At 39.3% G+C, this 72,089-nt stretch overlaps 1 protein-coding gene across 4 annotated transcripts; it reads right to left on the bottom strand.

Moving 5' to 3' along the window:
• Positions 1–15,253: 15,253 nt before the first annotated feature.
• LOC121863506 (beta-TrCP-like) lies at positions 15,254–48,433 on the bottom strand. Of its 4 annotated transcripts, none has more exons than XM_042362184.1 (14): positions 48,340–48,433; positions 45,221–45,581; positions 43,254–43,440; positions 42,441–42,525; positions 40,471–40,581; positions 39,232–39,309; positions 34,174–34,365; positions 33,300–33,443; positions 31,692–31,810; positions 31,123–31,233; positions 29,753–29,831; positions 29,264–29,266; positions 28,267–28,427; positions 15,254–27,108 (listed from the first exon to the last, which is right to left on the bottom strand). In XM_042362184.1, the coding sequence occupies exons 1-14, from the start codon at positions 48,382–48,384 to the stop codon at positions 27,105–27,107; spliced, it is 1,680 nt and encodes a 559-aa protein (XP_042218118.1). In that variant the 5' UTR covers positions 48,385–48,433; the 3' UTR covers positions 15,254–27,104. The 4 variants fall into 4 exon arrangements, with proteins under 4 accessions (XP_042218118.1, XP_042218120.1, XP_042218119.1 ...); XM_042362186.1 differs by having other exon boundaries at positions 39,241–39,309; XM_042362185.1 differs by lacking the exon at positions 29,264–29,266.
• Positions 48,434–72,089: the final 23,656 nt, after the last annotated feature.

Genomic DNA, 72,089 nt, shown 5'->3' with positions numbered 1-72,089 from the left:
GGTAGAGATAACAGACTGCTGTGTTATCGCACGTCAATGTGGCTGGGATAATCTGGGAAATTGTCTGTGTGTGTCTGTCTCTCTGTCTGTCTGTTTGTCTGTGTCTTCTTGAGCCAGTGTTTGTGTTATCAGGGAACAGACACAGTACTTGTAACCCAGACAATATCTTTCTATATCCGACTTTGTGTCTCCAACCCTGACGTTACTTCCAACACTCAAGCAGTCTCTTGTTAAGTACTATCTCTTCAGTGCTCGAGACTGTATCACATAAATATTGAACCCTCGTCTCTTACCTCCTCTAATGACTCACCTCTGCCACCGCCGCCACGGGATTCACGTCACGGATGAAACACACAACACAAACACCTCACTCGGAACATCGATTTCTTGTCAACAAACCACCATGTGAAAATGAAAACAAATCCGGATTTCACCCAGCGAACACAAAGACGAATCCGGATTTTTTTTCTCCATCAGCACAGAAATCAATCAGGGTATTCACCGTACACAAGGTAACAAGTTCTATTTTTCCCAACAAACACGAAACAGGGTGAAATATATGTCGTGTTTTCCACCAGGACGTGGAAATTGTTTTTGCATTTCTTCATCAACATAAAGAAAATGGTGTTATTACTTTCAGGCACGATATAAAATCCTCGTTTCGCCTCATGAAAAACATAAATAAAAACCCGCTTCCCCGACGTACACAACAATATCCTCTCACGTACACCAAAACAAATTGGGATATATCCAACTGTTGATGGTATAACGTATCCTTGTGCATAAACAACTAAAGGTCTTCAAGTGTGTATTCCAGGTCAGCACAAAGGTCTTACACAATTGAATACTAACGATAGATCAATCAACTCACTAGGTTCTGAGAGACACAGGTGAGGTACTGAGGTTAGGTGAGGTGGCTGGTCCGGGGTGTCGCGTAGCCTAAGGAAGACCCTCAAGTCATCAGTTTGTTGACGTCACTCAGCTGGCAGTCTGGGTCATCAGCTGATCAAGTGGAGATAACAACAGTGAGTATGATGGTGATAATAATGATGCTGTAATGATGATACAAATAACACCAATTGCAACTTTATACGTAATAATAATAATAATAATAATAATAATAATAATAATAATAATAATAAAAGGTTAAAATTTTTACGTAAAATTAATAATAAAAAATAAATCACACTACACCACACCATGTACACCTCACCATGTATACCTCACCATGTACACCACACCATGTACACCTCATCATGTTAATAGACTGAAATTAATTAGAATATATCGTGAAGGCTATAATTTGTCTTCTTTTTCTTTTCTTTTCTTTTCTTTTCATATTTTCGACCTTTTTTCGTCTTCCTTTTCCTCGACTTCTTTCTTATTCTTCTTTTCCTTCATCATTTACTTCTTCTTCTTCTTCCACATCATCATCAAATTCTCCTTCATCATCATCATTATTTTCACTTCTTCTCCTCCATCTTGCCCCCCCCCAAAAAAAAAAAAATAAAAATACCCAAACAAAATAATAATTAATGTACGAGGCCAAGAAAGCATTTTATCAACCTTTCTCTCCATTCTAAAGGTAATTTTTTTTCTCCCTCCAGTAAACTTCATTAGCGAAATTGATATTGAACGTAGGTAGTGTTGGGTCTATAGGCTGCCTGACCTTTGGCATCTGACCTTAAGGTGGGCACGTGATTAGTTGACTTGACCCCAGGTTGATAAAAAAGTTAGAGCTCGTTGTGTTGTTATTGCTGTTACTCTCTCTTCATCTCGCTATTTAACCGAGCTTAATCACCTGTACGTCTTTCTATCAGGTATGGTGGTAGGGGGTGGTAGTAGTGGTGGTGGTAGGGGGTGGTAGTAGTGGTGGTGGTAAGAGGTTGTGGTGGTGATGGTGGTAGGATGAGGATGATGATGATGATGATGATGGTGAATTGTGGTGTACTAAAATTGAAGAATCTCACTTAACCTAACCTACCCCTAAAATAATCCAACTTGATTTCAGCAACACCTAATATAACAAGCTAACCTAACCTAATCTAGCCTAACCTGACCTAACCTAATTTAACCTATTGTTTTTCTTAATTAGCCTATCCATATCCTGACGTAACCTAGCCTTAATTTACCTACCCTAACCAAACCTAACCTACCCTAACCTAGACAAACCCACGGTACTAGCACGATAAATCCGGGTCAAGTCCCAAGATGTTTTGAAAGACACTGACTGAATAACCTGGAGGAAAATGAGAAGACGAACTGCAACACTGCAAGACGGTGTGTTGCAAGGGGTGGCAGAGGTGGGGAGGGGGGAGGGGGGAAGAGGGTGAGGGTCGATACGTTCAGGTGAGGAGGGGGAGGAAGAGGGGGAGGGGAGAGAGGGGGGAGGGATGGAGGGAGGAGGGAGGGAAGGGGCCATGTGGGGTCTCTGCATGATTGCTAGTCCGCATGAGGCTCTCTCTCCTACCACAACTATCATAACCCTCACTGCAACCACTGCCACCACCACCACTTCCACCACAACTACTACCACCACCCATACCACAATCGCTACCACTACAACTACCATCACTACTTCACACACCTACAATTTATATCTATATATTCACTAGATGTTGAGTATCTTTTAACCACAAGTGATTTATATTGGCATTTACCTACTCAGGCGTCTATTTAATGTGATCAATGCTGGATAGAGGAGTGTGTGGACAAAATACCATTGGACAAAATCCCATTGGAGAAAAATATCGCGAGTCATTATATCTGATGGAACAATACAAAACTGATCAGAATGACATTGCACAAAAATCACGACTGGCAAATTTCCATTGGACGAAACTCAACTGGATAAATTCTCATTGGACAAAATCCCATTGGACTGAGGAGGATGGGGGGAGGGAGATGGGGTGGGTAGTTACCGGCCAATGTCCAGGTCGAGAGCCAGTCAGCCACTCAGCGGCCTGCCCTGGCTAGCGTGCACCCAAAGGCCGCCTCTCATTGGTCCATTTGAATTTTGACGCTACAGATTAATAATTTACGTGGAATCTTTGAATGTCAGGCCAGAGTGGGCCAGGCCAGGCCAGGCCGGGCCAGACGACCCGGCGCCCGCCTCCTACCCTGGCTAGACGCCGACTTGGGTCACTAGCCTTTACAAAGATTCGTACCCAAAGTCTATCCACCTAATTAGTTCAGTTTAGCTACGACACAAAGATGGATTCTTAAAGGTGCCTAAGTTAAAATTTTCCACTTAATTAAATTCACTGAAGATTCGATACCAAGATTCTCAGAAGAATGTAAGATCTCTGTATCGTGACCCTCCTCCCCCTCTCCACTGTCCTACTAAATAGAGAGAGCTCTGTCACGGCTCTATATAAGAGAGGTAAGTTTATGGCAACTCGAGGGAGGAATTCAAACTTTGGAATGACCTTAAGGAAGAAATAAAAGCGTTATACTGACTAGATAAAACAATAGACTCTAAAATAGCCCTAAAAGGATTTGAAGCTCTATAAGGCTCTAAAACATGGAACCTTTTAAATAGCTAAAAATGGCGTCTTATTGATTAATGGAGCTTACAGGCGTTAATAATTATTTCTTTAGGGATATATCATTACCCCCCTTTCCTACCCCTACTAGCCTCCCTCTCCCCTCCCCCCACTTCTCCTCCTATCCCAACAACTCCCCCCTCCTACCTCAACTATACCTTTCCTCCCCCCTACCCCAGCTACTTACCCCCTCCCTCCCTCCCCCCTCCTACCCCACTATAGAACATTGGGAAATATTTAACTTACGACTGTCTGAGAATCTTAAGGTTGTTTGTTGATGAATTTAGTTACTTCAAGAAGAAAGTATGTTTGAGAACTACTACTACTACTACTACTACTACTAATAATAATAATAATAATAATAATAATAATAATAAACACAACGCTATTATACAATTTTTAACAAGCAAACTTTTCTTTGATCTTATCGACGTACGGGGTAACTGTTTGTGGCAGCGTGGGGGGGTGTCTGTACGTCTGTGTTTATGACTGAGTATGTTTGTCTGTGTATGTATGTGTGTCTGTCTTTGTGCTTTTGTTTATGTATGTCCGTCTGGGTTTATTTATGTACATTTTATTTTTATTTGTGTACGTTTGTCTGTGTAAGTCTGTCAGTGTACGTCTCTCTGTGTACCTGTCTGTGTATGTCTGTGTACGTCCGTTTTTGTGCCTTTGTCTGGGGGTATGAGATAGTCTGTATTTCTATCTGTCTGTCTGTCTGTTTCCCCTACCTTTCCTACCTCCCCTCCCTCCACAACCCTTGCTTACCTCCCTCTCCATACAAACCCCTCTACCCCCCTCCTCCCCACGACACCCCTTCCCCCTCCTCCCCATCCCCCGCCCCCTCATCCTCCCCCACCCTCAACACGACACCTCCCCCTCCTCCCAAGGCATTACTACTATCGACCCCACAGGTAAGTGTTGGAGTAATGGTAGAGTATTGTAATTATTGCTCCCTCCCTCTCCCTCCCCCTCCTCCAGGTATTAGACGGGGGGTGGAAAGGTCTCGAGGGAGGGGTCAGGTATTGACAGGTGTATGGTGAGGGGAAAGTGTAGGCAGGTGTGTGTGTGTGTGTGTGTGTGTGTGTGTGTTATTTTTATTATAAGTTCATTAGATTATATAAACTTCCCTCTCGTTGTCTTCTTCACAATTTCCCCACCATGACAAAATTTCCCCTCCACCACCGCCATTATTTTCCCTGCCAGGTGAGTCAACCACAACAATATCAGTATTCTTACCTGGTAACTACTACCTATTAACACTACCACCATCACTACTAACAACTACTACCATCTACCACCACTATCTATAAGCATTACCCATCGATACCACTACTACCACCACTAACAACTACAACCATCTACCATCACTACCCATAACCACTACTCATCGCGATCACTACAATCACCACCCACCACCACCACCTACCACAATTGCCACCACTATCGCTACTTATGTGGAGATTCTGTTATTGTTTTCCTGTCTGTCTGTCTGCCTGTCTGTCTGTCTGTCTATCAATGCCTTAATATGGATGATATGGGCGGTTGATGAGTAGTTGGTGGGTGGAATGGGTGGCTCAAGGGTGACGGAACGGTGGGTGGGTGCTGTGGGCGGTTCAAGGGTGACGTGTGGGAGGTGGGTGGGCTGGCGGGAGGGTGGATGGATGGGTGGGTGGGTGGGTGGCGGCGGTCAATGGTCGGTGGGGGAACTGCCTCAGGGCGCCGGAAGTAGAACAATTTATGATCGTTCAGGTGACGCGAAAATACCTTCTTCTATACGTCAATTTATCTATTTTTCTATATCATTTCCCACCAATTTATCTATCTATCTTCCCACATCTCGTCTTCTCTTTCTCTCTCTCTTTCTATCTATCTCTCTCCACGGAAGGCGGGAATATATCAGTATTACCAACACCCCAGCCCTAAGTTAAAGCTCTCAGGGTCATTCACGTTGAGTTGGTAACCTTGGCACGTCCCCCCCCCCCAAGTTTTAGTATTCAGGAAAATACTGAGAGGTGGAAAATACTCCTTTGTGAACGAGAGAGAAAAGAGAAAGTGGGAAAAATACGGGATTGGAAATAATAATAATAATAATAATAATAATAATAATAATAATAATAATAATAATAATAATAATAATAATAATAATATGTACAGGTGGAATGCGGGAAAAATGTAACACACATGCATAATGAAACCGTCGCCAGCCCTCTCTCTCTCTCTCTCTCTCTCTCTCCAGGTACACTTGGTCTACCAGGTAAAGACAGGTACTGTACCCCTTCAACCACACGCTATGATAAGAGGTACACACACATACCATAATGAAAAATACACACACACACACACACAAACATACATACATCATGATGAAAGGTAAACTAGTACACACAGGTACAAAAGTAAACAAACATACACACGTACACAGATGCATACAGGTATACACGTACACAAAAATACACAGGCATAGACAGGTGCACACATGTATGCAAGGTACGCACAGGTACATAATAGCCTCATTACCGCAATATTTCAGCGGCGGGACGAGGCAGCGACCAAGGGAACACACACACACACACACACACACACACACACGGTACAGTAGCAGGTGGTTGTGGTAGGGATGGTAGGTTAGGTGTGGTATAGCGATGGTAGGGGGGGGTGAGGGGGTGGGGGGTTGGTTAGCGCACAATACGGACCGGAAGTTGGTTGTGTCTAGTTCACAGCGAGCGAGCGGAAGGAAACAACAACTGGCGAATATTTCCACTGGCGCTCGTCAACTCTGTGTCTCATATCGTCTCTTTACAATTCTCTATCGTTTCGTAGGACCGGTTATTAACATGACATTAACGATGGAAATTAGAGTTATTTGCCTTGTTATTCACGGTGTCTGGTGGGTGTAAGGTGTTTTCATATCAGGTATAAGGTGTGAGTTAGGTGTGACTCTGAACGAACAGGTGTTGGAGGATTGTGGCAGGTAAATCGCTGCTCACTAGTGGGTAAGTTTACTTCCGATGACCACCACTGCCGAACCCTTCACTTCCACCAGGGACTCTCTCTCTCTCTCTCTCTCTCTCTGGGTATTCATGTATTCGTGTTAATATTTATCGCTAAGTTAACATAGTTGAATATTGTCATCATTGTTTTTACTGTACTATATTTCTTCTTGTTCTTCTTCTTCTTATTATTCTTATTATTATTATTATTATCATCATCATTACCATAATCCTCATATTATTACCACCATTTCTTTTGTCTCTTAATCCAGTGACGTCGAATCCTTGTTTAGGTTCTTGTAAGGCGTCGCTAAAACACGGATTCAGGTGTAACTGTATCTACGCTAACTGTACCCAGGTAATGACCGGGGTTACACTTTGATAGGAATAATTCTAGCCTGCAGTACAGAATACCTTACAGTCTACTGGAGGTTGGACCCCACCCTAGCCGTTAGAGAAGACACAAAAAACTCACACTGTAACATGCAACGTTCATTATGTCAGGCAACTGAAAGCGGGGTGACGCGCGCCTTAGAATTATTTACAGATGACGTGTTTCCTCAAGACTGCCGCCAGGTGGCTCCACTGGGGCTTGGGTCTGATGGTCTTTTTTTTGGGGGGGGGTCTATAATGACGTATTGTATACATCAACAGCGGATAAAGTGGTTTGTTGACTCATTTGTATTGTTTGTGTAGTTCTGATACATTATCTCCCCCTCCTCTTTCTCCCTTTTACTAATTTTCTTTCTTTTTCTCTCTGTCTCCCCCTCATTTTGTGCGTATTTATGTTTGTGTCTAATTCTTGTTTCTATGTGTGTGTGTGTGTGTGTGTGTGTGTTTCTCTCCTAAATTTCTCTTTCTGTCGCATTTCTTTCTAATTTATTTACAAAATATCTCTCTCTCATAGACTAAACTACAATCTACAATCGCTTCTCTTATCATACTAATTCAAGCGACCACGTCACGCCATCTTCCAATACTATACAGTCATACAGGTCTTCTTTATAAAACAATTTCCCACTTACGAGATAAACAAATGACTTACGAGAGGCTCTTAAATGAAGGTGGATTGAACACTTGAATGTACGTGAATTGAGTCCTTATATCAAAGTGACTTAAGGTTGAAAATCTAAGTGAATTAAGTTTTTATATCAAGGTATATTAAGGTCTTATATCAAGGTGTATTAAGGTCTTATATCAAGATGTATTAAAGTCTTATATATTCACGCGACACGTACTGATTCAGGCGAAATAAGCTCGTGCAATACGAATCCTGGCGAAATAAGTTCAAATAATACGGATCGTGGTAAAATAAGCCTCCGCAATACGCTCCTGTAATACGGATCGTGGTGAAATAAGCCCCCCGTAATACGCTACTGTAATACGGATCATGGTGAAATAAGCCCCCGTAATACGCTCCTGTAATACGGATCATGGTGAAATAAGCCCCCGTAATACGCTCCTGTAATACGGATCATGGTGAAATAAGCCCCCGTAATACGCTCTTGTAATACGCTCCAGTGGTCGGTGATGGAGTACCTCACTAGTATTACGTCTTACCTCGCGGGCTCACACAAGTTCCTACCCTTAGACCAACAAGAAATGGCTGTTGTCTCGGGCTTACAGATTAACGACACGGATGCTGGGTATTTTGCGACAGTAAAACGAAATTAGCGTCTGTCTGTCTGTCTGTCTGTTTGTCCAGGTATCATGGCGGACACATGGACACAGTAACCAGCTAGGGACACATGTGTAAAAGTGAGTGATATTTAAACCAAATGTCACGGCCTTTACTTCTGAGGGAGGGAGGGAGAGAGGGAGGGAAGGAAGGAGGGAGGGAGGGAGGAGGAGGAGGGACTGAAGGAGAATTAGATGAAAAGGTATAGAAAGGAGGAGGGGAGTGAGGCACAAAGGGTGGAAGGGTGAAGGGAGGGTGAGAGACAAGATGGAGTGATAGAGAAAGGGAGAGACACAAAATGGGGGATGGAGAGACAAGATGGAGGGAGGGATACACACGAGATGGAGAGATGGAGGGAGAGAGAGACAAACAAGATGGAGGGTTGAAGGAAGAGAGACAGTTACATCTACACTGAGACGAGGCACTGAACTAAATGAACCTAAAATTATTAAAAGTTCCTACGACAACTTTTCATTAACTGGAGATGTAAGAAGGTAGATCTGATTCACCAAGACTTATTCTCTAAAATTCGTCCGTACTATTTTCTCCTACCGGGTTGACTACTTTAGCTTCGTATATTTTAAGAGAAAAAAAATCTTGTTTGCGAGTTTTTGGAAATCCGGATTCTCAAGTCGGATTCTCAGAGTTTCATGTGTTGATGTTTTCTCCTGGTTGATAATGTTACAGTGTTATCTTACTGCCTCACATAACTTGGATTATTATAGATGGCGACTTAACTGGTACATATATTTTCACTGGAGCTTGAAGTAAACAGAAGAGGGGGGGAGGATCTCTTGTGAAGAATACATAAATTAACGACGTACAGATCTTCGAGAATAAGGGAAGAGATGTGCCAGACTACAAACTCCCTCAGAAATTTACAGACAAAACACTATTATTGAATTTTATTCTTTATCTACGTGTTTTGACTGCAAGATTATTAAGCCCCCATTCTATATATTTAGTTTCTATAACGAATAACTTTCATGAAATTAAGGAGACGCTAAAATGTGTGAGAACATATTATTCACGGGGCATTACAGCGTTGGGTAAGGTGTAAACATGGTGGTCCAAGGTTCCCCCGTGTACAGATTTTTGGTGGAAGGAATTGAGGGGGGCACACGATGACGACTGTGAGTTTCCGGTATGTACGATGATATTTCTTCCTCCCGTCTTCTGCCCCTCAGCTTTTAAAAACCCGACGACCATAACATATACTAAAAAGACCCCAATCCACCACCAGACTTTACAACTTTCAGGATGACTACAAGAATACGTAGAAATATAAACAAAATATTGGGGTGAATTTGGTACGCGGTCCACTGCGCAGACACGCTAGCTGCACCCATCGATTGCTGGTCTCTGGGGGCCCCTGATTGGCTGCCGTTCTCCTCTACACAGCCAATAGGTGATCGACCCTGTGTGCTCGACGTGTGTTTTTTTCTCGCAAGTGCCAAATCTGTATGGGTAATCATGTCTCTCACGGCCCCTGATTCTAAATTGATCGTACGATGAATTTCCCCCGTGATTGATGAAAGGAAGGAAGCATCTCGTTGGTTTTCACTCAAGCCCAGACACAAAGCTGGGTTCTCAGAGCGTCTTACGTTATTAAATCTCCCCTAAACTGGTGATGTAAAACAAAAAAACATTCGACCTTCTTAATCTGTGGCACAAAGATGCTCACTCAAAGGTTCCCAGGTTAACTTTTTCGCTTAACTGATGTGAAAACGTATGTATCTGACTTCCTTAATGATACAAAGGCGATTTCTCAAAAGTTCTTACGTTACATTCTTCACTTCATGAGTTTATGTGAGAAAGCATATAATCTGCCTCCCATAAGCTATGACACAAAGATTTCAAATGATTCTAAGCTATATTCTTCCTTTAACAGACTGATTTACGCTTCAACATAAAGATGGCATCTGAAATATCGTCTTAACTGCGTTTTCTTTATCTCCAGTCAGGAGGGGAAAAAATATTGACTTTAGAAATCTGTGGGGAGGTGGACGGGACGCTAAAACTTACACAAAAGACTAAATTTATTGTATTATGTGAGCCGCCATGAAGAACGCTAGAAGACAACGACACTAAATTAGAAAACAATAAATAAAATACATACCCTATATCTAACCTACCGTCACCAATTCACTTAATGTAGTTCTTAATTTATCTACTAGATGGAGCCGCTAAGCGTACATTACGTTGTTAATTAAGGTACCAAAAATATATGTAAACATACCATAAGATGAAGCGGAAATATTGATAAACGAACTCATCTAAGATTTTGTTCGGCTACGTCCATAATAATAAGCTGTATGTGTAAGAGTTATCGGGAGCTCAAGACACACACACACGCACAGGCAACGACGGCGGACGATAAGAAAAACTAAAAATTCCTAAAGACTTCTCATAACTTTTATACTACATATTTAAAGTACTCGTTTTCATCAATTATAACCTTACAACACACCCAGACGGCCAACAACATCTTGAATTCTCCCCTTGAGCGAATACCTGGCATGTATAGGCTCTTGACTATACCTAACACGGGTCAGTGCTGGTCTAACCTGGACTTACCGAGCTCACACTTAACTTGGTGATGTTCTTTAATAGAGGAAGGGGACGATATCCGTGAATCTTGATCAATTTGGTTAAGGGGACTGGTTGGGTAGTGAATGGCAAAATAATGGAGCCATGACAAAACTTATTGGGTTACATTATGCTCTGGATACTGTTAAGTAAGGTGAGCTTGTGTTGAGTGAAGGCTGTTGTTGTTATTATTATTATTAAAGCACAGCTACAAAGGTCTTATACAGTAACAGTACACAAACACTACTATGAATTAATAAACATCATTGTATTACACCATCCCATACAACAACAATAATAATAATAATAATAATAATAATAATAATAATAATAATAATAATAATAATAATAATAATAATAATAATAATAATAATAATAATAATAATAATAATGATAATAATAATAATAAAAATAACATTGATCGTACACTAATTGGACTTGGGTCTCAGCTATTCCGAAACCCGAGTTTGAAACCTAGTTTAATGGGAATAACCTAACTTAGCTTAATGGGAATAACCTAACTTAAACTATCTCAGCCTAAACTTAGCCTAACCACCTTCGTAAAACCCGAAGTTATAAACGTGACCACTACACAATTGGCTATGTCCTTTTTCTTTAAGGGAATCAAAAATACAAAGCTACTACGTGTGTGGTTCGCTCGTCAGCAGAGAGATACTTACAAATATAAACCACAAGACGTTTACAATTAGGAAGACAGAGGAATGGTTTAGAGAAAGAAATTAACCACAAAATTCTTTAGTTCCTCCTTCGTTACAGAGAACACAACTCCCTAAAATAAGGAGGAAAAGAACTGATAATTATATAACTACTTCGTGATCTTGTTGGACTACATCCACACACCAAGTTTCATCTAAATCCCTCGTTATTTCTCTGACTTGTAGGGTTAACAAGATAACGCGAACTTCCGTATGGAGCGAAAGGTATTGTTGTATTGTTTACAAGGTCACTACCGGAGGCGATGAAGAGCTAGGGAGAACTACAGTGATTGAAGCGATCGTTCAGGCTCTGTTTTCATAGAGTAACTAAGAAATGTGTTATTGGCCATTGAAATGATGGGAAGAAGAGTTGAAAAGAGGGAGAAGAGAAAGAAAGAGTGAAAGGTAAGAAAGAGGGGTGTAAGGGCAGGAAGGGAGAGACGGGGAAAGGGGAGGAGATGGAAAAAAGTGAAAGTGGGTCCCATAGGCATGACCGTCAGTTTGAGACAGTGTGGATACAGCACACTGTATACTAAGCCTTCGGTACACACGGAGGCAGCATGGCCGGTACTGCACTCGACAGCATTCACTTCCCCAAGTTGTAGACCTACTGCAGGTACCCATTTACAACTGGGTGAACTGGGAGTGCCCGAGGATTGAACCACCAACACTTGGAACAGGAAGCGAGTGCTATATCCACTCGAATGCCACACTCCCGAGGAAGAGGAGGGGAGAGTGAAAAAAAAAAAGACGATGTAAAAGAGGGAGAGGAAGTTGGGGGACCCGCTTTAAATATTCTGGGTCGGGTATGGTCAGAATTGGTAGCTACGCCATTTATAATAAAAGCGACTGATGAGCCGATCAGTGGTGAAGAGGAAAAGGTACGATATTGATTATCGTGATTGGTTGTGTTGGAGGCTCACTGTCACTGATGTAGAGTATATGATTATAACTCAGTTAAAATTCTAAAAGGTTCGTCAGTTGAATTTGTGGTTAAGAATTGTTTTAACGTCCCCGCCAATTACTATAGAAAGAGTTAATATTTTGCTATTTACCTTTCAACATCCGTGGATAGTCATTATTTTGGAAGTAATGTCGAAAGGAAGCATAATGTGTCTAATGGTAGACCCTGCTGGCATATGGTATAACAAAAACTGGAACCAAGTCCCAGGTTGCTGATCTGACTTTCTGCCTTGGTTGGTTAGTTCTATATATTTCTTCGAAATTTTCTCATAAATGGGGATTTTTTCAAAGAAAATGAAGGTCAGATTTAAACAAATCAGACCAAAATACAAAAAAATATCCCTGCAAAAAACAAAAGGGACGCTAAAACGAATCTTTACTAAATTTGTTTTAATAAATGGAATTATAGAAGCGTATATTACGAACAATTTATCTATACTTTAAAATTTAACCTGTACTTGTAATGGGATTTCCGTATAAAATTTCTGATTCCAAAAGTTAATACTTTTAATTATGTAAATACGTGGAAATTATTGTACTATTGTACCTGTACTGTAAACACACACACACACACACACACATATATATATATATATATATATATATATATATATTCAATCTAGATAAAAGTGTGAATGACGAGATTCTCGTAAGTTCTTAGGCTAAATAACCCAGCAGGAAGATTAGTTTTACCTTGAGATATTCTACCTCTATACTGTATAAAGGTTTGTTTATGGTTAAGCTCTGTTGATTCTACTCTTCTCTATTCTGTCCAGCCTACTACCTCCCACACAACAACATTGTTCACTCACCGTTCAATAAACTGTGCTGTAGATCCCATCTTCATGCTCCGACAATCTCGTCTCTTCCAGTCAAAACAAGACATTTTCGTCTGCCGGACCAACACAAGTACTCCGCCATCTGTGAGTGTCCCCAACACAGCCTGGCCAAGGTCAATGCACTATTGATAGAAGCTTACTCTGTCAGCGTAGTGTTTCTTCCCTCTCCTTGTTCTGCAGACCTGTTTAGTGTTGTCCCCACACATTAATTAAGTCGACGTCTGCCCTAACGTGTCAGTCTACAGTCCGTATACCTGGATACATCCTTGACTCCCGCCCGGTAAGATGCGTTCTCAAATACACCAAAAATTTAATGTGCGGTTCGTTTGTGAAAATAAGGTCGTTTAAAGACATTCTCGAAGGTTGTAAGACAGACAAGTCAGACTTACTACAATTAATCAATGAGGTCATGGAAAAGAAGTATTGTTCAGTTCACAGTAGGATGAAATATGAACGATTTCGTGTCACCATGATTGTACAATAAGTCGGGGCTCCTGTTTATTTCTTGCTGTATTAATAGTTCTATTTCAAAGAAGCCATAACCATCATTTTGAATTTCAGATATATATTTTTTTTCTTCAATTTCTCATGCTTTGGTAAGTCACATATAATAATAATTCCTTGGGCGACAAGTATTTTTCTCACTATGGTATGGTTTCTCCCATACAAAATGATAGTATTTTTGAAGATGGAATTCGTATATTCTAAAGAGACCAGGTTAAGAGCATTTTAATTATCAGATTCTTGCGTGCGTTAGGTAGTTGAAGATAAGGTTCAGTGTAGCTTACTGTACATTAATTGTTTTTAAAATTATTTTAATTTTAGCTTATTTGAGCCAGCTAGACTGTGGTACACTAATACTGCCTCTGTATAATGTGCTTGCATGCTGAGGATAAAATGTGTGAATTTCTACTCAACACTGGTCACATCAATATTAAATTTCAATAACCGTTATTTTGAACATTTCAGTCTAGATTTTCTTGTCTTTTAAATATATCCAGCATCGGTAAAGGGTGATGTACTGTACTCAATCCTCTGTAGATTTACTTCTCCAAGCTGTATCTTTTATTATGTCTTGATTTAATCCTTCTATCCTGGCAGAACCCCTTTAGCTGTTCTGATACTTCTGCTGCACCGATGAAAAATAATCTAAAGTTCATCTTTCCTTATTATTACCTTCAAGTAAACTCTCCTCCATATTGAGTCTTGTTTTCAGTTTTAATTTTGTTTCTTTCTGCTTTTCATTGGTGAGATCTTGACTATATTGTGTCTACAGTTATATTCAGTACAGACAGTAATATTCACAACCAATATAATGAAATGTACAAAGCCTCACAACTTCTAATGTCCTGTTAGGTTAAGAAAATTTGGTCCAGCACCCAAGCAAAAACGCTATTTTCTCATCCAAAAGCTCCACACCAACTAAAATAAGATCTTATCAAAATGCCATTCAACTGTTATATCTGTACCTTTAGTCCTTGTAAAGATTTTAATAAAAAACTCTTAAATATTTAATTTCAATATCATTCATTTATACATGTCTACATTTTAGCATTTAACCATTTGTGTATGATGCCAACCCTGTGTATGATGAATTAGCCCAATTTTTGGAAGATGTATTAACTCCGAGTATGATGATTCAACCCCTCGAATTTAATGACTTAATCCACTGAGTAATTTCTAGACCTTTTTGAGTACAATGCATCAACACCCTTAAGAATGATGGCATTTTACTCAGAAGGGTAAAGTCATCAAACCTAACGGAAAAATGTATCGCAATTAGTAATACAGTAAGTTGTTATTCTTAATGGGATTAACTCCTCATACTCACGGTGTTAAGTCAGTTTTCTCATCCATAACATAACATTTCAGCGTTCTAATTAGCATATTCCACCATGCAGCAACAGTATCATTCATTAAAACAACCGTGTACATGAAATGTCTTTATTTAAGTGATCCATACTGACTCATACTCTACAAAATATGAAGGGGTAGTGGTGGTGGTTCTTAAAACACTCAACATCAACAAACATGACATTAACGTAATAGCACAGACATAATGTACCTCGGCGGGTCAGCTGGAGACAAACCATGGGGTGGTGAGACCTGGGGCAGGCGAGACGACTTTGAATCAGTTTGTGTATGTGACTGAATTGGTTTATGGAGATATGACTTTGAAGTAGTTTGTGTGAATATGACTTTGAATTGGTTCACGTTGATACAAACATACTCCTGGTATGTCTTAAGAGGGACCAGCCCAAGAGAACACTAGTGGGCTGGGTCAGATGAGGTGGTCGTGTGTCCAGGTGGTATTGTGGGTGGGTGACAGTATGCACAGGTGAAATGACAAGGTATGGTGTCTGTTTGTCTCTGTCTGGTAATAAAGGAAATGATGAGGTGCAGTGTGTCTGTCTATCTGTCTGCTTGGTAGTGAAGGGGATGATTAAGTGATGCATGTATATCTGATGGTGAAAGGTCCAATGATGAGTAGCTTCAGAGAAGAAAATCCCACAAAAGTGATGCAGGTAATATACACAGGTACAAAAAGATGTGGTTGTACAAGTGATTGATGAAGTGTAGCTACATTACTGGTATGGGAATGGATAGTACATTCTGATGCAAGCACAGTTAGGTGAGATAGCAGAGAGAGAGAGAGAGAGAGAGAGAGAGAGAGAGAGAGAGAGAGAGAGTGTGTGTGTGTGTGTTTTCATAACAAGTGTAATACATGACGTGTAGGTTCAAAGAAGAGCACTAGTGTTCCAAAGATTATGCAAGTGAGGATTTGGATGGGATTACATGGAAATGGTTCACTGCTATGTTTCGAGAGATAGCTGGGTCAAATGAAGATAATTTTGGTGTCGAATGAACTGAACATGTATACGGAGGAGGCATTTTGAGAGATGACTAGGTTTGGGAGCGAAGGGAAGAGTAAAGACACATCAGGAGTGACAATGAAATTTGTCGGGTGAAGAGTGAATTATCTTCTGCAGGCTGTGACGGTGACTTCTTGCCTGGTTAATGGGGGTACTTGATGATGACGCTATTTATGTGGATGATCGATAACCAAACTGATCGGTGACGACACTGTACACGAAGATAAGAATGACTAAGGATGATTATGCTCAGACTTGTATGAGTATGTTGCTATGACAATATACCTGATTATGTGACTATGATTCCTCATTATGCACAATGATGAACCAATGCATACAATGTGATGCTTTTTTTTTGTTAATGTGATAAGGTTATGGTTACAAGTGTTCTCTGTGACTATGATGACTCTGGGTTATAAGGGCATGATAGTGACGATGATGTGCTACAAAAAATACTCATGGAGGTTAGGTGGTGATGCAAATGGGGGACAGCAGAAGGAAGTTACATAAAGAAGTCAATCAATAATGTCTATAATGTACTGTGATGAAATATATTTATACAGTGTGTGTGGATAACGACCAACAAACCCTCCAAAAAACTGTCAACAAAAGAGTACACAGTCACATAAAAATGGCAATTCACTGCAGATTTAATTTTGTGAAAATCCAAAATGCGTTACAGTGAATGGCTGGACAGCTGCGCAGATGTAAACGTACGTATATAGCCAATACTATGTACACCAGAAAGTCACAGGCATAGGCCTAAAGATGAATATACAAAGTGAGATGATGCCTTCTACGAATGTATGGGCACGGTGAACACAAACACAACTTCACTTGCAAACATCATACAAAATGCCTCATGAAATTTCAAGCAGAGGTGACACTTGGCAAAGTCTACATAAGGTCACAAGAATTTCACCTTATGCATGTGGCCAAAGAATAACAGCAATGTGAAGAGAGAAAAGGGAGAGAAAAAACAAATGCAAATTACAGTACTGTATGTCTATACAAAACAATATTTGGTAAATAATCTCAAGTTTCTACCTACAGTACTGCAAAAATGTTAAGTTTCTCTAACACATTCACCCACATGATTGAAAACCATGACTCAAAGATCAACAACCAATTCAGTGTCTACTTTCCAAGCTGCATAAATGGCTTTTATCGACTCAGTCTACTTTCAAGACATTTACTTCATTTGTGGAGTTATATTATAGAAAGTGAAATATCAGTTAATATAATACATGACCATAAAACTGTAATGCATAATGATAAAAAAATTATATATATATATTGTATATAAATATAAGCACATACAGAGTAGCTTATCGAGCATCTTAGAAGGAAAGATTCACTCGAGCAAATATATTAGTACGTAATTGGACAATGTTGATAAAAAATTTTCACACGAGACAATAAATGGCATGCAAATGTGGGCAGATATAAACAAAAAGTAAAAAAAAAATATACACTGTACTGTATACCAACCAGATGGTAATAATTAAATAAAAAAATAATTATAATAAAGATGAGCTCAATGGCCTAAAGTAGGTTACCAATGTACTGTAAATAACAATAATATTGACTAAATACTAATAACACTGTAAATAATAATAAAAATAATAATAACAGCAATAAGAAGAACAATAAACAGATGGTTATGTATAAATGCCACACAGACACATGTAAACATTCCCATTAACTGAACAAACCACAAATCAGAGCATATTTCTGTGTAGGCTGAGCAGGGATTTTCAAGTCAAAATAATTCAGTCACAAATAACAGTCTCGTGGGGCTGCATGAACTCCACATTAATCCAACAATCAAGTGATCTTGTATGAACACCAACTAAACTGACCATCAAAGAGCATAAACGAACACAGAGTTTACGAGAGAAGAGAATCAACCCTTCTGTGTCGCCAGTAACGTCCAGAAAAGCAGAAGATTCAAGCAAAGTGTTGAGTATGTTGGTGTACAATCACAACATTTAAGTATCGTTCACATTTCTTCAGTTTATTAGAATAAATTCAAGAAGAGAGAGAAGCATTACCAGTATGGTAATGAGTAATGCCCGGAGTTTTAATCACCCTCTTCCGTTGACGGGGTCATGTTTCAACCAGTTTTAAAAAATTTTAGTCACGGAAGACACCACACCAGCGCTTGATGGGGAGGTATGGCAGTAAAATGAACTAATTCCAATATTATAAATTAACTTTATTGGAATTAGTTCATTTCACCGCCACACCTTGTCAAGCATTGTCGTGCAGTGTCTTTTGTGACTCAATTTTTTTAAAACTCTAGTTGAAACATGATGACCCCCGTCAATGGAAGAGGGTAATTAAAACTCCGGGGGTATGCCTTTTCGATCTCTTAGTTCAAATATATTCTAAATGCACTGCTAAGTTTGACATCTCTCTGATAAACAATCTGAATATAAAATAAATAAATTATATACAGAATACTTCTGCTATTATATACCTGCATATTTATATGCCAGCTAGGTCATGATTTAAACAAGGGGTCAAATGGTTATTATGATTCATTAAATAATTTCAGTTGAATAAGAGGACATCAATATGTCATTCCAGAATAAAAAATAAAAAGCAAATTAGAAATATCAGTAAAAATCAAAATACACCAGAAGTCTCAATTAAGCAAAGAACACAAAATAAAGTACTGTACAGTACATCAGGAAAGTCATACTCTGGGCTCATTTTTTAGAAAATTTTGACTAGCCATATAATCTTGAGTAAAACTTCTTGGGTATAACTTAATATAAGTCATCACCTGGTGTCAATGTGCTTCAACTACACATCAAAATAAGTGCAATAAAAAATAACTTTTTATAACCTGATGACAGAGTTGATGGAAACTGTACCAGTAATACTTGGCAATTTTGGTATTTTGTTTATACAACATTCATTACTTGAATACACTCATTGGTAATGGAATCAGCATTGAATAAGAAAAAAAAAGAGGAAAAAGGCAAGTAGATTGTTGCTCCTGTGCTTTCATGCTTCTGCAAACTGACAAAAACTTTCACTGGATTATGTCACCTCAGTAGTGTGTTCTTGTAAAAAATAAAATATATTTTACAGATGGTTTTAGTCAATTTCCTTAAGCTCCAAAGGCAAGGAGACCATGCCTGACTTGTTTCCAAATTATGTTAGATTTTTTTTTAAGCTGGTCCAACAAAGGATGTGTCTACTACAAGTAAATTCAAGTAACAACGCTACATAAAAATATCCCTAAAACCACAAGTCTAACGGTGTCTGTGATAAGGCTTTACCACCACATAGGGGTGCCACTAAAATACCCACAAATCATGTAGCTTGTGTATTTACTGGGAGAATGAAGTAAATCTATCATACATTGTACCAACGAAGTTACCACGAACTTACAACACTTTCATCCTGAGGCACCAAAATATTCCTTGCACTTCTCACAGGAACACTGAGCTGTATTTTTTTAGTCATTCTGCATCAATTTAATACACATTAAAAAATTTTTTTACCTGGCATTCTTACAATCACCTCTCTACACCCTACACAAGACAATCATCTACCTTGTAATACACAACAGACATCAGCTTACCTACAATTCTGCTAAATACACCGATTCCAAGTCAACATTATGCAGTTACAGTATTTACATCTGGGCACAGAAGCTGAATAAGTAGATTGGAAACTTGATGGTACAGTAGCTTTGAGATGAACACAGATCACTGCAATCAATTCTATCAAAAATAAAGGCAAACTCACCTTACTGTAATCAATTCAAGCACTCTTTTCCTAGCTCACTAAAACATCTGTTAATTCACAAGCCCCAAATCACAACACGACATTCTTAACTATTATTCACCACTTTGTAATGAGTCTTCCAAGATCAGGATTAAAAAAGTGCATGTGTGGCAATAGCGTATAAATTCATAATTACCAAAAAAAATATACAGTACTATGAAAATGTAAATGTATATGAAAAAATTAGGGTGAGTAACAATACTCATCAGTTGTATTTATAAAAAGTAATAGGATGGCTTTTATGAACCAAGTGTGCATTATGGAGTCTTTAGGCACAGGCAGGCCAAGAGCATGGAAGTACAGTATATCTATCTCTCTCTCTCTCTCTCTCTCTCTCTCTCTCTCTCAGTCAGTCAGTCAGGAAGGAAGGGTGCACATGTAGTTGACTTACACACCTAAACTATTTCAAAAAAGGGACACACTACTCCAAAATCAATGGCGACACAAAAGGAACAAAGGTATATTGAGCAGTTAAATATTACACAGTCATGAGATTCCCGTTAACATCACATAAGCCGTTTACTAACTGTAGCATGGCCAACACATTAATGACAACTGTTATCTACATGACAGTGCATATTTGTAACAAAATTAATAAGCCAATATTTTGTGAAAATAAAGTCTCCTTAGTAATCTAACAAGACACGAACTTGAGACAGAACATACATCACTCCAGTTGTCTCATAAATAAAGTGCCTTTGGTTGTTTCACATCTCATGTTATGGTCAAGGTACCACAAATATCATATTTGTTAGCTCCGCCATGGGGTGTAATGTACTGCCGTGTCATTCAACTGCAAATATTGTTGATATGGATATTATAGCCTCTGTTGCATGCTAAGATCACTTGTTTTACAATTACAAGGAAAAATATAAATACAAGACCAGGTAAGTACATTAAAGAAATTAATTATGAGTAAGTAAACAAAAAGTATACACTAAGTGAGGGAAAATAAGAGGAAATGGTTTTTAGGGGAAGAGAATGGGAAAATATAACTTAGGAGACAAAATGGAATAATAAAAGAAAAAAGAAAAATTAAAGATACTTGGGGATGAATCTGTGAAAGTTTCTTCTGTTCCCTTCTAATGCTCCATTTTCTTTTATTTATTCACTTCTGGGCTGTAGGCAACAGTGTGTGGTATAAAATGTGATGTAAAGGCAAAAGACTCCTTTAAAATGATGACCAATGAGTTACAAATGAAGGGAGGAGGCTACCAAGACCATTAATGCTGAGACGAAGCAACAGGGATATCACAGATGAAAACGTGGTTAAAAAGTCCTGCCATCGTCAGTTGTATAATAAACCGTTTAACACAATAATACCACCGCAACTGTTACTTAACGTACAGTATAGTGCCAGCCAACTAAAACATTAAAGCTCAGTATTCATATTCAGGTCAGCATTACTGTTGCAATAATGACCAAATGTGAAAACTATACAAGAGAACAAGGAGAGTGAGAAAAAATCAAAGATGATCAACTAAATATTCATAACCAAAAAGAAAAAAATCTACAACTCTCACACCACAATCATGGCAGCTAGCATATTATATATTTTTTCTTATGTACAGGATTTATGCTAAGTTTGTAGTTTATATATAAAGCCCAAAGGATTAAAAATGAACATCCTTTATATATAGATATTCTCCCCAACTTCAGCAAGGAGGCAGCAGCTATTTTGTCATGTTAACACACTATAGCATAAACCTTAGGCATGTGTCATAGAGCATTGCCCAACTCCTTGTACAGTATACACAGTTCTTAACATGACACTGAGTATATGAGCCTAAAAATTGCTAAATTAATCACAACATACAAATGTCTATACAATAACACACCAGGAGGAAATCACTTTAAAATTCTACAACAGACAATGATCCATTTTCTACATACAAACTAATTGGCTTGAATATTTTCATTAAAATCAAACTTAAAGACTATTATGACTAACATTACTGACATAGAAAAAATCAATGAGAGAGGATTTAATTATTGGAGGTAAATTATGGTTAAAAAAAAGAAAGAAAACCACATCACAATATCCAGATGCCCCATCTTTAAAAAAAATTCATGTAGAGAAATATTTGTGCAATGTTACAATCATACCATGATTGTTTTACACCACAACCTTGACCATGTGTGATTCAGCTTATCAAAATTTCTACCTGAGGCACCAGCTTCTTGAAAAGGCTAATTACAAAACTTATATTGTTGAAATCATGAAATGAGCATAATACACCTCCCAAATAGCTCTTATCACCCCTGGATCCTAAAAATTATGGTGGTGTTACATTTTCTAGAGATGCTTTTATACATAAAGTTGTTACTCCTCTTAATGACTTTTAACACCTGTGATATTACATATACTGCACATATATCCAATATAAATGTGTTAATTTACATATCAGGGAGGGAGGGGTGCCACCGGTTAATGCTTCTCCTCGTAACATTTGACTCTGTACATTTACATGCAGTTACTATATGTTTTTTACTCTCCCCTTCCAGTCAACTTTTACAATACCTCACCCACTTTTATCTTGCTATCACTTCTTCATTCAAACCCAATTTTTTAGTGCCTGGTGTTAATGTCTGTCTAGTTCAACAGTTGCAACTTATTTTTCATGGCATATTACTGACACATCTTCTCACACTTCCAATTTAAAAAGAATTAAACTGGACTTACTCAATTTCACATCCATACTGTTGTGACAGCATTTACACTATACACAAGCTTCTTTTATCCATGTAATGAAGCAAACATTCATATAGTTCTTCTGAGTTATGGATTACCCTTCTCTTCACCAACCTTTTATTTCACCATTGTATGCAAGTGAGCACACTGATATCATCATTATACAAATACCAAGTCCTTGAATGTCTTCACACTTTTCACTGGGAAATGATACAGTACTAAGTACTGCACTGTACATATGTTTTCATATAAAGCATTTGTTTATGTAATATTCATGAGTGCAGTATTAAAAAAGTTTCATTCAGCAGTCTTACAGCAGAGAATTACCCTTAATAAACATTTAACTCATTTAAAATGAAGAGTTATAACTTTAGACATATACAGTACAGTTTCATGTCTTTCATCATCAATCTTTCCATTACATGATAGACCCTGCAGGTGATGTGAAAAGAAGCCCCTCAAGTATCAGCATTTTGTTGCAAGTTATCAGGCTTGAAGATGGCATACACTGAACTTTCCAATAAAAGAATATACAGTAATGTTCTACGAAATAATTCACCTGCCTTAAAAAAAAAAATAAGTGTAGAGCTAATGTAATCTGTGTACAGGCACATGGAGGAAGTTTTGCAAGGACCACCCTTCAATAAGGAGGGGCAAAAATGTTAAATTCATCTCTAATAATTAAAATTATATCTAGCCTCATTCTGCTGATGTGGGATTTAATTTCTGCTTTCTTCAACAGACTTGAGATACTCAGGTGCTTCTATTCACTGCATATATAGCTACCAAGGATCGAATTAGTTCTCCATAAATAAAGCATGTCCCCCCAAAAGTCATTCATGGCACTTTTTTTTGTCAATATTAGTTTAATTTTAGATGCACCGGGTCATCTTCATTAATACGACATAAGATTTATATTCAAATATTCATAATAAAGCCACTAATTTTGGTTTCTGTATCACGTAGTTCATAAAGTAAGGGAAAATTAAACATTAGCTTACAGGCGCTCATATGCAACAGAAACAATGTGTGTATTTGTGCTTGTGTGTGTGAATTAGAAAGTACTGTATAAAGTGTAATTATATTCATATAACAACAAAACAAGTACCCCAGCATAATAACCAACTGTATATGAAAAATTTTCCTACAGCCGCAACAAAGTGCGGCATTACAAAAGTGATAGAGATAATTTCAATTCATGACAGATGAAATTTAATAGCGAGCTTATCCCGTGTCGGTAATATATTCCAATCGGGGTGTGCAACTGCCTACCAGTTGTAGATCTTTGGATCCATTTGTCACACACCCGTGAATGCATGTGTTTAAAGCGTACGTCTGCCACACCAAGATGAGGTGGGTGGGTGGATTCCTTGTGAAACATCCGTAACACTGTATACAAAAATCCCTCGTAACAAAAAACACTAACATCAATATACGTTCAGCAATAAAAGCTTCAACAAAATTTTAATTTAAAATAAATCCCTCTTAGCAAGCTACAACTAAGTAACATTAAAATAATAATAATAATAAAAATACACATCTATGAATAAAATCCTTAATGTACAAGCAGGTTTCTTATAAAGAACACATAATTAAGCTTTACATGTGGTGCTGGGATGAAGCATGAAGTAACAGAGGTAAACTAGATAGATAGATACCTTGATGCTTTGTTGAGACTGTTAGATGAGTGAAGTAAAAAAGCTGAGCTGCACTTGATTCTGAGTACAAATAGCAGAAAAGGTCTTGCAAGAACAAATATAGGAAACTAATTATGATTGCCAAAGTGGATTATCATGTACATGTACGAGAATTTCATTACGAATTTTCTGAAATATAGGAAAAAAGTGGCATTGAACTCATTTTGGTTGACAGGTGAGTATGGTTTTAGAAGACAGAAAGAATAATACTTTATGTCTTAGTCAAAAATTAGATTACTTCTCCTCTCACCTACAAGGCATTCATGTTACAAACTGGAATAATTTTTCAAATTAAAAAAATTATGATTTTCATATTTGTCGAAGACTCTTACTGTCGGTGTGTGTGTGAGGTTTTGCGGATACAGTTTTATCTGCTGTTTTTGATAATACATATGAAATGAAAACAAATTAAATACACAGGGATTGTATAGAACAATTCAAAGTGTCCACCTTTGGCATCACAAAAAGTAGTGTTTAATGAGGTGAAGGAATGAGTTTCACAAGAATTTAAGCAGAAAGAGGAATATACTCTACTGGGAATGATAAAACTGAATACTGTATTTGCTCAATTTTTAAAAGTCACTGGGAAAGATAGACTTGTGAGATAGTTTGTCCGAGATTTATGTACGGTAATTAAGATCAATGGGTAAACAGTGAGAAAACATAATCGAGTTTCCTTGTACAGTTACATGCTTGAATGTACTAGAGAGCCAATTCATGATCCATGCACAATCCCTAAGGACATCACCAAAATAATTAACTTCTTTTTACATACAGATATCTGTTCCTCTGTATAAATATAGTTTCACTGGACACACTTAAGCAAGCCTTTATGTGCAGCCAAACAATTGGTCAAATTGATTGGACTTAATACTAACAAAAAATTTCATAAATTCCCAAAAGTGAAAATGAAATCTTCCCAATAAACTTCACCTGTGGAGATACAGTAAACAGCACTGTGTAATGAATATGGAAAAAAAATCAATTGAAGAAAAAGGTTTGCATAGGAACATTCTGCCTGTTGCCACCCAGCAAAAAAACTCACACCAACTATATATCCAGACCTTTGGCAAAAACTTCACCAAGATGATAATCAACATATCAAGTGAATTAATGAAATCAATAAAAGATACTTTAAGACAAATGCCATATACAACAGCAAGCATCGGAATGAAAGATGTCAACAACCAAATTGGCCCCATGTACACCACCACTCTTTGCACTCACCCATTCTTTCACACATCCACTCACTTACTCTCTCTCCATATATATATATTTATATATATACATATATATTGGGGTGAATAATGCATTCTCCACCATAAAAATGAGGGTGAGAGCCTAGCAATGAGAATAAAATATACACAATGTCAGCGTTGGACATGACCCAAAGCTCAGAAGCAAGCAACAGACTCTGATCGCATTTGGTGTCAGAAAAACTGGGAGTTGCCCCATGTCACATCTTCGAGTCTTTTGTCTATCACTAACCCAAAGAAGTTTTATCAGCAATGTGTAATAAACACGAAAAAGACTTTTGTGAATATATTTCCATGTGTTGGGCTGCATTCTGCAGGTCACTTTTCAATACATTTTTATAAAAATGCCTAAATCTGGAAATGGAAAGCTCTATTCTATTGAATAAAGACATGGTATTTTTTTGTTGTTTTTTGTTTTTTGGTAAAGTTTCACCCATGTACACAATATTTTGATGCCCAAAAATGCTCTCTTGAAACATAAACTTTTAAGTATTTTTTTACCACAACTGGCATTTAAAACCTCCCTGATGAGCAGGACTTGGTGTATTGGAAATATTGCACAAAATGCCAATTGCCAAACAATGAGTTTGCACTGTCATCAACCACCAATAATGACCTTCTCTTAACACTGTCTGCACAAACCTCCCTCAAAAGTTAAAAAATTTATTCTCTTAATAATTTTGTTCCTGCTACAGCAGTACCATCACTAGGTGAGCAGAACTTTTGAGATCAATTACATTTTTTGCATTTCTTTTTTCTTAGTCAACACACACATCCAATGTAGACACATATTACACTAGAATTATAATACGGAAATGATGAGTTTGCCATTTTCTTTTTATTACCAAATGCCTGTGGTCTATGGATCAAGTGAGACAATTCATCAGAAACAGAAGGCTGTGTACTGGAACGAGTACTGCCCATTATACTGTACTGGGCAAGGTTCACCAACAGTTTTCTGCAGCCCAATATGGCCTTATATATATTTGATATAGTTTCCTCACAAAAGGTCATATTAAGACCGTAAATTCAGATTTATTTCACTGTTATGATTTAACTAAAGCTTTGAGTTGCAGTGAAGGTAAAGGGCACTAGAAGTGTTACATGAATTGGTACACTAATTCTTGTCTGGCTATGCACCAATGTGATCTAGTCTGCCTATCACACCACAGAAGTATGGACGGGCCAGGGGGCAGAGGTGTCGTATTTGCGCTTGACACTTGCAAATCCAGTGCATTTAGTGTACAAGTCGGTGTGCTCGACGACAAACATTATACACTGGCACTCGTATATAAAGTTTCTTTTGTAGTGCTTGAGTTTCCATCACTCAAGTCTTAGTCGCAGCTGCAGAGGTACCCTAGACATGGAACTCTTTAGCTCCTGTCCATGGATAGCAAACAATCTGAAGACTTTTTCAGTGAAACACAAATCAAGCTATCTGTACTATGTCTCCATTGCATTAGCTGAAAATAAAATACATAAAAATTTTAATACGTGTTCTTAACTTACGCAATAAGAAATGGGTAAATACAGTCGTGATATTAAAACTGTGCAGATTAATATTAATGATTAGTAGTGCTAATAGTTATAGAATAATTTTAAGTAGCCATTACTATACAGGGACTAAACAATACTATCTAGAGTATGTCTTGAAGATAACGATCTACTAAAACCAACACACATGAGTATGAAATATTTGCAGTCGATGGTAATTTAAAAAATCAACCAGTAAACTATTACTAGAGAATTATCTAATTTAGGCTGTTACAGGCATTTAAATTTTTTTTGTTAACCGTATTCACATTGCAAAAACCTGGCCTTTTTTACAAGTATATCAAAGGTAAACAAATACACCAAACTCGACTGAACACTGCTGAGTCTTCCTGATGACTGACCAAGAAGTTACAACATAACTCATAAACGAAGCGTGATTCATCTTCTTTCTTTTAGTGCAGATTTGGAATCTTTTTTTATGGACATTTCTAAAATTTACAGTATTTGGTACATGCCAGTTTGTGGGTTTCCAGATTTGGAACTTTGTACTCTATAAGGAATGGAATGATTTTGAAATAGGTTAATTGAAATATGAAAGAAACTGAAAAAAATAAAATAAAATAAAGATACATTTGTTAGTTACAAAATCTGGAACTAAACTCTGGTGAAATTTCACCTATACTGATTTAATCTTTGTATTATCAGAAAATTCACTTTGGTATAAGAGATTACATATGACATATTACCATTGAAAATGACAAACAATGGACCCCAAAATATTACTTTAAATTATCTAACATATAAAAAAATATTATTCATTAATTATTTTTTAAAACCATTAAAAGTAATACTAGTGCCACATGCTGTGTATGTAAAAAAATTTTTATGACATAAATGTGAATTAAAACACAAAAACTCAAAAAGCTCTTCCCAAAGGTGCAGCTATAATTTGTATAAAGTAGTGTTAAAACTATTACAATCAAGGTAACCTTCATCTTCAATTCACGGCTCACCAGATTTAAATTACATTAATATTTCTATTCACTATTTTCATAACACTATTAGCATGAACCAACTACCCTACATATGAATGTATGTGTACAACCTTTAATCCCAGACATAATCACCTTGTTTCTACTGTGGGTGAGCAGCCCCGCCCACCAGGAGGCCCAGAAGATTCTGGCGGGGAGCAATTAAGGAAATCCCAGATGAGTATTGTGTCATCGTGAGAAGACGACACTATCTGGAACTCGTCAAACTGCAAGCGGAACACTCGTCCAGAATGCTCCTAGAAAGGGGGTAGAGAAATAACATAGGCGATAATGTGAGGAGAGTTAATACAACTAAAGCTCTAATCAAACCTCTAAAATACAGTATATATGTGCTGATTAATTTCAGTAATTATGATCAAGTGTATAGGATAATATGTTGATGATTTCACTGAACAAAAAAACCCTAAAAACACATCAACTCAGGCACACATTTACAAAAAGCATGCGCACACACACGCACACACAAACAGACAACCATAGTTTCCCTCCCTTTTTTACACTCACTCCTCACTCAATCACCCTTTCTTTACCACCCCCTGAAAAAACAAAAAACACAAAAAAAACACACCACACTGAAAAAACAAACAAACAAACAGATACATTCACACTCATAATCATACATTTCTTAGGATTATCAATTATGTACAGAGTGACAATAAACTTAAGTATTGTAGAACTGCAACTTTAAATGTCTTAATAATAACTACAGTAACAGTATTCTAGTATAACCATAAGCATTTTTAGGCACAAAGATAAACTGTGATTCCTACACAAAATACAACTGAAATCAATAAGAGGTACCTTATTTTAGAAGTCACAGCAAGAAGTGTAAAAAAAACTTATTGAATACTTGATATCTGCTTGAAAAAAATAAAATAAGATAGCTTAATGAAGCAATGAGTCTAAAAGCCTAGCTCAAAATACCACAACCCAAAGCTTTTTTATTTATATCTTGAAAGAGGCAAGGAAGCTAAACCGAATAAAGAGGAAATATATCGACCTTAAGGCTGTCGTGACACCCTGTTGCCTTGATGAGAAACATTTCACATCAAGCTCAGATACACCCACCTACCCCCTGCAAGTAAATGTACAAGACTTGTAGGGAATTGTAGCCTTTTTTTTTACAACACTGCTGCAGTTTGCCACCATTAGCCTGACTTGAATTTCTCCATCATATATGCAAGTAATACATCCCATGGACTTTAGTACTGTTTATTTTCCAAAACTTCTTCAACTTCTAAAAATTACAGTGAGTGATTGAAGGGAGCATACAGGGTCAAATTAATAATGACAGACTACACATACTAATTTTGTGGGCTGGCAGAGGAAATCCTCGGCTTAGGTTTACTTTCCTCTTATGCTTTATGGCCATGAGTGATAACAGCTCAACATTAGTGACAACAAAGTATATTACATTACCTATATACAGCCCACAGAATTAACTGTTAACTTTAACAAAAAAAAAAAAAGGTTTCAAGTTTTCACACATATCTATATAGGATATTATGGAGAGTAAGTGAGAAATAATCACATAGTGTGATAAGGTACAACAAGGACTTACCACTAAAGTTCGCAGACAGAGGGTGCCGGCAGCAGCACGCGGGTCGAGGGCAGCTTGAAGATCCCATACCTTGATTTTCCTGTTGTGTAGGATGATAATGTAGATGCATGAGCTTTATGTATTTATGGAACCATATTTTAAAATTCTAAACAAATGAGTAGATACACAATTCTTTATTATCTAATTAACCAGCCCCACCAAAAAGCAGTCATCAAACCTAGAAATAAAGATATATAGAGCATAAAGGTTTACCCTTAGCAGACTTTGGCAATATTACACACAGTATAACACCAAGGTGAATGGTCAAATGGGCCCGTCCTAATAGGCCTTACCATAACATAACTTACCCTAATCATTACAGCTGGGATTCAGCCTTTCTGTCAAAATCAATATTTGCCTCCCATTAGAGCATAATAATCCCAATATGAACCCATTAATTATAAACAGATAATTTATACTACCTGTAGTATAATTCAAGTTTCTGGCCTCTATTCAAGTAATCACAGTGTAAAGTGAGGCACATGTTTCGTCAGTGATAAGAAATTTGTTTTCCTAAATTCCATTCTAAGTAGCTGTATCCCTAAGATTAAAAAAATAAATAAAATTGTTGTTGCTTTTCACTCATATTTTGCAAGACTGTGCCTCTGTATCTGTAGCATAACAGTTGCCCATATAGTTCAAAAAAGGACAAATTATCCACCCTAGCTTAAGGAAAAATGCTAACACCAACTAAGACACACTACACACACACCAGTCATATGCACTAATTATATCCTAACTTAACACTACACATTTAACAAAATAAAACCCAACCACACCTACTGTATAATATGAAACAGAAAACTGATTCCTCTGTGACTCAAATGCTTATTTTTACTCTTTTCATATATACGATGGAATGACTGCATCTTTGGCACATATCCACTCTACTATAAACCAACTCCTTTACCAATTCGTCCATGCCTCCTGGTTATCTATTTTAAGCACATCTTCATAATTCCACCTTTGTAAATATCCACGGACACCAAAAAAAGTCCCTTTCTAAGGATTTAAATTCCGCTGAGTGGTATGGGTTTGAATTCCGCAGACACAGTATTGTTGTTTGTATATTTAACTCGTATCATTTTGGGTGTGTGTGACCTTTATTTGTATACCTTGGGATTTTTATCATTCATCCTATTTGCAAAGTCTTCCCTCCTTTCTTCCTTTTTAACTCCCGTATCCATAATCTTAAATTTTAATTCTTTAAATTCCTCCACTGTTTACTGGATATGCATTCACCTATCCCTTCCATATTCATTGAAAAAAAAAGGTAGAAAAACAAATAAAATACACTGAGATATTCACAATACCCTTAATGTGATACTTACCCATCATAAGCGCCAGACACTATCCTCTTGTTGTCGAATCTAATGCAGCGGACCAGTTCTTCATGTCCTTCAAGTATTCGCAAACACGCTCCACATTCTATGTCCCATAACCTGGAGAAGATTGTTTATAACTTATGGCAATGGAAAGAGACTAAAGAGAAATAGTAAAACAAACATTAGGTAATATGAATGCAAATGTAGTGAATGAGTGTAAGGTGAATATCATAGGAAAATACTGGGTTAGGGGGAGGGGCAGAGGGCACACATGCAAGTGGAATTTTTTATTGATGTTTGTGCAGAAAGAAATTTGTCTTACCAAATAACATCTTGAGCATGAATTCATACACACACTTGGGGGAAAATGAGGTTGATAAACAGAAACTTTTGATTCAATACCAACATATAACAGGATTAGAGATTACAAAAGGATGCAAAAGTAATATAAAGTACAGGTTTAATAACAGGATGAGACCACTAAACAAGAATTAACAAAACATGTACTGTATACTATACATATTACAAATGTCATAATTAATATGGAACTCTACTCACATAAGAGTTCCACCTACCTTATAGTGTTATCAGAAGAACCACTGACCACTAGTCTATCTCGATACTGAAGACACGCAATACCTCTTTTATGTCCATTTAGCGTCCGAACAAATTCACACGTCCCTGTGCTCCATACCTGCAGAGTGTATTAAATAACCTTTAGTGATAAATTGAGGAGTGTGAAGTGGTGGGTAATACAGTAGACTATGATGGGGGTTTTGTCAGTCTGTAGATGGGTAAATGGATGTGCATGGGTGTATATACAGATTATAATCAACATGTGTTAGTGGTAAGCAGAAGTAGTCTCAATTCAAGAAGTTATTTATAAAGAGAAAATTAATATAGAAATACAGTGACTCAAAAGATGAAAGCACAAAAAAGCATGCCTTTCTTATCCCCAACCCAATTCTACAGAGTGAGACCTGGACAATATATGTAGGCCTTCTAACCTGCTGCTTAGCTGACAAGGCAGAATCCCACCTCCCTAAGGTAACCAAAGATTACAAGCCTACCTTGATAAATAAAGCATCAGGCACAATTAATGATGTAATGGTGTCATACACTTTGCTTAGTTTACTGATTTGGACAAAAGAACAAATTTAATAACAATCTACAGTTTTTTCAATATGTTTATCTCATAAAATACTGTACAACACGAAAGCGCTTGGGAACTTCGTGTTTTCTTCTTTCCTTGTGGTTATCAGCATATACCTAGATCAAGCGCACCTACAGTGATTTACTTGCATATATAAATATATATATATAAAATTGTGTTGATTTTTTTAATTTGTCAGAGTACAAACATTCTGATGTGTTAGGGTTTACTTTATACACTCATCCACTTTTGTGTTGGGCAGACCAAGGAACACAGAGAGATATAAGAAGATAATATGGTGTGAGGGAAGACAGTAACAGTAAAGGTCTAAGATGTACTAACATAAAAATTTTTATATCCTGAGCAGGTGAGTAGATACTGCACTCGTCTCCCTTACAGTTGTTGGTTCAGGTCAGGGGTATCCCAAATTAAACTAGCTGTAATTGGGTATCTAACTTAACAGTTGGGGAAGCAAAGACAGTTAAGTTCAGCGCTGACTACACTGCTTCTTTGTATTTTGAAAAATATCTTTATCTACAGTATACAAAATCAATTAACCCTTAAGCCCCGGGTTAGGGTGCTGCTGGCAGTACCCCCCATGCAGGGTTTAGAAAAAAAAAAAAAAAAAAAAAAGGGGGAAAATAGGAGGATGTTCTGGAACGTCACCCGGGGCCTAAGGGTAATAAATCCGGGAAATGAAGACTACTGACTCTTGTATAAAACTATGCTGTATAAGTGCTGCATTCTAATATACGAGTATTCTCCATCCAGCTGTGACTGCATGATGAAGACACAAGCACCAGTAATATACTGTAAATGGCAAATAACACTGACCTCATTTTTTATCTTTAGATCCAAAAATCAATCTATCTATCCTAAGGGTGACTCCTCAATATAGTTTGGTGAAGGTGTGGTGTGTAGTATAAACTGTCAGGCAGAAACCAAGATGTTAGAAAAAGAGAACATGCTATACTATCATCACTCCACAAAGCAACAGATATCCATTAAATATAAAAAAATTAGTACCCACCTTTATCGTTCTGTCACCAGATGCACTAACAATATATTTCTCATCAAAATCAACAACATTTACAGCTGCTCTGTGACCAACCAGAACACGTCTTAGATTAATTTCAGTTGGGGAGACCATGTCCCAAACAGCAATAGATCTATCCTGTGAAGCAAAACACAAAAAAATTATTAGAGGCAGATATAGAAAGAATGGTAGGAATGAAGGAATAAAATAAAAACAAAAAAGGGTGGAGGGGGATCAGGAGGGGAGGTCACAAGGATTAATCATGAGAAAGGAGTTGTGTGTAAAATAAATAATGGTGGACAAATGAGAAGCGGGTTAAGGTAAGAGGGAACAATTAAGTAGGGTAAAGTTAGTGAGAGAAAACTGGGAGGAAAGATAAAGTGTGAGAGAAAGAAGAGTTAGGATAAGGCAATTAATAGAGAGAGAGAGAGAAATGAGGGGTAGGGCAGTGTGTGAGAGAAATGGGAGGTGAGATACCGAGAGAGACAATGTGATGGGAGAAAAAGTGAGAAGTAAAATCAAAGCTTTATGGATTGAGATAAACAGGTGAAGAAGAAAAACATCAAAGCCATACACAAAATAATGGCAACTCCAAGTACAATATGGTGATGTTTATTTATATGATGACAAACTGAAAATAATAACCACATTCATGTATCTATATTGAATAAAAATTGTGTTTCTGAAATTTAAGTGCGTGTACAGGAGCCATTGGACCTCCAAACAAATACTGAAAGTTTCTGATGACAAAATCAAATCATCTATAAGACAGACAGACAAACAATTCAATACAAGCTACTGTATGAGAAATATTTTGGAACACAATAAGTCATCATGGTCGGGTTGTGCTCTTGTGACATCAACTTACCTTAGAACAAGTAACCATCATTCCATTGTTGAAGCGTAAGTGAAGAACCGCCTCGCAGTGGTGGATAAGCGTATTGGCCATGTCTCCGGTATTGACATCCCACACTCTGACTGTTGAATCTGAAGACCCACTGATAATTACACGCTCGTCGTACTGCAAACATAGAACTGATCCCGTGTGCCCCGTCAACACCTGAAAAAGACATTAATGCATAGGTTACTATTGCTAGGCATAAAGTCTAAGTTCAGGATACATTTGGAACACTTTCAGCTGCACCAAGAATAATGTAGCTAGAATTATCATGTTGTATAGATTTAATTACATTCACTAGGTCATTACAAGCAAGTTATCCACATGTGATTCAAGGATTATACTCCACACTTTGTCTGTGACAACAGCAGTGGTTGCCTATGCTTGTTATATAATTTTCATAGAAGCAGTTTGTTCAGACCTTCTGCATCAGTGACAGTTGTATCAAAAGACAGTTGGTGTTTATCATCTATGGAACCATTAATGGAGGCTAGGTGCCTTTTCCCTCTACTGGTGGTTCTCTGCTGACTGTATAGGTAAATTGAGCATACTGTATATGGAAGTGAAGCATGTGGGTGCTACAGTACTAGTTTCAACCATCCTTTGACACTTCCTTGCACTACACTACCTTATCATTCACCCCTCCCTTGTGTTGAGGTTCGTGTATCCTTTGATCAAACCCACTTTAGTAAGAAAGCTGTAGAGACTTTCACCCATCTTGCATGCCATTTTTCTCTAAGCAGTATGGTGGCTGGTATCACGAACAAAGATTTTCTTTTTCATTTGATGTCATCAACCTGACCTAAAGGGCCATAAACAGTGATGAAGATAATTGGAAATTCAGAACAATTGAAACCGAAAGTATGTGGATTCGTAAATTTTCTGGTCTTCTGAGCAAAGCCACTTCCCAAAAGCTCCCTCCCTCACTGAAACCCTAAGTATTTCATGCTGGTTATAACTTAGAAACAATTTGCTAAACATAAAGTATGAAAATGGGAGAAAAATGACAGCAACACCTGGCATGTCTATAATCAACTTTTTTTTATAAGTTTTTATGTTTTCCACATTATTCTAAGGACAGAATTTGCAGTTTTTAAGTACAAGTGTAACCTCAATAATCTGGGATGTTTGAGACATAAGCCTTGCCAGATTTCTAATTTGCTGGATTTTCTGATTGATTACAGGTATCCCATTTACAATGGGGTTAGGTTCTTGAAAAACCCATCACTATGTCAAATATCATAGATCAGGATAATCATAACTTGAGGTTCAATGGGAGATGTTCCTAGCCAGTCCAACACCTAGATATATCACGGAAGAAAAAAATAAAAAATAAAAATCCTACACTAATAATATATATACCTGTACTGTACTGTAGAACAACACTCACCACAATCATTAAGAACACTGCTCACTTGAGTCACAAAAACAGAGCAAAAGAACTTATCAGAAAACAAAAACAATGATAGTGGCCCATTGCTTACATGTTGACAACATGAGACAATGTAGTTTACAGTCACAAAAACATAGCAAAATCACTTCCTAGTCACCAAAACAGACTGCAGTATATTGAACCAAACTGAAAATCTTATGAGATTTTTTTTTAACATACCATGAGTTGTAAGGAATCTACTGTATATAGTATATACAGGTTCTGTACTGTACAGTATATAAAATACATGAATCTATCTTTCTTATGCATTTCCACTTTTTGAAGATATGAGCTGAAAATTGGTAGGGATGTGCAGGTGGCCTTGGGATGATTGTAGACTACCTCCTATCCCTCCACCAAGGCAAAGCTGGGCAACTCAGCTAGTACTATATTAAAATAAAAATGTTGTACAGTAGCTCAAAATATCACAAGGCTACTGTACATAAAAACTGTCATTACATGTATATAGTATATGAACTGTACAGAATAAAAAATAAATAAACAATTAACAGATTACTGAAAGAGCAATGGACAGATAAAAAAGTACAATTACAATACCCTAAATACAGGCAGACCCTGATTTACAAGTACAGTACAGCATGCCCAGATAATTTGTGGTCCTCTATTATTTGCAGATGACACCCTAGATGCACCCAAGAATGTCTGCGGGTAGTTTTAAAGTTGCCGGCATTTTCGCAGCCAGTACGGGAAACACGAGAGTTTTGTGGTGTCCCGCAAGGGGTCTCTCTTGTCCCGCGAGGCTGGCCCATGCGCGCCCCGCTCCCTCCGCCTCAGTCCGGGATAAACACTTGTCCGTCTCACACGTGTGCTACTCTGCTCTCGTAACAACTGTGCTCCTTGTGCTTGTGATGGCTCCTAAATGCCCTCAACCACCTTCATCCAGCTGTGGGAAGGCGCCCAAACAAGTGAAGAGAGAAAAGAAGGTCATGACCCTAGTGGAGAAGATACAACTGCTGGACAAATTTAGGAGTGGCCAAAGGTTTGCCGCGTGTGGCTGGGAGTACGGCATCAACGAATCAACTGTCCGTTACATTAAGAAGAAAGGGAAGGAAATACTACAGGGCATTTCAACATAGTGACAGTGCAAAAAGGTAAGATTTTCTGGGAGTGAATACATACACTGGTTGATTACGCGTTGTTGATAATTTTTACAATGGTTAGGACTGGGCTGTTCTTATAGTGTGTGTTTGTGTGTGTCTACACACACACACACATATACAATACTTCAGGTAAATAAATAATTGTCCTAAAGACAAACACATAGAGGGTATATACATTTCTTTGTACACAAGTAACCCCCCCCCCCAAATGTTATTCGCGGATTTGGTGATTCGCAGCCATTATTAAATCTACAATAAGCTTTCATGTGTCATTATATTCCCACAATCACAAAATAACTTACTAAAACTCTCATAAAGACAAGTGACACATCCCTCACACCACCACAGTCACCAAGCCAGTTGCCTCATTGTCCAATTTTTCTTCATTTACTCTCATGTAATTTGTGGAGGATTAAATAAGATTTACCCTGCATTCTTAAAGTTCACAAGCTTACCGTGTACAATATAGGTGTAGAGTTTCAAGAGAAAGTGTGTAATGATGTTGTAATATCTCTGTTAGCTGGAATCTGTCTCAACAGGAACTGATAATTGCTTGGAATTTTCAGGAAAATTCTGGGTTTGGGAATGATAATCCGAGGGGCACATTTTCTGCAGAATTCAGAGAAAATTTTCCCGGTTCCTGGAAAATTACGGGGATGGGGAATTTCTTTTCCGGGTTTGAGAGATGAAAATTCAGAGATAAATTTTTCCAGTACAGTACCTGGAAAAATTCTGGGAATATGGAATTTTTTTTCCGGGTTTGATAAGAGTTGTTTCGTTACCTGGAAATCTCTCATTCCCGGAAGTGCTCTGTAACAATTATTCCGGCTAACAGAGATATAACTATCTGCCTTTAACTGGATATACCTTGGCAACTTCAAAGCATATTCCTTGCAATACAGTATTTCATTTACCCCAAACTTTCACACTATTAATCATCACATATATCTGATCTTAATTCTTCTTCTCAGTTTTGTGCAGGATGGATTATGGGGTACAGAAACCTCAGAGAATGGAGGAAACAAAGATAAGAGTGCAGTACCGTACATGACGAAGTGCAGAAAGTGAGAGGCCAGAGCTCACACAACAAGTAGAAATACCCAAACATGATTGAACATATCCTCAACTCGTACACTTGATTTGACGACCTGCTTCCAATTCCTCTTCATGTGAATCAACACCAGACAGAATACCCACTTTCTTTGAATGTAAAACCTTTGCTTAAATAGTGGGTACTCTTACTTAAATACTGCAAGAAAGGTGAATTAATATTACAAATGAAATTTGGTGGTAACTAAGGTACAACTGTAGTGATATGGTAAATTTAAAAATACAAATGGAAGGATAAAAAGCAATTAATGATTCATTTTGGCTTCAGTTTTTCTTTAAAAGTGTCTGCATATCAGCCACTTAACCAATTCACTACTGTTATCCCTTGGCAGGATGAATATACAATAAATTAATTTGGTAATAGCTAGGAAATAAGTAACAGTATTAGTTATATGCACACTGCACCAGCATTTATTTATTTATTTTTGATGAATAAGAGAACGACAACTTTTCTCTTTCACTGAGTGAGAGGAGACAATTTCTCTCCATCAGTGAGTGAGAAGGGACAATTTCTCTCCATCAGTGAGTGAGTGAGTCAATAAAAACATGCACTGAGCTGCTGATATAACTTAAAACTGCAAATACAAATCTTCATAACAATTTACCAATGTTATTCTCTGTTCCCAACTACAGTATATGGAATAAATGCATGCTCCATATATCACAAACAACTAAAACTAGATAATGGCATTCATCTTCCAGTACTATTTTATGAAAGTGAAACAAGACTTCTCTTTGCTTCATAATCAAAGATGATAATTCAAATTTGCCCAAAAAATTTTAAAGGTGAAAACTTGCTCTTACGACATACAGGGTTTTTGCTAAATATTCAGCCACACGACACAAACAGGCTATAGAGAGTTTAGGGTTTAACACTTTAACTATGGGATGTATCAACTGTGTTCCGACACACAGCAAGAGGATGTATCACATTGGTGTATAAAAGTAATACTGTACGTATTGTAATATATTTTTTCTTGACTCGTCTTAAAGGGTTAAGTGATTTAACAAATAGGACACACAACAGTGACTGTGATAAAATTATTACATATTGGAATGTCTACAGTTAAGTGATATGAATCATTAGTTAAAGAAAGTTTTAGTTCCAGGACCAATCTGAACTGGCTCACAAGTCAGTGTCTGAATCAAAACAAACACCCTGGCATGAGAGTAAAGAATATAATTAAAACTTTCAAAGCACAAGAAGTTCATTTCACTTCTAAAATAAATTCTGAGTAGATATAATTAATATGTGATTCTTTAAAATAATGGAAGATTACTTGTTAAGTTTAAAATCTTAAATTTATTAAAGTTAATTTGACCCAATTACAACTAAAAAAAAATACTAAGGAAGATCCGACGTACCCCTCGTACCTTGTAACACTGGAGTGAGGTACGGTCCCAAATTTTGATTGTGTTGTCTCGAAGGCCTGATACAATTTTCTGGAAGAAATCAAATAAAGGAAATTCTAAAAAAAATGTAAAGTAACCTGTACAGCACTTAAAACACATCACATACAAATCTGCTTAATTCAACTTCAGCCAGACTTGTCAAAACAAGAGAGGCATCTGTGTTGAATATTGTGATAACTAAAATGAATTAAGACATGGCTATGAGCATCCAAAGACAGGACTCGAAATGATTTATACATCTGACTCATCCACATTCTATTCTTATTTCTTCCCGTGAAGGTTGATCATATAATTATAATGTATGTGTCATGAATGCTAAAAATAGCCTTATGTACAATCAAAGACAAAAGTCGCGTCGCGGTTTTGCCCGAAGATTAAATAAAACTCATGAAACAATATGAGAGCCATACCACAAGGAAGAGCGCACCAAAAGTTTTAGCCCTTCGGAATATGTTTTCACCAAATTTCACAACACGACTTGTCTTTCATTGTACACTACTCATAAAAGATAAACCTATGCAAGTAATGGAAATCACTATACAGCTAATCCCAAAAGTATAGAGACCCCAGGGCCCCGTGGAATAGAAAACAAGGGAGAATTTTGGACGTCAGGGGCACCTTTACTATTTTTGGATTGGCTGTACAGTACAGGTACTTATAGAAATTCAGTTTTATTGTCTGACAAATGTCCAAATTTAAGTCTATCCCCTAAATTATTTTTGTCTCATAACATTTATAAAACAATATTAACACACTGATTTTACACTATATAGTGATCATTTATATCTGCTGTAACTAACCCAGAAAACATTATAAAGATAAGCCTTGTTCTTAACCAAACCTAATTTGTTTCACTTCATCTCATCCTAAATTGTGACCGAAATGAAGCATTACTTATTTATATTATTTTAAGAAATTTAACCTAACCCAACAAGTCTTATTAGAGCTATACTGTACATAGGCAAAAGGGTGAAGAGTGGTAACTATTTAACTCCAGCACTAATAAATACTGTCCATGGTGAATAAAATATTTATTCCCTCATATCAACAAAGAGTACTGAACACAAAATAGGATTATCTAATTGGAAAATATTCTGCCAGTATTAAATGTGAAAAAAGTAGTTTACAAATGTCCAAGGACAGTATATAATAAACCATCACTTTTGTGCCAGTAAAATAATTGAAACATACCTGATCATCATATTGTAAGCAGTAGACACCTTTAGAGTTTTCTGAACGGCAATTTATCCTTTGTAAATTATGTCTACCCATTCTCCAGTTGGCTTCTATAGTTTGAATATCCTGCAAGAAAGAATATTATAATGAAGATTAAACGGGTGACCAAGCTTCATTAAAAATAAAAAATCCCTCGTGCACTTAAAAAGACAAAAATCACCCAAGAAACCAATAAATAATATCTCCGTTAGCTGGAATTGAAATTTGGTCGGAATTTTCAAGAAAATTCTGGGCTTGGGAACGATTTTCCGAGGGGCGCATTTTCTGGAAAATTACGAGAAAATATTCCTGGTACCAGGAAAAATTCTGGAGACGGGGAATTTTTCCCGGGTGGAAGAGATAAAATAATGCGTCATTCTGGAAAAATCCTAGAAAATTCCAGTAGCCAGAAAAATTTCAGGGATGGAAAATGTTTTCCAGGTTTGAAAGATGATAATGTATAAGGTGCAATTTCCAGAAAATGCAGAAAAACTTTTTTCAGTACCCAGAAAAATTCTGGGAATGGGTGATTTTCATAGATATGATAGTCGCCTTGTTACCCGGAAATATCTCATTCCTGGAAGTGCTCTGCACTAAAAATTCCGACTACAGTAATACCCCGCTTTACGCAGTTTCACTTTCCGCGATTTCGCATTTACGCGGTACCTCGCCAGAACCGGACTTTCACTTTACGCGGTGCATCTACTCATATACGCGGGAAGCGACGTGGGCAGGATGCGCACAAAGTCGCCCAGTCATCAAAACATTACCGAGTTCTTCACCCGCTACCCACCACAGCCAGCCCAAGTCAGTGATAGTGAGGATATGGACTTATATGGACTTTGAGGGGTTTGACAAAGAGGCCCTGCAAGCCCATGTGGTGGATAGTGATACAATTGATACAAGTGATACAGGTGAGGGCCAATAATCTGCCCTCTGCCTCGGAACCAACCCCCCATCCCCGTGTGCCCAGCCATCTTTTCTACTAATGTAAGTGTTAAAAAAACTAATATTATTGATATTTCTCTTAATTATTAATTGTGTGTGCATACCATCATAAAATTAAGATGTTATTTTTACTACAACGTAGGTATTGTGTCTGAAAAAGTGGAGTTTGGGGGTCGGGCCAGTCTCTATTGGAATTTATCCCATATGTTCTGTTGCTCACTTTCCGCGGTACCCCATGGGTTCAATTGACCGCGTAAATCGGGGTACTACTGTAATTGAGATATCACTAAAATTAATTTTGTTAATTGCGTTAATTAGCTTGTGTGCGACAGAGGCCTTGCAACTGTTTTCCCCTAATTCCATTCCCTATGTTAAATGGTATTTTTATGATGAGAACACTTGAGTACAGTTAAAATATTTTATGTGTGAATATCCTGCTTTCTGACAGAGACAATATTTTCTCTACTCACTCTAACTCTCTTTGCATGTGTGTGAATAAATTGGTGACAAGTATTAATTAGCCCAACTCACAAAAATAACAACCCATCATATTTTGTAAAAACTACAGTACAGTACTGTACATGAAAATGGCGATACACAGTTCTTGAAGACTATTGTAACTTGAAATGTTAGTACATTTCTTGAAGAATAATTTTAAGTAGCAACACATTTAGTTAAGGGGGAATATTACTTGAAGCAAGGTGAAAAATCTGGCTGAGAAGATATACACACATAAATGATGCACAGAAAACTTTGATGATGAAAGAAGATTGGAGTGTTGAATATTAGAACAGAGGAGTACAAGGGATAAATCACATTTCTTGAGAAGAGGTAAGACAACAGTATTTAGTGATAATACTGTACTTCAACTTACAAACTAGAGTGTGACATAAAAGCCACCATTACTGCTGACTTATTAACAGAGTAGCTACAGTATTTTCAACATGCTGTAAATGACAAAAAAATTTGCATTTAATAACCCTATCATCTCGACTCACCTGGATAATCTTAGGATAAAGCTTGCGATAATAAGAGTGCCCTGGATGCTGCTCTCCCGGCCTTGGCTTGAACAGATACATACCCCTGAGGAAGTACCAAAATAACAGAATTAAAAGAAAAAATCTGAAACAGCAGCTACATGAATGAGGGAGAGACTGCTCTTGGTTCTGGCCACCAAATGCCAAAGTGGGAAAGGGCTTACAAGACTGTGAACATGTGTGTGTGTAGGGAGGGAGCATACATAAATTATGTACGACTAATCTTGATGAATTGTTTACCTTGACAAGAAAGTTAAATGACCACACTCAGATGGTATAACGGGGTATTAGTAGCAACGCTAAGCAGGTGAGGTACAAGCCAGAGAAACAAAAATTTTGGGGGGCGTTTTGTATGGGAAACAATCCACATGGTAAAAACCATATCTAGGCACAATTTCAACCATAGTACACAATACTGTTAAAACAATATAGGGCACCGAAGGAGTAGAGAAATGAAGACACTGACATTTTTACCAGTGCCAAGCAATTTGAGAAAGAAATGGAATGTATATTTTTGAAGATGTGTTGCCAACTTTAATAATGAAGAGCAGCCAACCACTTGCCAATGTTGAAAATTTTAAAGTTAGAGAGCAGCCAACTACTTGGCAATTGATTAAACTACAACATGTTGTAACAAGCACTTTAAAAGTTAATGAGATAATACATAACGATATTTCAAACAAAACGTTCATATCATATAATACATAATGTAGTTAGTTATACACAACAAGACTTTAATGGATTTTCAAAATGTGGTTACTGCAAAATACATACCATCCCTTTCTTTCTGACAGCCCTCTCCATAGAGGATCTGTGCGTACTTTTCTTTCTATTAGTTTCTTCCATAGGAGGCCGTCAGCAATTACACGATGCCATTCTTTACATACTAACTCTGCTTCCCGTAGTGATTTGGCATCTAAATAACCTAATATTTTTTCTGCTACATGGTCTAAACCTTTTTCTGGAAGAAAAAACAAAACAAAAACATAAGGATTAAAGAAAACTTAAAAGGGGACACTGCTACAATTAATACCTTCATTCTTTTGCCTAATTACATATTTATCACACCACATTGTATGTACACTTGATAAAAACGCATCTTTCAGGAAGGGTCCGATGAATTTGGAACTGAACAATCCTGTCGTCTCGGTAAGGTTGGTAAGCATTATTGCGAGACATTTCCTTCCTATTATGGTAGGCCTAATTTAGTGATTTCATTTGAAATATAAAATTAGTACATTGCAAAATGATTGGTGAATAACAGTATGCCTCATCGGCCTTTACCAGAAATATTTGTTTGTGGTGTCATTTTGTTTTGCACAATAATTGTATAGTTTTTACCAAGTGTACACCCACACTGATTATATACCTGTACCTGTAATGTCTATGTACATTGTATATATGCAAGTATATCTACAATGTCTATACAATATACATGCTGAGTCAATAGCAAATTTGCATGATGAATTTACTGAATTTATATCTAACAAGCAATAGGTAAGAGGGAGTACAAAAAAAATTCACTAATTTCTATTTTACAATGAATAGAGAACTACTCTGCATTGCTCTTGATTCACACCATCCATCATCATACAGGAAAAAGGCTCAGCTATAAGAGTGAAAAATAAAAACTACTGTAAGATCAAAAAGTACATCTGCGGTGACAAGATATTTTGTAAGTACTATACTGTAGTGTGCGATTGGGGGAGTCACAGAGAGATCATCAGTGATATATGGAAAAGGAATGACAACGGTATGGCAATGATGCACAATGGATGACAAGAATATGAGAATACAGTATACAGTACTATGACAGAAGAATGAAAGGAGTATGTCAATAAAATAAATCAGGGAATAACATGAGAAGGCTAGATCAGAGGAGCATGCCAGGGAGATGACAAGACACTACAGTGGAGGAGATGAGTGATAGGGGATAAAGTCTTACCAACAAAACCCATTTACCAAATAGAGATCAGCTGTAAGGCTTTCAACCATTACAAATGTCTGAATATTCACTGTAAACCCTTGACCTAGGAAAATTTTATAGTGTAGACAATAGTGCAGTGGATGTTGTGTAATGTATGGAGCGTAATAATAATGTAGTCACAGACATAGACTACGAGCTTCCCCTCAAAAACAAACCCAGGTACCCAGCAATGGCGGGGAACACCAACCCATTATCAGTACTGATTATAAAAACGAAATAAAAGAAATTCCAATAACCTAGTGATCATAATGTGCGACTTCGATGATGCTTCATCAACAAGTTTCAAAAGATAAGAAAAGATCTGCAGTCATCACCTCAACAGGTGCTTGTGTTGTCCCATGGATGATAATGTGAGAGTTATGTTTGAGTTGCAGAGCTTCATTTACAGGGAAAATTTTTTTTTGTTTTCCTTAATGTCATTTATGCAATGCCAGTCACAGTGAATGACAGGCTCCTTGCAAAGATGACCAGTTGCACAAACAAGTTCTCTTTATTGTCAATTATGGTTAAGTTAACACACCAAATAAACAAGGCAAAACTTATATGCATAATGCAATTGCTAAGGAACACAATTTCAAGACTGAAAAAGAGTGAAAATGAAAAGATAGACATATGGATTTACTTGCAAGATATAAGGACAGGCATAAGAAGAAGCACCTATTCCATATACACATTTAAATAAACAAAGATAATAGCACTGTGAGATACAAGTAGAATAAAAAATACAATGTCTCGGACTGCACACAGCACTTACTTGGAAGAAGGGTTATAAAGTCCCTTTGAAGCATTGGTTTTAGAAAGGCATTAATGTGTCCATGTTGATAGTGGCACATTCTAGACAATAAATGCTCCATAAATTCTAACTGATCTTGTTCACTCCATTTTTCAAAAAATTGAAGGCACATCTCCCGCTCATTGTTGTAGTGAGCTGTGGATTCTTTTTTCCGTCGCCCTCCTCCTCCTCCCCCCACCCCGCCCGAGGAGTGGGAGAGGAGTATCGTGGTCATAGGCTCTGGCTCCTCATTGTCACTGACACCATCACCACTTCGAATGCCACCACTAGTTGTGACACTCATGGGTGATGTGTTGTTGTCGTAGATCACCGTCATGGGTGCCTGCAAAAATATTAACTTTATAAGAGTATTTTATAACTGAATGCATAAAAGTACAGTAATGTGTATGAAAAAAAAAAATAGAAATCTGCATATCCTAATTAATTTTGCATACCAGTAATGCCTAAATTGGGGTCCGACTAATTACCCAAATGTACCCAAATATAGCCGGAATGAAGTCAAATAATGGTCCTAGATGAATAAATTGGACTGCCAATCACTTCTCGACTAGTATTTGGTGTCAGAAAGTCACAAAAAATTGGAAAACTTACTTTAATCTGAGTTAATAGATAGCGTGCATGTACCGACGGAGCGAGGAATTACCCAAATGTAGTCGCAATGGAGTCAAATAATGGTCCTAGATGAATAAATCGGACTGCCAATCACTTCTCGACTAGTATTTGGTGTCACAAAGTCACAAAAAATTGGTAAACTTAATTTAATCCGAGTTAATAGGTCAAGTGCATGTACCTAACCTAACCTCGATTAGTATTTGGTGTCACGAAGTCACAAAAAGTTGGTAAACTTAATTTAATCTGAGTTAATAGATCAAGTGCATGTACCTAATCTAATCTAACATAACCTAACCCAACACAACTCAGATTAAATTAAGTTTACCAATTTTTTTTTTACTTTATGACACCAAATAATAATCGAGAAGTGATTCACAGCCCGAATTACGCTTGTACGACCATCATTTGAATTCATTGCGGCTACATTTGGGTAAATCCTCGCTCCGTCGGTACATGCACGCGATCTATTAACTCAGATTAAAGTAAATTTTCCAATTTTTTGTGACTTTGACACCAAATACTAGTCGAGAAGTGATTAGCAGTCCGATTTATTCATGTAAGACCATTATTTGACTTCATTCCGGCTATATTTGGCTACATTTGGGTACATTTGGGTAATTAGTCGGACCGCCTAAATTGACACAATGACAACTTTACCAAAAGTGCTCATCTGCATATCAGGAATGCCTCTACTGTATCACCAATTTGCACTCAATGTGACAATAATTAGATTTATGTGAGTTACTGCGACTTGTATAGTAAATGACCGAGTGTTTGCATAGGGGATAATACCAGCCGAGTTGTAAGCTGGACTATTTATCCTATATTTTCACTACAATATTATTGCTTAGGTGTCTGGTGATGTGGTGTATAAAAAATAATAATACAGTAATCACTAAACTATGCCTTTAGTGAGACTGGATCACTGGGCAAAGGGTGAATATCTGTTTTCATTTGACAGAGCCATTTATGGTTCCACTGAATGAAAATAACCAGCTGCAGTGACCACTAAGTACAAAATGCACACACTGTAGTATATTGGAAGAAACCACTTTCATAAATCCTAACACAGGTTTTCTTGATCAAATCCATAAAGGGGAAAGAAACATATACCTTTTACCCTCTATAGAGAAATTTCCCCAAGTTGGTGCTAATGCGTGACCACTCTCGTCAAGTATTACCCTGTCTTGGAATGTTCTTGGTTAACTCGGGTTACCGTATTTGATCATTTAAAAAAGAAAAGCCACTCCGCCGAGACGATTGGGGGGGGGGGGGATTTTTACCAGTGTCTACTAAATAGTATTGTTTTAATGTTATATACTGTGTTTACACATTATATATGCTGCAGTAGAGGCATCCTCGGATTTGCTGCCTAGTTTTACAAAATAATTTGTCAATTTTGCTGATAGATTCTCTCCTTGAACTGCTTTCTTGTGCTTGTCTGAGTCCACATGAGTTTGTATACAAGTCCACATGAGTTAGTAAATCATTTGCACTTTTATTTTCCACAGAGACGAAAGTACCGGGTCTACACACTAAGCACTCGGATTCCCGTTCTTCACTACCACTTCAAAAACACTTGAATTTTGTCTTTATATCTCAAGTGAATTTAAACTTTCATTTTTGCATGTACAGTACATGCCCAACCAATGAGAATTTGTGTAAATACCAACCTATCTATCTTTCAGTATTATATTCAAAGTGATTCGAAATCAATTTTAGGTTTAAGTATCATCTATCTGCCACCTGATGATGACTAATACACCAAGAGCAATAATTCTTGATAGTTTGATTTTGATATATAAGGGCAGTAAAGGATGGCCTCCTTTCCTCCACACTTACCCACATTCATTATTTGTTAGACAAGATTTTAAATTCCCTCCATTGTTATAAATAAAATCCATCTAGATTCTTGATTCTTCACAATAAATAAACATAGTGAACAAAGCAAGGCACCAAGAATAGACAAATATTTCTGACAGTGACAGCCACAAACCAAGAATCTTTGTGTTCATTACTCACTTATAACTTCAATTTTATCGCAGACATTTTAGTTCGTTATATCTGGTTGTCCTGTAAGACACAGTTCATACGCAGGAATAAATAATACGAATGTAAACTAAAAGGAAATGACACCTTTTCACCCCAGACCTTCATTCAGCATGAGTTTCAAAACAATCACACAAAATCGCTTATAATTTTGCTCCAGGACACCAGGGCTTGATAAAACTATTGTGAAAGGTCATGTAATGCACAGTACATATTATTATTCACCAATATAAGCCAATAATGACGTCTATTTGCGTTAAAGAAAGTAAAATATTGACCTTCACTCATCTGAGACGGGTCTGACAAACCTGGAGGCCATGGAATGAACCTCTGCTGGTCACCACAGAGGGTCTACAAGAGCTTAACAATCTATTATAAATGATTAAACAACCCCAAAGAACACAGTGAACAATCCCTACCTCAACTGAATCTAGACTATCGTCCAAAAGATGTTCAGTTTCCATCTCCGCTGACAGGACTCGGAGAAAACCTCTTCCATTCGCTTACGATAGATGACGGAAACTGAAGGCTAGTATCAGAAACAAGTGACGATCAGCCGCCCTACAGGAGCATCTAAGACTATTATCCTTCCAGTCTAACCCCGCCATTTTAGATTTAACCACCATTAGAGATTTGGATTCTAATTTATATTAGTCATTCAATGTCTTTTAGCCAGAACCCAGGAAGAGACCCATGAGTGTGACGTCAGGTATAAAATGATATGTGTTTGGAAGCGAGCAAAACTAGCGCTACTTTTGAACACTCACTCCTTTCTGTGGTTAAATGATGGCTAAAAATAAGTCTTAACCTCACATCCCCATTGACGGGTTATGTAAAGAACAGATGTTTGGATATATATGACTCCAAGCCTGCTCATTATCGATTATTTTCGGATAATCTGAGTTACAGGTTACATGGTCTCCCTCCAGTCCTCCAGCACGTCACGTTGAGCCAATACTGGTGAGTCATTTTTCTTCTAAGTTAACTTTGTACCACATCTTCACTCACTCCAAAACGGAAAAGGTGATTATCTGTAAGTAAATGATAAGTTCAGTTTATAATGTATGATGTCATATACTGTAATTACATTCACAGAATTGTATTGAAATGCATCACTATTAATTAATATGTGATTTAAAAGCCACCTTGACTCGATAATTAAAAGGCTATGGATATTTGTTTAGTCGGTTACCTGTAGGTAGTTTTTTTAGACTAACACCTAAAGGAGTTGATAGAATTGGATGAAACTTTGTGGAAACGTTATTTACAATCTAATAAATAGATAAATGGAAACGAGAATGGACAGAACCTATTACAACTTGAACTGACCAACCTAACCTAAAGTAACCTACCTACCTTATCAGAAAACCTTTTAAAACGTACCTAACGGCATTGAATGATTTAATGGATTGTAGTTAACGTTTCCACAATGTTTCGTCCAATCCTCTCGACTCTTCCGCTGTTATTCTTAAAAAACTTAACCTAACCGACAACTGAACACATCCACAGAGTAGTCAGTAATTAAATATAACATTGTAGTAGATGTTGACGTAACTAACATGATTATAAGGACAAATAATAAACGGCAACTTATTTAATAACTAAAGGCTACGTTGTTTCTGTAATAAATTTGCGTAAAAGGCTAGAAAATTGCTACACAGGAAATATACATACTTATATATAGCAAGGAAGAGGTTAGTTAAGAGTCAGAAAATAAACAGAATCCATATGAAAAGTGGCCAGATGCGTTTGTATAGAAAATATTCTACTTGGCACTTAACAAAGGATAGATTGTGGTGTACAGGATCTCTGGGTAACGAAGACTACAATACTGTACCACCACAAACACAACGCATAAAACGAACACACCACAGCACCCTCACTCTATAACCCCCACACACTCAACACCACCCATACACACTCAACAATACCCATATACACTTCACAACACCCACGCACGTTGAAAAACACCCATGCACTGCAACACCCCTCACATACCACAATACCCCCGAGACATTCTATAACACCACAACATCCTCGACACACCACAACACCCCGATACACACATCAACACCTCCCACACTCACACTGTACACCCCCCCCACACACAGTGACCCGGGGTAGGCCACAGGAAGCGGGGGGTGGCACGCTGTACAAGGAACCATCACCCCAGGCTACTGTGCAATGCTGCCCCGGGGTGACACACACTCACCCAGGAAATCATTATAATGTGTGAGGTGCAGTAACTTGCTGTCCTGTTATTGTGTTATATATATATATATATATATATATATATATATATATATATATATATATATATATATATATGTGTGTGTGTGTGTGTGCTATGAAAAGTAGGGCATGGTGAACAATAAAGTGTTTCTGGCTCATACAACTGGCAGGTCAATATGCAAGGCGGTGGTGTCATTTGGTGACCCACTACAGCTGGAACAGTCCCTCATTCCAGTTATTTTTGTATCATGTAGGGCCGTCAGAAGCGGTCAGGTCAGTCATGCTTTGGCCTGACTAATACACCTTTTTGCAAACAGAATCGAAAATTTTCATTAAAAATCGCCAAGTCTATGAGTTGCTTGAAACTCTTCATTTGATTTCGACATTTCTCATGTTGAACGAGACTTACTGCCTGACACGTCATACAATAGTTTTATTTCGACTTGAAGGCCATGAATCGACACTTGTCATCCCAAGTGGATATTTCTCCATCCCTAACTACATGTTTTATTATTCTAGTATAAACTGTTGGCTTTAAGGAAGTATACAGTAATTAGTGTGTTGTATAGTGTCTATTGACGTCATCATTCTTTAAAAGAAAAGTATATTATAATCTTAAATGGGGGTTACCATCCGAAGACCACCATTTTCTTTATAATATTCCAGTAAACAGTATAGAGCTGAAATTGAAGTTGTTCAAATTTACATATTCAATGTCTTCTTTGTGTCTGTTTAACTATTTCCTTCTTATCTTGGGAGTTCAGGTTATTGTGAAGATTTTTTGTTTATTTCATAATATCACCCCCCTGTATCATTTATTGATTGGTTAGCTGTGGACTGTAATAGTGGTATACCTCGAAGGATAACATATCTCACTGTCACCACAACAACCACAATAGTGACTACTAGCATATCCAATATCTAAATAAACACTTGATTGACCGTCTGTCCTGGTGGAACGAGCTTGTGCGCTAAATGTAATGATTTAAGTTCCCGTAACTTTTTGAACAGACTTACACATGTTGAACCAACGTGAACCTGTAGGAAGATTTTACTGACTCTCTCTCTCTCTATCTCTTTACATACGCTGTTTGCTTAGTTTAATTATCATGATATTAAAACCACCGATTAATGTCGATTTTGGGCAAGACGGGTATGGTTTTCTGAGCAGATGTATTAAGTTAATTTGACCTTTTTGAGTATTCGAGGTTATGTTAAGCTTGCATTACTTTAGCTCCAGTGATGATTTTGTGTTATTTGTCAGTGTTTAAAATCATACGAAATTTGTTTCGAAAAATACTTTAATTTTAAGATCTTTTAGTTTTGGGGTTTAAATTCTTGTGTGGCTTTCAAATTATTTTCATCGTCAGTTTTTCATTGGCTGTAGTGTTTTATAATAACAATATAGTTACCCCTAAGAACTATATTTTCTTTGATGACATTATTTTCGCTGGTATAAGTTAGGGACAAACTAAACTATTTTTATTTACTCCGCAAGTTTGTCTCAGATTTATTTTTCCAGTCCAGCACAAACCATTTATAAAAACCTGGCGAGCTTATTATACACGTTGGAGTCAATCCCGACTGTGAAACCAAAACAACTCTCAGAATGACGATGTTCGTTGTGATTTCCTAATATGAAAGCCTATAAGGGGCTATCTGCTGTCCTTACACCCTGTACAGAACTACTTTACTCTTCTATGTTGTCTGTTGAAGCTTCGGCCGTCCACCAAGGTACATCACATATTTGGTGTGTGTTAATCTAGATCCATATACTAAATTAAGGCTGAGGAATAAAATACCAATGTTGGGTGAATATGAGAAGCGTTATCTTATGTCACAATATCTGATTAGTTTAGGTTAGGTTAGGATTTTGTAACATCAGGTGAAATAAACTGGGGTGGCTAATCTTAAGGTGATCCAATTTAGGTATCATTTGTTTGTTTGGTCTATAATGACTTTAGTGTATTATAAACATATCTCTCTCTTCCGTTCCTTCCATTCTCCCTTCCCTCTCCCTTTATTTTTTCCTTCCTTCCTTCCTTCCTTACTTACTCCCTTCCTCGTTCTCTCCTTCATTTTTCTTTCTCTCCTTTCATTTCTCCTTTCTTTTTTCATTTATCTTTCTCTCCTTTCATTTATCCTTTCTCCTTCCTTCCTTTTATCATCTCTCCTTCTTTCCTTCCTTCCTTCCTTCCTCTATATAACAACAACTAATCGAGTTTTGTTCGGCTACCTGGGTTTATCTTACGGCTAAAACTCAAAACAGTCCAGTGAACTTTCTCTGGTCGTCTGCCGGAAGTGAAGTGGTGTGGCAAGTTTGTTGTTGACGAGGAGGCGGGAGGAGGGAGGGGAGGGGGAGGGGAGGCGGGAGGAGGGGAGGGGAGGGGTGGGAGGAGGGGTGGGGAGGGGAGGGGGGTAAGGGAGGCGGGGAGGGGAGGGGAGGGGGGGGTAAGGGTGAGGGAGGAGGGGAGGGGAGGGGGGTAAGGGGAGGGAGGGGAGGGGTGGTAAGGAGGAGGGAGGGAGGGGAGGGGGGGAGGGGGAGGGAGTGGGTGGGGGTAAGGAGGAGGTGAGGGGAGGGGAGGGGGGTGGTAAGGGAGGCGGGGAGGGAGAGAGGAGGGGAGGGGTTGGGTGTAGTGTCGTGTACCACCAGAAGTTTACTTACAGAATCTCTCTTAGTTCTTTCATCTCTTCCTTCTACATAATCTCACTTCTTTCTTCTCTTCCATCTACAAAATCTCACTTCTTTCATCTCTTCCATCTACAAAATCCCACGTCTTTCTTCTCTTCCATCTACATAATCTCACGTCTTTCATCTCTTCCATCTACAAAATCTCACTTCTTTCATCTCTTCCATCTACATAATCTCACTTCTTTCATCTCTTCCATCTACAAAATCTCACTTCTTTCATCTCTTCCATCTACATAATCTCACGTCTTTCATCTCTTCCTTCATCATTTATGTATAACTTCATATCAATCACTAAAATTTTGACTGCGTTCTGAGTGGCGAAAAAATATACCCTAGTCCTAAGATGAAATATCCTAGTGTGGGGAAATTTCCTTCAGGTCACTAGGAGAGTCATAAAGATCACAGGAACAAAACCAAAGACCATTTAGGGGAAGAAAAAATTAAACCTCACGTTATCAATGCCGGAAAAATCTTACATCAGTTAGATCAGGACAGGTGGGTTGGGTTGTGGGCTTATAATTATAGGTAAGAATTCTACCTGCCGAACACCAACCACCTGTGGCCTCTCATTAATGCCAAGTCAGGTGTTTGTTTACAGTAACCGGAATTTTTCCCCAGATATGTGAAAATTCCTCGACTGTTGTTCTTTAGTGACACGAAAATACCAACCAAAATAACCCCCCCCAAATTCCCCCCGATTCTCCCCTAACTGGCTGCTCTCCCCGTCGGTAGTTAAATTATTACTGTTGTTGTTGTTGTTGTTGTTATAATTGTATTAGATTTTGTGGTGTAACAGACGACTGCCTCACCTCACTATTATTCCATTAGTTAGGTTAGTATTACCTTTAGTATTTCATCTACTAATTACTACAATGGTTACTATCATCTTTCTTCAATAATAATAGTAATAATAATAATAATAATAATAATAATAATAATAATAATAATAATAATAATAATAATAATAATAATAATAATAACAATAATAATAATAATAATAAATAATAATAATAATAATAATAATAATAATAATAATAATAATAATAATAATAACAATAATAATAATAATAATAATAATAATAATAATAACAATAATAATAATAATAATAATAATAATAATAATAATAATAATAATAATAATACCCGTACTCTAGATACTACCCATAATACCATTACCCAAAATACACCCAAAAGCCACAGATGTTGCTCTACCTTGGCGGACCATACATGTGGCGCATGAGTCCCCCTCCCCTTCTATAAACATTGCATTAAAGGGGATGGGGGGAGGAGTCTGATAGGATGTGTTCATTAACAAATTATCCCTCGTTATTTGTTTTATCGGCGGGGACCCATTAACGAGCCCCAGAGGCACATAAACACACGGTCCGTATAGAGAGCCCGAAGGGTGACGTTAAGTGTCCATTATCTTATGGGAAGGGACGGAGAGCTGAGAAAGTTTTCCCCGGGTATAGGGTCGAGCGAGAGGGTCCCGTCAACAGTGCCAGACGTCTTCAGGCTGCTTCATCACCCCGTAGATAATATTCTTCTCCTGATGCCTCAGTAATGTTTGGGTTTACTTGTATCTAGAGTCAAATACGTGATATTAATTACCATAAGTTAAACGATTGGTGTTTCGAGGAAGTGGGGTAGGTGTGGAAGGGGTGTGGAAGGGTGTGGGAGGGGTGGATGGGTGGCCGCACCTCCCTCCCTCCCAACACTCACTCCCCCCAGGTTGAAAGCGTCGCTCACTCCCCACCTACGGGCGTACAACTCGTCCCCTCTGATGTCCGTGTGTGAAAGTGATTTCTCAGGATCCTGAGACAGATTTCAGTGTGTCGTACTGAGGATTACACCCGGATTTTCGAGTGTGAGGAACCCCGTCAGGAGCGGGGCGTCCCTGGGGGTGCTGAGGTAAGGATATGTGTGTTGTATAATCACGTTAGAGGAGTTTAGGTTTTCGAACAGTAGGATATGCAGCGCTGAACTTGGTCTATTCTTGATCACCTGGTGTCAGATGGTCTCAGGGACAAACTCCTGCACAAATCATCTACTCAAACGTCATACAAATGGAAATTAAAAATATATTAAATTTATGACTCAGATGTTGTTTACATCATCATGGTGACTGTAGGACGGAACGTGGACAAGAGATTTCCCTGAGGGTGGTGGAGATGTGGCACCGCCGCTGGGCACAAGCTCATGAATGGGTGGGTTGGGCACTGCCCCTCGCGGTGTTGTCACATGTGTTTACCTGTGTATAAACACCATTCAAAACCCTCCTCATACCACCCCACCTTCTGTAAAGTATGACACTCTCAGACGTGACGGTGTGGAGGAATAATAAACTCAAGTGATAACAAAGAAACATGAGTATTGTTAATAAATGCGTTAAAAAGCAGCATCTGGCACCCCGACCTGAGCAGTGCCGCGGTCTTGTATGTGAGGCAGGTGGCACCTTGATTAATATCCTCCAGAGTTTTATCAGTCATTTCGTGGATTTCTATGTTGGTGATGGACTCGCTAACCCACTGGTGCCAGGGGGGTGACGAGGGTAACTGGGGCACTGGGTGTAGAATTGTCGTCACATGGGCAGCGGGACACATGTTCGAGTCCATCAAGGGCAAACCACATGTAAAGAAATTCATAAGATATTATTGGTGACGCACCTTACCTCACCTGGCCCCTGTGTCCTGTTGGTGTGTGTGTGTGTGTACTCGTAGTTTCATCTATTTACACATTTATTTATATCTGTCTTCGTGTATATATCCACATCTTCTTTCTATTTACTTATTTCTTTGTGTATCTATTATTTTGACTGTCTTTTGCACTATCTAACCACATACACAAACACACACACACACACACACAGACAGAGAGACACACAGAGACAGACAGTGAGAGACACACAGAGACAGACAGTGAGAGACACACAGAGACAGACAGTGAGAGACACACAGAGACAGACAGTGAGAGACACACAGAGACAGACAGTGAGATACATCAGAAACGATTAGTGTACAGTATTAGTGATGGCCAATGAAACACCCGTGTTAAGTGCTGATCTGATCGTGACCAATAGTGGAGAGAGAGAGAGAGAGAGAGAGAGAGAGAGAGAGAGAGAGAGGTGGGGGGTACAGACAGACATGTTCAGCTAGGAAGTTATTCAGTAGTATCTCAATTATGAACACCTGTGAACACCTGCCACCTATACTCAATCAATATCCGTCTATCATCATCAGTTTGTATAACATTAATGCCTATCAAGCATGTGTGTGTTAGTAATGTTTATTTTATTCAATACGTCATTGCCTATTAAGCATATGGACAGGTAATGTTTATTGTGTTGATTTAGATTGAAGTAGCTGCGTTGAGTGGTGCAGGTTTGTGAGTATAAATGAAATAACATAATACAAGAACAGTTACGATGCTCTTTTGTCACGTGATTAAATCTCCAGTCGTTGTTGAGGATTAAAGTGATGCGTTGGTAAGTCTATAAATGAAATAACGTAATACAAGAACAGTTACGATGCTCTTTTGTCTCGTAACTAATTCTCCAGTTGTAGTGGTGCATGTTAATGAGTATATAAATTAAATAACATAATACAAGAACAGTTACGATGCTGTTTTGTCTTGTAACTAATCCTCCAGTTGTTATTGAGGATTAATGTCATAGATTATACCAAACTCTACAGGTAGTCGATAAATATCTAACCATTATTGTCCAGTTGGGTAAGAAAAGGAAATAAATAAATGTATTTTAGAAGAGTCTGGGATCGCTGCTGCAGTTTTAAGAGTTGGCACGTAATACAACATTGACCCTCAAATGCGTGTCTGCCGAGGTTATTGGGGGAGAGGTGGTGGTGCCAAACAAAACACACATACACACACACACACACACACATAAACAAATACATAACAAATACACTATCATACATAAACACCCATGATAAACACGCACGCACATATAAACAAACACACACTAACAAACACACACTCATAAACAAACACAACCACACACAAACACACTTCAGCCGGCTGTTTGTTTTCGCAGTGTTCAACATACTTAAAGGGAGGTAGCTTGGTGGTAATGTGAGGCAGGAGGGGGTGGTGAGGGGTGAGGGTGAGTTGGGAGAGGAAAAGGTAAGGGGTGAGGTGTAAGGGGGAGTAAATGGAGAGGGGTGAGGGGTGAGGAGGAGTAGTGAGGGTGAGTGGTGAGTGTAGGATCAGGAGGAGGGGTAGGAAAGGGTGAAAGGTGAGGTGAAGAGTGGGAATGAGTGGGGAATAGGGGGTAAGGAGTGGGGAGGGGGTTGAGTAGGAGGGGTGAGGGGAAATAATAGAGGGGGAGGAAGTGGACGAGGGGAGGAATTAATGGGGTGAGGAGGTGTGGCATCACTGGGCGGCACAGAGCAATGGGTAATAGTATGGCAGGTCTCGGGCGTTGGTATGGGTTAGTGGGTGGTGGGGTGGCAGAACTGGGTGGCACAGAGCATTGAGTGATGGGGCGCCAACATGCCACCCGCCATCGGAAGACACAACACTGTCTCTCTTTGTTGACATTAATCAGCTGTTTGAGAGACAACCCCTCCTCCTCCCCCCCCTCCTCCTCCTCAGTACCAGGGCCATGGCCATCCACCACGGCCATGGCCATCCACCACGGCCATGGCCATCCTATTAACAGTGAGTGATCAAGTATCCTCCACAGGTATACCTTCTCAGGACGTAATTACTTTAGTTTGGTGTCTTTTTTTTTTTAGGGAATTTTGTGTATTGTGGACCAGATTTTGGGCTTATCATATAGAAATTGATCAAGGTGAGTGACGCTAGGCCTAGGTGAGTGACGCTAGGCCTAGGTGAGTGACGCTAGGCCTAGGTGAGTGACGCTAGGCCTAGGTGAGTGACGCTAGGCCTAGGTGAGTGACGCTAGGCCTAGGTGAGAGACGCCAGGCCTAGGTGAGTGACGCCAGGCCTACATGAGTGATGCCAAGTCCTCATAAATGGCGTCTTGGTATAGCATCAACCCGTTACCTGGATCTTACCTTGGCCACCTGAAGATTTGGTGATCCAGTTTAATTTAACCTGATTATTAATTACCCCAAACGCCTCCTTGTGGGTTAAGTTAGGTTAGGTTAGGTTAGGTTAGGTTAGGTTAGATTAGATTAGGTTAGGTTAGGTTAGGTTAGGTTAGGTTAGGTTAGGTTAGGTTAATATTACTGTATTTAATCATCAGGTAAAATATACAAAGGTGTATAATCTTCACGTACACAGAAACTTAAGTCACCTAAGTGTTCATAACCGTGTCTCGTGTACCTGAGTTTCCCCGGTCGTGACGCAAATTGTTATTCTAGCGCCCCTGATTGGTTCTCATATTCTGGCGTCATTCAACGTCACACCCATGCCGACCAATCAGGTAATAGAGTGCAAGTTTACCCCAGCTGTATAATTCTTCCTCTTTTAATATAGTATAACTTAATCTAATCTACTGTACTATGACTTAACCTAACCCAACTTAATCAAACGCAACCTAATCTTATTCAACCTAACCAAACTAAATCTAACCTGTCCTAACCTAACCTAACCTAAGCTAACTCTACCCACTCTAAATAACGTAAGCTAAACCAAGTCAACTCATAAACCACACTGACAGTGTTTACAAAACCCAACAAGTGACGTCAAGTTCTTAGAACCAATCAGGCGCTACCAATTGCCCCCATTGCTCCGTCGTTTTGGTGATGGGGTCAAAATAAAGTGTGGTGGCCCTGGGAGAGGCGCAGCTGGTGCCTTGTTCTTCCTGGTGTGTGTGTGTGTGTGTGTGTGTGTGTGTGTGTGTGTGTCGTGGTTCATCAGCCTGGTGCTTTAATTATTGTGTGTGATTCTATATGGTAGTGACCCTTCTTCACCCTGGGCCCCTCATTCTCAACCTAGGCCCCTTCTCTCGCCCTAGGCTCTTCCCCCTCACCCTACGGCCTCCGTCACCCTGGGCCCCTCACCTTGGTTCCATCACCCTGGGCCCCTCACCCTGAATCCATCACCCATGGCCCCTCACCCTGAATCCATCACCCTGGGCCCCTCACCCTGGATCCATCACCCTGGGCCCCCACCCTGGATCCATCACCCTGGGCCCTCAATCCATCACCCTGGGCCCTCACCCTGGATCCATCACCCTGGGCCCCTCACCCTGAATCCATCACCCTGGGCCCTCACCCTGGATCCATCACCCTGGCCCCCACCCTGGATCCATCACCCTGGGCCCCTCACCTTGGGTCCATCACCCTGAGCACCTCATGCTCACCCTAACATTAGTATTCAGTGATAGAGGAGAGGTTATAGGTGACCCTGGCCTCACATAGCAACTTTTGATAGCTGCTTGATATGGCATACACAGTGTCTGTCTCGCTGTACACACACACACACACACAACTACACACCTGCACTCGTACATAACTACATACATTTATATGACACACCTTCAAGACTTATGTAACTACAGGTATATGGCACACCTGAGCACACACACACACACACACACACACACACAGTCACCTCCTCCTCAACTATAGTCAAGAGGGAACACCCACTTCACGTTTTCGTAATGCAGGGAAAAACAGACTCCTGACGAAGCTGACGAAGTTCTGGTCAAAATGTTGAAGTGAGGGAGGCGGCCACTCAGCGTCCACCCCTGACAGCGATGATGGATGACAAACACGGCTGAGACTGTACCTAATGATGGATTCGTAAATATTGATTGTAAATAGTGTGGGCACCCTTGTCTCTTGTCTTGCCATGGTGGTGGAGCAGGGGTGGACGACCTAGCACAAGTGGCAGTATTGGCGCGCGTGTGTGTGGATGTGTGGGTGTGTGGGTGTGTGGGTGTGTGTGTGTGTGGGTGTGTTTGTGTGTGTGTGTGTGTCTGTTTTTGCCAAATTAATTATCGATTAAGTCCCACTCACTTCAGGTATCCTTAGGAACAAACCTCCGTTAGTGAGAGCTGATTGGCTGCTGGTTGCTAAGGGAGCTTCACTTAACCAATCATCTTCCGTGCTTTATGACAACTATTAATGTTTTATTCTTAGCTGGAAAAATATCAAACTTGTCTCTATTTTTCAGCTGGAACGAGGTCAAGCGTCTCTCTATAGCTGAAGTTAAACGTCTCTCTGTAGCTGAAGTTATAGAACATTATATCCCTTGTTTAGCTGAAGTAAGGTCAGTTATTCCTTCGTTCTTTACTGAAACGAGAATTAATGGTAACTTTTCTGAAAATGTTGAGAGAGAGAGAAAGAAGAAAGAGAGAGAGAGAGATAGAAGAAAGAGAGAGATAGAAGAAAGAGAGAGAGAGAGAGAGAGAGAGAGAGAGAGAGAGAGAGAGAGAGAGAGAGAGAGAGAGGTAAGCCACACAGTACATCAGTATCGTCTTACAAGATACACAGCTTTGCCCGTGATTTAATACTACTGCGCACACGTGTGTACATGTGTTTACGTGCACCCCGGCGCTTGTGTGTATGTGTGCCTGTATACACGAACTCACGAGGCTCAAGTGTGTTCTAAGAGTGTGTGTGTATGTTAGTAAGTGTGTGTGTGTGTGTGTGTGTGTGTTGTCTGTGTGTACATTCGTGTTTGTTAATGCACTTGGGTGAGGAGTTTATGTGTGTGTGTGTGTGTGTGTGTGTGTGTGTGTGTGTGTGTGTGTGTGTGTGTGTGTGTGTGTGTTAGTCATCTTAATATCAATATGTTATTATTTTTCACTGAGATTCAAAACAAACTTTTACCAATCCATTATGGCTTTAAATCTGGGCGTATAAATATTACATTACTTATTCAATATTCCTCTATGTAACCCAAGATGGCGGAATCACACTGTAAACAAAGATAATTCACTCTATATTATCTTCTTCTTCTTTGTAATTAAACACCCAAGTGATTAATTTATCTCATAGTTCTTATTTATCTCTGGTTTTTTTAGTTCCTTGTTTATTGTCGGATCTTCCTTTTCCACAGTTATCAGTTATGTTTTTTTTTTTGTTATTCCTAATTCTCTTCTTTTGTTTTTGTTATTGTTTTTGTTATTTCTCCTTTTTCGTAGTTGTCGATTATGTGTTTTTTATCTCTTGTTAATCCTATAATAATTCTTCTATTTTTCTTCCTTCTTAACATCATCTCTCTCTATCTTATCTTATTCTTCTTCCACTTCTTTATAGTTCTCGGTCTTATACTTCCTCTCATCTTCATCATTTATCTAACACTGAAATTATTAAATAACTTCCATGTCTCAATTCACTATATTAGCAAATGTCGGGTTAATGTTCATATAAATTTACCTAAACAATCGAGAACTAGAATCACAGCTTAGGTTAGGTTAAGTTAGGTTAGGTTAGGTTAGGTTAGGTTAAGTTAGGTTAGGTTAAGTTAGGTTAGGTTAGGTTAAGTTAGGTTAGGTTAGGTTAAGTTAGGTTAGGTTAAGTTAGGTTAGGTTAGGTTAAGTTAGGTTAAGTTTGGTTAGGTTAAGTTAGGTATATATTTATTTACACTGGAGGCGAACTGGTGTAAGTTTCCTAACAGCTTGGGCACAAGGCTCCAAAAAACGTGTTCGGACCCCAGTGCTTGTCCAGGTTTACATTCTAGGTTGCTACTTGTAATTACTTGTTACCTGATGTCTTCTTAAAAATTATTCCGGTCGATGACTTCAGTGCCGTGTAGATCCATATCTTCATCCATTTGTATTTCATTAACGGATACTGAAGCAGGTTAGTTAGTATTGTTGTTTTGTTGACGTAAAGATGTGAAGAATGAGGCGATGATCTTGTCTAAGGGAGGACTTATGTCTGAAGCTTCTACGAGTTAACGAGTCTCTCTACTTTATAATTTCATTTGTATTTATTTTTTTACAAGCTAATATAAGTAACAAGAAAAAAGTTATCTAAATTCTCGGCCAAAAGACAAATATTGTGATCAGCAGCGAGCCTCTTAAACTTCCGACTTACCGGTGTATTGCTTTTTGTGGCACCAGGAAAAAGTTGTAATCTGGGTAGTGATCGTGTGTGTTGGCAGCTGCATCAGGCCTAGAGGGCAGTGCACCGTACACCTTCTGACTGGTCTAATAGGCCTCCAGTCTTAACGGGCACCTAACCTGATCTAACCCCACCTTGAGAATGAACCACCACACGTGATAGGCCCCGAGTCCGAATTGATCCCCCTCCCCCTAATCTAAATGGGCCTCTAAGCTGATTGTGTCCCAGTAAGAATATATCGGTATGGCTTAAGGGTCATTAACCTACAGCCAGTACAGTTCAGTTGGCATAAATTACAACACCTGCAGACACCAGACACGGAAGAACTGTCCACATTCCTGACAGCAGTAAATCCAGTGGTGTTTTTTGTGGTTTGGTTCGAGAGACCTTGTGTGATTTGTTAGGGGGTCATGACTAATGGTATCAAACAGCATACTATCATCTTTAGCTGAAGGTGAGGCTGGGGGAAGAGAGAGGGAGAAGGAGGAGAGAGGGAGGGAGAGATGAGAGAAGGAGGAGAGGGAGAGAGGTGAGGGAGACAGAAGGAGATAAAGAAAAAGGGGGAGAGGAGAGAAGGAGGAGAGGGAGAGAGGTGAGGGAGACAGAAGGAGATAAAGAGAAAGGGGGAGAGGAGAGAAGGAGGAGAGGGAGAGAGGTGAGGGAGACAGAAGGAGATAAAGAGAAAGGGGGAGAGGAGAGAAGGAGGAGAGGGAGAGAGGTGAGGAGACAGACAGAAGGAGATAAAGAGAAAGGGGGAGAGGAGAGAAGGAGGAGAGGGAGAGAGGTGAGGGAGACAGAAGGAGATAAAGAGAAAGGGGGAGAGGAGATAAAGAGAGAGAGAGGGATAGAGAAAAGGAAGAGAGAAGGAGATAAAGAGAGGAAGGAACAGAAAGAAGTCGAGAGGAGGGAAAATGTGAGACAGAAAAGAAAGAAAGAAAGAGAAGAAGTAGAGAGAGAGAGGAGAGAGAAAATGAGACAGAAAATGAAAAAAGAGAAAGAGGAGAAATAGAGAGAGAGAGAGAGAAGGAGAGAAAAGGGGAAGAAAAGGCAGACAAATCGAAAATCTACACCAATTCTGATTCCTCTTCCCCCTCACAACAACGACTAGCACTGTATGTTTAACCAGTTCGTGTCATGACTTAGATCTGTAATTCTGATCATGTATTTTTGAATTTTTTTGTATTTTGCTTTATTTATGAACTCGCTTTTTAGTTCCTTGCTGTATTTCTCGTTTATAGATATAAGTATTTGTTAATGTAAGTGTCTAGATTAGTTAGTGTGTACGTATTTGCTGTATTTTTTGCATCTCTTCTGTTTTTTTGCTGTATTTTTGTGTGTTTGTTGTTCTTGTTGTGTGTGTGCTGTTCTTGCTGTAATTTGCTGTTCTTGCTGTAAATTCGCTGTTCTTGCTGTAAATTCGCTGTTCTTGCTGTAAATTTGCTGTTCTTGCTGTATATTCGCTGTTCTTGTTGCAAATTCGCTGTTCTTGCTGTAAATTTGCTGTTCTTGCTGTAAATTCGCTGTTCTTGCTGTATATTCGCTGTAATTGCTGAATATTTATTATACCTGATATGCTGTATACTATTTTCCAGTATACCAGACTACACTCCATACTGTGTAAATGTCCCTTTATATGTGTTGTATTAAGGGCGCTGACAACACATCCTCACTCCCCAAGGGCTCTTCCAGTCAAGTCAACATTGCTATACTAATATTGCAACGCCATAACAGTTCTCTTTCTTGTTCCTGTTGGATGCTATCTTATACGAGTGTTCCGACCATCTTCTGTTTTAAGATTGTACTGTATTTCGACTACTAAAGTCTTTAAACGCGTGATTAGATTGTTAATTAAGGTATGTCATCAATATTTAAAGAATTATAAGAGCTAAAACTCTCAATTTATAATATTTTTTTATCGTAGAAGTTATACTGAATATAGTCTGTTTACTATATCAGTGCTGCCATCTGGGTGTCGCAGGCAACAACTACATCACCAAGAGAGAGAGAGAGAGAGAGAGAGAGAGACACATAGTGAAGCGCCGTGTCTCCACAAGTCATCTCTCCTTACCTCATTACTCTCTCATTAATTATCCAATCAGCTTCAAGACGCCACGACTCAAGACGACCATTATCACGGATGGCGTCGCGGAAAATGAGAAAAGAAATAAAAAAAAATTAAGAAAGATGTTTGGGGAGGGAAAAAAAAATGACCCTTCCCCAAATTTGCTGTGTTCGATGGGGGAGGGAAGTGGCGGTGGTGGTACCTGGACTAGAGGGGGAGGGGAGAGGTAGGGGAAGGAGAGGGAGAGAGAAGTGGGGAGGGTAGAGATAGGAGAAGAGGATGGTAGATAGAAGGGAAGGTAAGGAGAGGGACAGAGGAGAGAGACAGAGAGGGAGGGAAGAGGTAGGTATAGAGGGAGAGGAGAGAGGTAGAAGATGAAGGTAGACGGAGAGAGAGAGAGAGAGAGAGAGAGAGAGAGAGAGAGAGAGAGAGGCACCATCATCCCAGGAAGTCAACATTGGACACGTTTCTTTAATTACCATAAGCGACCGTATCAGAGCAGCCCCAAAGTTTTATCCCGTCAGAGGAGACAAACGCACCCCAGACGAGTGAATTGTTAGTTTTTTCACTAATTTATGCCGAGTAAAGATCACTTCAGGACTCACCACCGTGACCTAGAATGGTACTCAAAGGGGGACTTGTATTCAGGAACCTACACTTAACTTGTGTTGGATTTTGAGTCCTTAAGTGTGTGTGTGTTTGTGTGTGTGTGTGTGTTTGTGTGTGTGTGTGTGTTTACTTTTCAGACAGGCCCTCCCTCGACCCCCTGGCCTCCGCTACATAAAAATTCATTCATGCTTCTCACTCCTGACCTCGACAAACTCTAATCTCTCTCTCTCTCTCTCTATCTATCTATCTATCTATCTATCTATCTATCTATCTATCTATCTAGCTATCTATCTCCCTCTCTATCTAACTATCTATCAATCTATCTATCGTATCCTTATCCTTGTGGCTGTCAAGAAGACTTTATCCATTAGGGGTTTATCCTTGATTAGTGCTGCCCTCTGTTAGTGGTGGGGGACACTATCAGAAAATGGGGCTACAAGGAGAGACGTCGAGGAGATAAGAGTTAGTTTCTGAGCCGCGGGTTTGCGATATTTACTCACTACCAAATAATAACTAGAAACTGTTTGTGTTCCTTTCCTGTGTTTCGTATATATTTTTTTTTTAACTCGAGAATTGTTGGTAGAATTGAAGGAAGTTTCGTTGGGATATTCACAGCCATGTCCCGTTGTTATATTTCTGGGTTTATTGTATACACCGTTTACTGTAATATACAATAACACAAAGGTTTCCAAGTTCTTATTTATGATATCGTTTCAAAAGTCTATACAGAAGGTGAGGAATTATAAGTTATATATAGAATAATTGTCAGGCGCTGATGTGAGATGTAGGTTGATTGTTATGTACAGTATAGGTTACCATGGAGGTCAGGGTGGGGGGGGGGGAACTACAGCGTTGAATCTCTTATAGAAACAAATGACGATCGCCTCAGGGGACAGGTGAGCCCTCTGGCGGAGAGTAGGTGAATTATCCCTCCTATACCTGAGCTGGCATCCTCGCTAATGAAGGTCTACGTTAACTTTTCCTCTCAAACTGGAGATGTCAGACGGCAGCTAAATAGTTCAATTAAAGCTCTGACATAAAGCTTACTGGGAAAGCTTAGACATATTGCTGTGGTAGTAAAGATAATTATGACTTCATTTCCCGCCTCTTGTTGTCGTAGCTGTGGTCACCAAACTACGGCCCGCGGGCCGGATCCGGCCCGCGACGTCAGTTCATCAGGCCCGCCGACGGTACTTTATTGTAATGTTTGCTTTCGTTCTGGCTTGCAAGTATTGAACAGAATGATTATGCCGCCCGCGCTCGTCATTCTTTCAGTTATCCGGCCCACTGTGAAAAAAGTTTGGTGACCCCTGGTCTAGACAATCAACCCTGTGAACGCCATAATAATCTACAGATCTTGAAAACTTATAACAGACGCCACTATATTTACAATGGAGGGGCTATATCAGGTGTTCGACTTTAGAGAAACTGATACCTCCGTCGTGTAATTTTCTTCAGCAACAAGTGGTGGAAAATTTTAAGGGTCTGTTCGTCAGGGTCTTTTGTTACTCTTTTTTGGGGGGTAAATATTAAATAAAAGATAAAAGTTAAGTTTTGTATGAGAGAGACTTGTTATTTGTGGTGTAAATATGAGGTGTTTATTTTCTGTGTTTACAATATGATGCGACGTGATAATGAGCTTTGTTCCTGAGTGGTGATGGAGGGAGAGGTGATGGGAGGGAGGGAGAGAGGGAGAGAGGGAGGGGTGATGGGATGGAGGGGTGATGGGAGTAGAAAAGATTAATGAGGGAGGAAGGGTTGATGAGAAGGCGGAGGCAGGGATGATGGGAGGGTGAGGAAAAGGGGGTGATGGGAGGAAGGAGAACGGGAGGGATGAAGGAGGGGTGATAGGAGGGAGGAGAGAGGGTGATGGGCAGGAGGAAGGGAGGGAGGGAGAGAGAGGGTGATGCGGAGGGAAGGAGAGAAGGGTGACGGGGAGGGAGGGAGAGAGGAAGGGAGGGAAGGAGGGAGAGAGGGAGGGAGGGAGGGAGAGAAGGGTGATGGGCAATGAGGGAGGGAGAGAAGAGTGATGGACAGTGAGGGAGGGAGGGAGAGAGGGAGGGGTGTGGTGCCGCCCTTGAGTCTACACCTGTGGTTCCTGAAATACCATAAGAGGCGACGCCAGAGGCCATTATACACCCTACACACCCTAGCCATGGTCCCCCTACACCCACTAGTACACCCTATTCATGTACACCCTCCACCCTTACACCCACTAGCACACCCTATTCATTTATACACCCAATTACACCCTAATCACATACAGCCAAGTTCTCTAATACACTCATACACCCTATTCTTGGATACACTCAGATACACCCTATTCTTGGATACACTCAGATACACCCTATTCTTGGATACACTCAGATACACCCTATTCTTGGATACACTCAGATACACCCTATTCTTGGATACACTCAGATACACCCTATTCTTGGATACACTCAGATACACCCTAATTATGTTTTTGTTTTAAGTGAGTTTGTATTTGTTTCTCTGATGATAAATATTGATTTCAGGGTAAAAAGTTGATTTGTGCTCAACTGAGTGGGGTCTGTGTTCACCTGAGCTGCTCTGTGTTCACCTGAGTGGGGTCTGTTTTCACCTGAGCTGCTCTGTGTTCACCTGAGTGGGGTCTGTTTTCACCTGAGCTGCTCTGTGTTCACCTGAGTGGGGTCTGTTTTCACCTGAGCTGCTCTGTGTTCACCTGAGTGGGGTCTGTGTTCACCTGAGCTGCTCTGTGTTCACCTGAGTGGGGTCTGTGTTCACCTGAGCTGCTCTGTGTTCTCCTGAGTTGCTCTGTGTTCACCTGAGTTATAAAATCTGTTCACCTAATAATCCCCAGGATCAAACCCGTCGAGGCAAACATTAGTTGACGCTTCGGTACACCAATTATCCCAAAGGTGAAGACAGAACCACACAACAAGACTCATTAGGTCGTAAATCCCAGGTAATATAGGGAGAAGACATCACCCTTAAGGTTCCAAAGTGCACCTGTTGGTTACTCGCCTCGGGATACGGATGCTGAGTCGACGCAATTTTATGAATGAGTCGGACGGATACCAAGTGAATGAAGCCTTGTTTTCTCTGCTGGTGGGAGGGGGACTTCGATAAAAGGTAAATAAATGGAATAAATAGATAAAAAAAGTAATAGGTTGATGAGTGAATGGATAAACTTAGATAAATAGGATTAATTATGATATTTTTATTTATTTTTAATTGAATCTAAGTGATGATAATAATCATATATATAAAAAAATAGAGAGGTGGGTTGGCAGGCTAGGTTAGGTTGGGTTAGGTTGGTTGAGGTTAGGTTGGGTTGAGGTTGGGTTAGTGTTAGGTTAGAGTTAGGTTAGGTTAGGTTGGTTGGGTTGGGTTAGGTTGGGTTGGGTTAGGTTAGGTTGGGTTAGGAGTTAGGTAGGTTGGGTTGGTAGGTTAGGTTAGGTTACTCAGATGTTCCACAGTACCACAAAGACAGTCCTCGTCCGTCTATCTCCTCTGCAACAACCACTCAAAATAATCAACAAGGTCAACTAAGAATTCGGAGTCTGGATCCGCCTGAGGGAACGGAAGCTGTGTGAAGAGGAGGAGGAGAGGAGGAGGAGGAGGGAGGGGGCAGTAGAAGGGGTGTGGGAGCTGAGAGAGAGAGAGAGAGAGAGAGAGAGAGAGAGAGAGAGAGAGAGAGAGAGAGGACGTGTTTGCTTGGCCGTGGCTACACACAACACAGTGTCAACACAGACACTGTACACCTCATATACGTGACACACCTCATCCTTAATAACAAGTATCCAGGGTATACACAGCCAGTATACTTCACCCTACACTGCCTTCTACACCCTGCACCCTTACGCAGTATGCTACACTCACTACACTGCTTCCTACACCCTGCACACCCTTGCCAGTAGCCACTAAACCTACTACACTGCTTCTGCACCCCACGCACACCCCTTGCCAGTATACTACACTCACTACACTACTTCTACACCCTGCACACCCTTGCCAATATGCTAAACCTACTACACTACTTCTACACCCTGCACACCCTTCTTAAGTATACTACACTCACTACTCTTCTACACCCTACACCTTGTGATACTACCTCACTACCTGCTTCTACCTGCACCCTTGCCAGTATACTACCTCACCTACTAACTTCTACCCTGCACACACCCTTGTAATGTCTCAAACCTACTACACTACTTCACCCTGCACACCCTTGCCAGTATACTACACTCACTACACTTTCTTCTGCCACCCTTGCCAGTATGTAAACCACTACACTAGCTTCTACACCCTGCACACCCTTGCCAGTACACTAGACCTGCTACTGCTTCTACACCACTGCACCCCTTGCCAGTATACTTCACTCCTGCCTGCTTCTACACCCTGCACCACTTGCCAGTGTACTAAACCTACTACACTGCTTCTACACCCTGCACACCCCTTGCCAGTAACCACTTCACTCACTACCTGCTTCACCACCTGCACACACCCTTGCCAGTGTACTAAACCTACTACACTACTTCACCCTGCACCCTTGCCAGTATACTTCACTCACTACACTGTACACCCTGCACACCCTTGCCAGTACTAGACCTACTACACTGCTTCTACCTGCACACCCTTGCCAGTATACACTCCCTTTCCCCACAACTTCTACACCCTGCACACCCTTACAGTGTGCTAAACCTACTACACTACTTCTACACCTGCACACCCTTGCCAGTATACTTCCTCTTTCTCTTCTACACCTGCACACACCATATACAGTACTAGACCTACTACACTGCTTCTACACCCTGCACCCTTGCCAGTACACTAGACCTACTACACAGCTACACCCTGCACCCTTGCCAGAGTATGCTTCACTCACTACAGCTACCACCTGCACACCCTTGCCAGTATACTAAACCTACTACACTGCTTCTACACCTGCACCCTTGCCCAGTATACTAAACCTACTACACTACTTCTACACACACACACCCTTGCCAGTATACTTCACTCACTACACTGCTTCTACACCCTGCACCCTTGCTGTGCCACTAAACCTACTACACTACTTCTACCCCTGCACACACCTTGCCAGTATGCTTCACTCACTACACAACTTCTACACCCTGCACACACCCTTGTAGTACTAGACCTACCCCTACACTGCTTCTACACCTGCACACCTTGCCAGTATAAGCCTTCCTCACTACACTGCTTCTACACCCTGCACACCCTTGCCAGTATACTAAACCTACTACACTGCTTCCTACACCTACACACCCTTACTTCCTCCTTTCACACTGTTCTACACCCTGCACCCTTGCCCAGTACCTGGACCTACTACACTGCCTATACACCCTGCACACCCTTGCCAGTATACTACACTCACTACCTGCTTCTACACCCTGCACACCCTTGGTAATAAGCTGCATCACTACACTACTTCTACACCCTGCACCCTTGCCAGTGTCACTAAACCTACTACACTTAGCTACCACACCCTGCATTACCCTTGCCAGTATGCTTCACTCCTTTCACACTAGCTACACCCTGCACCCTTGCCAGTATACTAAACCTACTACTATAGCTACCACCCCTGCACACCCTTGCCAGTATGCTAAACCTCTTCACTGCTATACACCCTGCACACCCTTGCCAGTGTCTCACTCACTCTTTTCTTCTACCCTGCACACCATGCCCAGTATACTACACTCACTACACTGCTTCCTACACCCTGCACCCTTACCCAGTGTCTAAACCTACTACATAGCTACCACCCTGCACCCGCCCTTGATGTCACTAAACCTACTACACTGCTTCTACACCCTGCACACCCTTGCCAGTACTTACCACCTCACTACACTGTTTCCTGCACCCTGCACACCTTGATATATAAACCTACTACACTGCTTCTACACCCTGCACACCCCTTGCCAGTATACACACTCACTACACTAGCCTACCCTGCACCACTTGCTTGATTATGCTAAACCTACTACGCTTCTTCTACACACACACCCTTGCCAGTATACTACACTCACTACACTACTTCTACACCCTGCATACCCTTGCCAGTATGCTACACTCACTACACCTTCTACACCCTGCTGCCTTGATACTACGCTCCACTACACTGCTTCTTTCTGCCTGCCCTTACCAGTGTCACTAAACCTACTACACTATTCTACACCCTGCACACCCTTATGCCAGTATACTACCTCACTACACTACTTCTACACCCTACACACCCTTGCCCATGTCTCGACCTACTACCTCTTCTACACCCTTGCACCGCCCCGCCCGGTATGCACTACACTCACTACACTCACTTCTACACCTGCACCTTGCCAGTACACTAAACCTACTACACTGCTTCACACCCTGCACACACCCTTGCCAGTATGCTACCTCCACTACACCCTGCTTCTACACCCTGCACACCGCCCTTGATATACTAAACCTACTACACTGCTTCTACCTGCACACCTTGCCAGTATACTGCACTCACTACACTACTTCTACACCCTGCACACCCCTTGCCAGTATACTAAACCTACTACACTGCTTCTACACCCTGCACACCTTGCCAGTATACTACCTCCTCTTACTACTTCTACACCCTACACACCCTTGCCAGTATACTAAACCTACTACTATTCTACACCTGCACACCCTTGCCAGTATACTACGCTCACTACACTACTTCTACCCTGCACACCTTGCCAGTACACTAAACCTACTACCTGCTTCTACACCCTGCACCCTTGCCCAGTATACTACACTCACTACACTACTTCTACACCCTGCACACCCTTGCCAGTACTAAACCTACTACACTGCTTCTACACCCTGCACACACCCTTGCCGGTATGCTAAACCTACTACTGCTTCTACACCCTGCACACACCCTTGCCCAGTGCCACTAAACCTGCTACACCAGCCACCACCCTGCACACCTTGCCAGTACACTAAACCTACTACACTGCTTCTACCCCTGCACACACCACGCCCCTTGATATACTAAACCTACTACACTACTTCTACACCTACACACCCTTGCCAGTACACCTAAACCTACTACACTGCTTCTACACCCTGCACACCTTCAGTATACTACACTCACTACACTACTTCCACCCTACACACCCTTGCCAGTATGCTACCTCACTACTACTTCACACCCTGCACACATGCCAGTATACTAAACCTACTACACTACTTCTACACCCTGCACCCTTGATATATAAACCTCACTACACTACTTCTACACCCAGAATAATTGCTCTACAGACAAAAAGAAAAACACTACAGGATTATATTGAGAAAGACAGTCACACTTATACACAAACAAATGAGCATCACCACAAGAACGCTTACAACGCCATGATATCTGTTGTCCCTTTAAACCAAGAACTAAACTTTTTCTCTCATATTCTTGTTTTCCTCATTCCTTTTCCTTTCTTCTCTTCTTTCTGTTCTATTTGTTAATTTAATTCCAGAATTCATCCTCAAAGGGTTGTTGCCCTCATTTCCAAGAACTTAAATTATTACAATTTATATATTTATTTATGTATTTAT

This window comes from Homarus americanus, unplaced genomic scaffold (assembly GCF_018991925.1).
Source record: "Homarus americanus isolate GMGI-L3 unplaced genomic scaffold, GMGI_Hamer_2.0 scaffold41366, whole genome shotgun sequence".
NCBI lineage: Eukaryota > Metazoa > Arthropoda > Malacostraca > Decapoda > Nephropidae > Homarus > Homarus americanus.
The sequence above is the reverse complement of the archived record's forward strand: the minus strand, read 5'-3'. Positions and strand labels throughout refer to the sequence as shown.

Bases quoted from the DNA above. Each gene is read 5' to 3' on its own strand.
- LOC121863506 (XM_042362184.1), bottom strand. From the start codon at position 48,384: ATGGAAACTGAACATCTTTTGGACGATAGTCTAGATTCAGTTGAG. The intron at 33,444-34,173 runs GTAAGTTGATGT...TTTGCTTCACAG, and splicing joins TGATGGTTACTTGTTCTAAG to GATAGATCTATTGCTGTTTG. The intron at 31,234-31,691 runs GTAGGTGGAACT...AATCTTCTCCAG, and splicing joins TCTTCTGATAACACTATAAG to GTTATGGGACATAGAATGTG.